Genomic DNA, 60,948 nt, shown 5'->3' with positions numbered 1-60,948 from the left:
CGGATGGAAGAGGTGACAGGTCACGGATGGAAGAGGTGACAGGTCACGGATGGAAGAGGTGACAGGTCACGGATGGAAGAGGTGACAGGTCACGGATGGAGGAGGTGACAGATCACGGATGGAAGAGGTGACAGGTCACGGATGGAGGAGGTGACAGATCACTGCGCTGCAGTCACGTGTGCAGCTGAGGGAAGCGTTGCCGGGTGACCGTGTCCCGCAGCCTGTGTGCGTCTGGAGGCGGGGACGGGAGCGGGGTGACGGGGCCTCAGCTTCCCTGTACGCGGCCGCTCTTTGCACACGCTCCCGCCCATGGTTCGGCTGAGCCGCGGAAGTCCAGTGTGACAGACAGACGTGGCGGCGCTCCGTTCGCGCTGGTGGCGGCCCCGGGGTGTGATGAGGAGAAGCCCCGTCCTGCCCCCCGCGGGCTCGGGCCGCCCATCGGCTCTATAAGCGGAATGCAGAGGCCGGCCTGGCTGCACGTTAAGCGGCTGCTGTGTCTGATGGGCCGGAGGCCGGAGCTGCTGTGTGGGGCCATCGCGCTGACCTGCGCCCTGGTCGTGGCGCTCAGGTTCACCTGCAGGTAACTACGTGTGTGTGTGTGTGTGTGTGTGTGTGTATATATGTGTGTTCTAGATGTATGGTGTGTGCACATACTGCCATATCCCGCACATATACACAGCCCCTATAGTATTACAGTCACTGATATAGCGCCATTAATTCCACAGCACTTTACAGCCAATATCATCACTGTCCCCATCGGGGCTCACAGTCTACATTCGTATCAGTATGTGTTTATAGTGTGGGAGGAAACCGGAGACCCCGGAGGGAACCCACCCAAACTCCTTGCACCTGTGCACCCTACATATGTCCTCATACCCCGCACATATACTGCGCAGGTTCAGTATGTTGTACACTGCACACAGGAGGAAAACTAAGTACACCCTGTTCTATAGTCTATGGATTTACATATCAACATTTAATAATTTTAAAAAACTCATTCTCTCCTTAGAAGATCTTAACGAGAACCTGTCAGGTCTCCAAGCACTGGTAACCTGCACATATGGGGATGATCTGCTGGTAAATAGCGCTACAATGCTGCCCGGCCGCCATACTGCCAGTGCCGCCACCAGGAGAGCGTGCCGCTCGTACCTCCCAGGAGCCGCTGGCTTTCAGTCATGAGGTGCATGGAGTGATTAGCTCCGCACACTGTGACTGGCGGCTGTGCGCGCACCCCGACACTGTGACTGACCGCTTGCTCTGCGTTGATGCCGCCAGTCACAGTGTACAGAGTGGTGACTGAAAGCCCGGCTTCTTTGTGACCAATATGTTTAGTAGGTGACTGGACAACGATGTAACGCTATTTAGCTGCGGTTTAACCCCATATCTGCAGGTCAATAGCATTTGGAGACATGAAGGTAAGCAGTGGCCAGGATTAATTGTTCTTCAGGCAGTGTGACCCTCTCTATGAGGCCTCCTTCTGATTTATGCATTTTTGATCAGTTTTTCCATGCCAAAACCCAGGAGTGTCTCAAACAGAACAGATGTCGATCTTTGGCTCCGATTCTTCTAAGCGAATTCAGTATAAACAGCTTTGAGAAGTTGCAAATCTTTTATGCAACTCTAAGTTTCACATAAATGTTGTCACTTTTGCCATTTTCTCCCCAGTTTTTCCCCGCTCAGCCACAATAGGCAGAACAGGGGTGCGGTGGGGGCATGAACACACAGCTCGTCTAATCCATGACAAGCTGTGACTTTTCTATGCCAGAAGTCTCACTCCAGTCAGGGACTGGAGTAAGATTAGTGGCGGTGGAGGTGTGTGCCGCTCGACAGTCGCTTCCGATTCATTAAGAGGTGTGCGTGTTTTATGCATCAGGAGCGTCTGACTCCACTCACCCCTATCTCTTGCTGGTCTTGATAAATTGAGGATTCCTTTTTTAAATCCTTTTTCCGTAGACTTGAGTGTGTGTCTTTAACCCCTTAGTGACAGAGCCAAATTTTTGAAATCTGGCCAGTGTCACTTTATGTGGTAATAACTCTGCAATGCTTCAACAAATCCCAGTGATTTTGAGGTTGTTTTTTCGTGACACATTATACTTTATGATAATGGTAAATTTAGGTCAACATGTTTTGTGTTTATTTATAAAAAATATAAAATATTTGAGAAAAATGTTGAAAAATTAGCAATTTTCAAACTTTGAATGATTATCCCTTTAATCCAGATAGTCATACGATAGCAAACCATTAATAAATAACATTTCCCACATGTCGGCTTTACATCAGCACCATTTGTAAAATGTTATTTTATTTTGTTAGCATTTTAGGAGGATTAAAAATGTAGCAGAAATTTTTCATTTTTTTCAAGGAAATTTACAAAATTTATTTTTTTAGGGACTTATCTATGTTTGAAGTGCCTTTAAGGGTCTCATATTTTGGGAAACCCCCAAACGTGATACCATTTTAAAAACGGCACCTCCTGACATATTGAAAACTGCAGTCCGGTAGTTTATTAAGGCTATGTGCACACTTTGCAGATTCCACTGCGGATTTTTCCGCAGCGGAATTGCAAAATCCGCAGTGAAAACCCATCGCGGTTTTTACTGCGGATTTATCGCGGTTTTTACTGCGTTTTTTTCTGCGGATTTTCAACTGCAGTTTTCTATTGGAGCAGCTGAAAATCCGCAGAAAAGAAGTGACATGCTGCGGAATGTAATCCGCAGCGTTTCCGCGCGGATTTTTCTGCAGCATGTGCACAGCGTTTTTTGTTTCCCATAGGTTTACATTGAAATGTAAACTCATGGGAAACTGCTGCGGATCCGCAGCGGTCAAATCCGCTGCGGATCCGCAGCAAAATCCGCAAAGTGTGAATATAGCCTCACTCTTCAAGTGCTTTACAGGAATTAATGCAAAGTGGCATGATAGGAATGAAAATGTGTATTTTTACCACCTAAACTTCTGAACAGATTACTACAGCTGTCAGACTCTAAGGCCGCTATTTGGTCATGAATTGCCATGGCAAACATCAGGACCACAAAATTAAGATCTGAGGCCACCAATTTGATTAAATAGGAAGCCCCCACACTCTGTTAATCATTTATAATGAAGTAGTCACTATTGACAGCAGCATATAAGGGGTTAAACAGAGTTGGACGGTGCAAACACTGGCTGATGCAGCAAGTTGTCAGCTATAGTGTACAGCCGACAGCTGCTGGATTGTCACCTGTATGGGGAGGCTATTCTCTTATATCTCAGGTCAGTTAAAAGACGTATTGGTGGTCATTAAGGGGTTAAAAAACAAGCAAAAACAAACCACATCCTGTGTTTTAACCCCTTAATGACCGCCAATAAGTCTTTTAACTGACCTGAGATATAAGAGAATAGCCTCCCCATATAGGTGACAATCCAGCAGCTGTCGGCTGTCCACTACTTGCTGTATCAGCCACGATCAGTGTTTGCACCGTCCAACTCTGTTTAACCCCTTATATGCTGCTGTCAATAGTGACTACATCATTATAAATGGTTAACAGAGTGCGGGGGCTTCCTCTTTATCCAATCTGGTGCCCTCAGAATCATGATTGTGAGGTCCTGATGTTTGCCATGGCAATTCATGACCAAATAGCGGCCTTAGTCTGACTGCTATAGTAACCTGTTCAGAAGTTATCGGCATTTAGGTGGTAAAAATACACATTTTCATTCCTATCATGCCACTTTGCATTATTTCCTGAAAAGCACCTGAAGGGTGTGCACGCCGTGTTACCCCATGTCACTACTGATCTTCTTTACCTACAGCAGTAATGTGATTTCTATCGGCTAAAGGTACCTTCACACATAACGATATCGTTGACGATATCGTTGCTTTTTGTGACGTAGCAACGATATCGTTAAGGAAATCGTTATGTGTGACAGCGACCAACGATCAGGCCCCTGCTGGGAGATCGTTTGTCACTGGGGAAAGTCCAGAACTTTTTTTTCGTCGCTGGCTCTCCCGCTGTCATCACTGGATTGGTGTGTGTGACGCCGATCCAGCGATGTCTTCACTGGTAACCAGGGTAAACTTTGGGTTACTAAGCGCAGGGCCGCGCTTAGTAACCCGATGTTTACCCTGGTTACCAGCGTAAACGTTAAAAAAACAAACACCGCGCCGGAGGACAGACAGCAGAAGGTAAGTATGTAGTGTTTGTTTTTTTAACGTTTACGCTGGTAACCAGGGTAAACATCGGGTTACTAAGCGCGGCCCTGCGCTTAGTAACCCGATGTTTACCCTGGTTACCGGGGACCTCGGGATCGTTGGTCGCTGGAGAGCTGTCTGTGTGACAGCTCTCCAGCGACCAAACAGCGACACTGCAGCGATCGACATCGTTGTCGGTATCGCTGCAGCGTCGCTGAGTGTGAAGGGGCCTTAACACCAGGAACGTATGTGCTGGATCTCGCTCCTTGTGGTTTCTGTATCCGTGTACACAGACAAGGACACATTCTGTTACCGCACCTTGGTATCTCTTGCCTTGACCTTTCCTCCTTCCTGCCTTTTATCACTAGAAGTGGTGCTAAATATTTAACCTAATCCAATATACTTAAGAAGCTGGTTGACTTTCACTCAAAGTCTGAATGTCATTAAAAAGATTAAATTGATTAACCTGACCATTCTTATTTAGAAAGAGGTTCTGCAGCAGCTGATATGTGGAGGAGACTGAGGTCACACAGATCTCCGCAGTGCCTAGCTTGCATACAAGGTGCGTTTGAGGTTCCCCTTCCTAAATATGGCTATGGCTTTCCACTGCATCTTTAGAAATGAATTGCTAATGACTTTCCTGTTAAAGGGTTTGTCCAGGTTTAAAGCGTGCAGTCACATTATGACCACAGACCTCTGGATCATGACTGTGTGTGGTGTGCACGCTCTCATGGTTTCTAGTTTTGCTGGTACGAACAAGTGGTCAAGTGCCGACTAGTCTTATCTGGAGCGAAGCTGAATACACCTAGTCAGCAGCGTGTGACCGCACGTCTGCAGACCGCAGAGATGTGACCGCTCGCACCTATCGGCAATACCGGCATACGCATGCTCCAGGAGACTGAAGTCACATAGTTACTGCAGACTTTGCTATGACAAATGGACAACCCCTTTTAATGGTGGTATAGCATCAACACTAAGCAAGTCGTTAGCAATGGATTTCTATTAATGTAGCGGTAAGTCGGTGCCACATTTTTAGGAAGCAGGATCTCATCGGACGCCCGCCGAGCGCCATGTGTGACCCCTGCCTCGTGGTGTTTCAGCTATTCTCTAGTTTCTCTCTCGCTTCTTTGGGGGACACAGGAAACCATGGTGTATGCTGCTGCCCCTAGGAGGCTGACACATACCTGGGGATCGTGGGATTTCATTTTTCGCTTATTTATGTCACTTTTCCCTTGTTTCCAGCCGTGCTAAAGATGTCATCATGCCAGCCAGGCTGCCCAAGCACTTTTTCCCCACCCAGGCCCCAGTGGTGGACCTGTACCTGGGCCAGATTGACTATGCAGAACACCTCCGTCAGGACTCTGAGATAACCTTGTTTTTCCTGTATGCGCCCTGGTGTGCACAGTCCATTGCTGCAAGAAAAGAAATCGAGCACGTGGCTAATAACCTCGCGGATCAGGTAAGTGCATTGATTATTTCTATGCTACAAGTGAAGAAAATGCCTCTAATGAGCAATGTTTTCAATTAAAAACATTACAACAATCGTATTGTAAAGCTACGAAATCGGTGCAATAGGGGCAATAACCCCCAAAATGTGAAACTACATTTTGCATAAAATAGAAGTAAAATTGTTCTGAAGCTCCATATGCAAATTGCCTCTTCAGAGAGGAAGAGGACTCGACCTCTATAGCGCCACCTGTTGGAAGCCGCAATCCTAAAAGTCACTATCAACCCTTTAACGAACCTTGGGATAAAAGCCAAATCAGAATCTCAATGTGCAGACACGGTGTTTCGGGCTATTGCCCCTCATCAGTGCAAAGTATGAGATCTGATTTGACTAGGTGAGAGGCTCAGGACTGAGGTCTGAAACATAACGTTTCTCCTTGTGGACAGTGACATACCGGCTCTGGCATGCCAAGGTAAGGAAGCTTATTCACCGTGCAATGCTCCTGTGGGAGCTGTAATGTGCAAATTGTCTCTTCAGAGAAGAGATTTAGACCATTCAAATAAAACGGAAACCTTCAAAGCCTATTCCAGATCTCCTGTGCAGCTCAGGGGTCGTCCTGAGAGCGAGGGGTGGATCATTTATTTTTGAGACTCACGTTTTCTTATATTTTCTTTTTTAGGTACTTTTTGTGGCTGTCAACTGCTGGTGGCATCATGGCAGATGCAGGAAACAGAAGAGTTTTTTCTATTTCCCAATCATTAACTTGTATCATAGGAGGTAAGTGGACAGTGCAGGGGGTTAATACTTTATCACTGTGTCGTAATAGGTTATTGTCTTCTCCAATTACCCAGAGGCCGGTCTTTTTTGGTGGCAGATAACTGACTGTCTCCCAACTTTTGGCAGCTACGTCCCCCTCTGTTCCTGGTTAGTAGTTGTAGCTTTCCCCTGTTTGGACACCCTCCATATCACTGAAGCCGAGAGACGGGGCAGTGAAGAGCGCACTGCAGAGACCCCAGAGCACTTCAGGGTTAGGGACTGCTTACAAATAAAGCTTAAAGGGATTGTTCCCTTTCAATTAAATTTTTTTTCTTGGCTGCAGTTTGCTATATAAAAAAAAAAAAAACCAAAACCCAGTTCACCCTACACCCTTTTTCCAGCTCCTTAAGACAGTCTCTGCCTCTGTTCCCGGTGTCTGGCATAGGCTTTGATGTCACCTTGACTGCCAATTATTGAGGTGAGCGGCTTTTGGGGTGCTTTCCCATGTAGATGGAACACCCCATTCACAGCTGTTGAGTTCACTCATTGGCTGCTGTACGGTCATGACATAAACTTTGCATCCAATGCAGGACATCGGGGCGTGCAACATGCAAGGGTAGAGTAGGGTACTGAAGGGTAAGCTACTGTAGGGAGGTTGGGTACTGAAGGGTGAGGTACTGTAGGGAGGGTGGGTACTGAAGGGTAAGATACTGTAGGGAGGGTAGGTACTGTAGGGTAGAGTAGGGTACTGAAGGGTAGGGTACTGAAGGGTAAGCTACTGTAGGGAGGTTGGGTACTGAAGGGTGAGGTACTGTAGGGTGGGTGGGTACTGAAGGGTAAGATACTGTAGGGAGGGTAGGTACTGTAGGGAAGAGTAGGGTACTGAAGGGTAAGCTACTGTAGGGAGGTTGGGTACTGAAGGGTGAGGTCGTGTAGGGAGGGTGGGTACTGAAGGGTAAGGTACTGTAGGGTACTGAAGGGTAGGGTACTGAAGGGTAAGCTACTGTAGGGAGGGTGGGTACTGTAGGGTAAGGTACTGTAGGGTAGGGTACTGTAGGCAGGGTGGGTACTGAAGGGTAAGGTACTGTAGGGAGGGTGGGTACTGAAGGGTAAGGTACTGTAGGGTACTGAAGGGTAAGGTACTGTAGGGAGGTTGGGTACTGAAGGGTGAGGTCGTGTAGGGAGGGTGGGTACTGAAGGGTAAGGTACTGTAGGGTACTGAAGGGTAGGGTACTGAAGGGTAAGCTACTGTAGGGAGGGTGGGTACTGTAGGGTAAGGTACTGTAGGCAGGGTGGGTACTGAAGGGTAAGGTACTGTAGGGAGGGTGGGTACTGAAGGGTAAGGTACTGTAGGGATGGTGGGTACTGAAGGGTAAGGTACTGTAGGGTACTGAAGGGTAAGGTACTGTAGGGATGATGGGTACTGAAGGGTAAGCTACTGAAGGGTAGGGTAGTGTACTGTAGGGTAGTGTACTGTAGGGTAGTGTACTGTAGGGTAGTGTACTGTAGGGTAGTGTACTGTAGGGTAGTGTACTGTAAGGGGGTAGCGTAGGGTACTGAAAGGAAATCAACCCCTTTAACTTCCAAGGTTTGCTTAATGTGTTCTCATTTCTCTTCTTGCTGCATTTTTTTCCAAATTGCAGCAAAAATTGTGTTTTCTATCGATTTTGGAAAACTAGGCAGCATGTGCATAAGATTTTAGAAATCTCCGCCACATTGCTGGTACTGTACCCCACCCTTTTGTCACCTTCAAAATTAGGAAATGAAAAACCTCCATATATTTGATATTGCTTTGTCTGTTAAAGTCCGGACTATCAAAGTATAAAGTTAATTATCCTGATTTGAAAACTGCCATGAAGAGAAGAAAAACAAGCTGCCAAAATTGCATTTTTTTTTTTTGGTCACCGCAGCAGCACCAAACAATACACAAAGAAGTGATCAAGTCGACAGATCTACGGTACCTAAAAATGCTGCAATAATGACATTGGCTTAACACTGTAATAACAAAGTCTCAAACAGCTCCATAAACAGAAAAATGAAAGTGTTTTGGGTTTTGAAAAATGAGACCCAAATGACGAAAAAAAAAAAAAAAATTTTTTTAATGAATTTCATTCACCCCTTAAATAAAACAAACAAACAAACAGCTCTCATATGACTACCTAAAAAAAAAAAAAAAAAAAAAAAAAAGTTATGGCTCTTGGAAGAAAAAACTAAAGTGAAGAAGAAACGTAAAATTGCCACTGTTGGAGAGGGGTTAAAGCTGGGGCTACGAGGGGACTTTGTGTAGCCGGAGCCTGATGTGTGAGGATTCGGATGTGCGCCCCAATGGAGCCACTGAACTTGGGGTCAAATGTAATGTGAACATCGCCTTACATAAGATTTATTAAAAGGAAACGGTCTATATCCCTCCCCCCACAATATAAACTGCGCACATACTCATATAGGGGATTCAAGTTGTCTTCTTACTATATGATAATTGGGCTGCTGGTTGCATCCTTAGTGGGACTGTTCTGCCCCTGAATTTGGATACTTTGCCTCCCTTACTGTCTGAAGTCTATGTGCACACCCAGCCTTCGCCTTCCTAGGGGCCGCGGCCATCCTCTGGGCCGTGGTCTCCCCCCTGCAAGCATGCAGCTGAGAGAAAACTGCCCACACGCCTTGATCGAAGAACCAGCCATTTCCTTAGGCTACTTTCACACATCAGGTTTTCGCTGTCAGGCTCAATCTGGCTAAATTTTTAAAAAAAACGGATCCGGCGAATGTTGCCGCTGCATCCGTCTTTTTTCCCGTAGACTTGTATCAGTGCCGGATTGCGTTTCGTCCGGTTTTCGCTGGATCTGGAAAATCTGCCGTTTCAGGAAAAAAAAAACATCCATAGCAACGTTTTTGTGTCTCCGGCGAACAAGCCAGAAGCGTCGGCTGTTTGCTAGAATGGGAGCCGGAAGTTACCGGATCCGGAGCATGCTCTAAATTTTTTTTTTTTTTTTTTTTTTTTATACAATTATCTGGATATGCTAGTCGGATCCGTCGAAAAAAACGGATCGGTCGCATCAATTTTTAACAATCTGCGCCGGATCCGTTTTTTCCAACATTCGCTGGATTGTGCCTGACGGCAAAAACCTGATGTGTGAAAGTAGCCTAAGGCGTCGCTGGTTTTGGTGCAAGCCAGCCCTATCCGTCTCCCAGAAATGAAGTCGAGGTGTCCAAATTACGGAGATGGATGGGTGCAGTGAGCACCCTAATTACTACATGGGTATAAAGAGGAATGTTTTGTAGAATAGTGGGCCAGTTTTCTGCAGTAGACATATATGATTGGCTTCCATTGTTTCTGATCTCCTGCAGTATATTATTTCTCTGATCGCCCATGACGGCACCACGGAGAGAGGGGATCCGCCCACCAAGGACAGGAAACCTACGGATAAAAAGGCGGTACCACTCTCCTGCATCAGTTGGTTTCCTGTCCTTGATGGGAGACCTACGGACTTACCAGTCATCGTTGGAATTCCGGGGCCAACCAGTCCGATTCAGGCAGCTGGGGTCCCTCTGCCTCGGCTAGGGTGGTGACCCGAAGCGCCACCGCTGGGAGCTGTGAGCCGACAGGGTGTGCGGGGGAGGTGACAAGGAATTCGCGGTCACCTCCCCAGGTAAGATGCAGCAGCGACAACATCCAGGGGGGTCCCTCTGTGGTTGTGGGAGGTGCAGCGCAACCCTCCCTAAAAACTAGCATAAGTCTGCACGCTGCACTGCCATCGGGCGTGCAGAAAAAGCGCTACAGGGCTGCATAGGACTGGGGGTGCCGGTCAGCAGCGCCTTTCTGCCTCCAGCACGCCGGGATCTAGGTGGTCTCGCGGTGCGCTTGTGCGCCGGTATATGCAGGCTTCCGACCGGGTGCTTGTGCGTTCCATGCAGGCGCCGGTGTATTTCCGGGTGCGTTCTGCGCAGGCGCCGGCAGGACTTCCGGCCGGGCGCCTGTTGCGCTCTGCGCAGGCGCCGGCGGGGTTCCGGCCGGGCGCTGGGGCGCATGCAGCGGCCGGTATGTTTCCGGCCGGACGCTTAGCACAGGTTCCGGCGGATCTGCCGGCCGGGCGCCTGGTGCGCTGTGCGCAGGCGCCGGCGTGGCCCGGCCGTCAGTTTGGACGATTTGCGCAGGCGCTAGCAGGCGGCTGTTAGGGACCATGTAGGAGTTATTGCGCAGGCGCCGGCGTTCAGCGCTCGCTTCTGCGCAGGTGCGGACAGCGGGAGGATTCAAATAGGAGAATCTACTTCCTCCCAGTGGCTCTGCAGTAAAAAGCAGGAGCCTCAAGAGATAAAAGCGCTAGCTCAGCCAAGCTCGAGGCAGCATCTGCAAACAGCAGCAGTATGAGTAATCCGGCATCACCTTTGCCCGAATCACCTCCACCTGCAACATCGCCACAGCAGCAGCAGCAGCAAAAAAGGCGACAGCAGAAGGGACACCAGGACACCAGCAAGGAACGCCAAAGGTCTCAACACAGTAAGGAGTCCAGTACGGCGTCGGGGAGAAAGCCAGAGGCAGAAAACCCCCAACCGGTATTTATGGGTCCTGGAGGTGGTAAGTGGATCTTCGTGAATGTCAGAGACAGTAAGAGTGTTATTTGTCTCTTTTAGGGGAGGAAAAGCGTAGCTAAAACTAAGCACAAAAGTTGCGCCATCTGTAGAGAGGATCTTCCACCTACATGGGATAAGAGACTATGCAATACCTGCATTCAGCAGACTGTATCTGAAAACCTTCCAGGGTTTGCAACAGATCTTAAAACCCTAATTAAGGAGCAAGTGGAGGACACCTTTAGGTCACTAAAAAGTGGGAAAAAAAGGAGGAAGTCCAAACACAGGTCCCCATCTCCGGTCTCGAAATCCGAAAGTGATAGTGAGAGTTCAATGTCTTCACCCTCCTCTGATTCATCTGCATCATCTACTTCTTCCTCTGGGGGACATAATTGTTTCCCTCTAGAGGATACTGATGGCCTCATAAAGGCGGTGAGAAGTACCATGGGGTTGGTAGACTCCCATCCTAAAAAAACAGTACAAGACATCATGTTTGGGGGCCTAGAACAGAAAAAGAGAAGAGCTTTCCCGCTTAACGAAGCAATCGCGGCCTTAATTAAGAAGGAATGGAAGAAGCCCGTGAGGAAGACTCTCTTGACGCCAAAAAGGAAGTACCCCTTTGAGGAGGAATCATGCTCCTTTTGGGAAAAGGCCCCCAAATTAGACGTGGCAATTGCTAAAGCCTCAAAGAAATTCGCGTCCCGTTTGAGGACATGGGGGTTCTGAAGGACCCAATGGACAAAAAGGCAGATGCATTTCTCAAGGGCTCTTGGGAGGCAGCGGGAGGAGGCCTGAAGCCAGCAGTTGCAGCAGCATGTACTTCACGCTCGCTGATGATCTGGCTAAACCAACTAGAAGGTCAATTGAAGGGGAAAACTTCCCGGGACTCAATTCTAAACACACTACCCGTAATGAGAGGGGCCGCGGCTTTTCTAGCCGACGCCTCAGCCGACTCCATCAGGCTATCCGCCAGAGCAGCAGTGTTTGCTAATGCGGCTAGACGTGCTCTCTGGCTTAAGAATTGGCCGGGCGACCTACAGACAAAAACGAAATTGTGCACCATCCCTTGTGAGGGAGAGTTTCTGTTCGGGTCAACTCTAGATGACATCCTGGAAAAAGCAGGAGACAAGAAAAAGTCCTTCCCCTCTCTGGGTCTCCCTTCTTATAGAAAGCCCTTTCGGAACAAGAGGTTTTTCCGTAAGAACCCAGGGAGAGGCCAGGGGAAGTGGGAAGATAAGAAGACGAAGAATAAAGGGTTCATCTTTAACAAAAACCTCAATGACAACAAGAAACCTCCACAATGAAGGTTCGCCCCAGGTGGGAGGGAGATTATCCCTCTTTCTCCCAGCCTGGGAAAAGATCACCTCCAGTCAATGGATCTTAAGTATCATAAAATCAGGACTAAGATTAACATTCAAGAGGTACCCTCGTCCCTCTTTCAAGATAACACCTATGAGATCCTCGGCAGAAGAACAGTTAACACTGGAGAAAGAGATTGTGGGGTTAGTAAAAAAAGGAGTACTCCTGGAAGTTCCCCCTCAAGAAAGAGGGCAAGGGTACTATTCCCCTCTATTCCTGAGGAAGAAACCAGACGGTTCCTTCAGGACTATTATCAATTTGAGGAACCTAAACAATTACCTAGAGGTTCAGGCGTTCAAGATGGAAACAATAAAGTCATCAATCAAAATGCTGTTTCCTCAATGCTTCATGGTGGTCCTGGACCTGAAGGACGCGTATTATCACGTCCCAATACACAAGGATCACCAAAGATTCCTGAGAATGGCAATCCACATCAAGGGAGTCCTAAGTCACTTCCAGTTCACAGCCCTACCATTTGGCCTAGCAATAGCCCCGAGGGTCTTTACAAAACTGGTCGCGGAGGTAATGGCTCACCTCAGGGAAGAAAACACCCTGATCGTACCATATCTGGACGATTTTCTGGTGATAGGCTCCTCCCCGCAACATTGTATGAATCAGCTAGATTTAGTGATTCACTCTCTAAAAGACCTGGGCTGGCTAATAAACCTAGAGAAATCCAGACTGGTGCCTTCTCAGGTTCAGGAGTACCTAGGTCTCACTCTAGACTCCAGGAAAATGGAATGCCGGCTCCCAGAGAGCAAGATACAAAAGATAATGAGTTTAGCGTTAAGAGTACAATCTCTCCCCTCTATAACTCTCCGTCAGGGCATGTCCCTGTTGGGCTCTATGACCTTGTGCATTCCTGCGGTCCAGTGGGCCCAACTACACTCAAGAGATCTCCAATGGCAGCTACTTTCAGAGCAAATCCTCCTAGGAGAGTATTTAGAAGGGCGGTTAACATTATCTCCTCGCACCAATCACTCTCTGATTTGGTGGACGTTGCGGGAAAATCTTTCCCAGGGAGTTCCATGGGTGATCCCAATATCAAAGGTCCTAACTACGGACGCAAGCCCCTCAGGGTGGGGAGCTCATCTGGGCGACTTGGTAGCTCAGGGCATTTGGTCCCCTTCCCTGGCAAACAGTTCCTCCAATATGAAGGAACTCCTGGCCGTAAAATTTGCCCTTCAGGAATTCTCGGGGGTCCTTCAATCTCACCACGTAAGAGTGATGTCAGACAATCAGGTAGTAGTATCCTACATAAACCATCAGGGGGGTACCCGTTCCAAAAGCCTAATGGAAGTGACCAACTCAATCCTTCAGTTAGCCGAGAACAACCTTCTATCCCTGACAAGTCTACACATAAAGGGGGTAGACAATTACAAGGCAGACTTCCTCAGTCGATCCAGCCTAAAACAGGGGGAATGGGAACTAAATGCGGAGATATTCACCCAGATCACACAAAAATGGGGTGTTCCCAAAATAGATCTCTTCGCGAGCCATTTAAACAAAAAAGTAGCCTCCTTTTGCTCCCTATCTCCCCTGGGGAACCCAGTAGCTGTGGACGCGTTCCTGATCCCCTGGGGTCATCATCTGGTCTATGCCTTTCCTCCCCTCTTTCTGATTCCAGCAGTGCTGAGGAAGATTCGGGAGGACGGGGCGCTGGTCATCTTAATTGCCCCGTTCTGGCCGAAGAGACCTTGGTTCTCATGGATGAGGAAAATGTCAATATCCGACCCTTGGGTATTACCAGACCTCCGGGATCTGTTGTCACAGGGCCCTATCTGTCATCCACAAGTCAAGAACTTGCACTTGACAGCCTGGCTCTTGAGAGGAAAATATTAGAAAACAGAGGGTTCTCTTCGGGGTTAATTTCAACTCTGTTAAAAAGTAGGAAGCCGGTTACAACGAAACAGTACGGCAAAATATGAAAAAAGTTCCTGTCCTTTTCAGGTGCAAAAATAGGGAAAGAGATTCCCATCAATTCCATATTAGAGTTCCTACAAAATGGCCTGGATATGGGGTTAGCCACCAGTACACTAAAAGTTCACGTGGCAGCATTAGGAGCCCTATTTAATTTTGACCTAGCTTCAAATAGATGGATCTCTAGATTCATTAAGGCAGCAGGAAGATCTAGGCCTCTACCAGTAAAAGTGGTTCCTCAATGGGACTTAAACTTGGTCCTTAAAGCACTGACTAGTCCTCCATTCGAACCATTGCATGAATCTACTATAAAAACGCTATCCCTCAAAACCGCTCTATTAGTTGCACTCACTTCTGCCCGTAGGGTCAGTGACTTACAAGCTCTGTCAGCCTGCCTTCCTCACACACAATTTCTAGAGGATAGGGTTATTCTAAAAACAGACCCAGCATATCTCCCGAAAGTGGCTTCAAAATTTCACAGGTCTCAAGAGATATCTCTCCCCTCCTTCTACCCCAATCCTAAGAACGAGGAGGAACAAACACTACATACACTAGATGTAAGGAGATGTCTCTTACACTACCTAGAAGTCACTAGAGAGAGTAGGGAGGATTCCTCTCTGTTTGTGTGTTTTCAGGGTCCCCGGAAGGGGAAAAAAGCATCTAAGGCCACCATAGCAAGATGGATCACAGACGCCATCAGTCTATCTTATTCAGCAAGTGGGATGTCCGTTCCTGGGGAGGTTAAGGCTCACTCAACGAGGGCAGTAGCAACTTCCTGGGCGGAGAAGGCCGGAGCTTCCATAGACCAGATATGTAGAGCTGCTACCTGGTCCTCACCATCCACATTCTATAGGCACTATAGATTGGACCTAATCTCCTCTTCAGACCTTACTTTCGGTAAAAGGGTTCTGGAGGCGGTGGTCCCTCCCTGAATGTACCATCTATTCAAATCTCTCCGTGGTGCCGTCATGGGCGATCAGAGAAAAATATAGTTCTTACCGATAACGGTATTTCTCTGAGCCCATGACGGCACCCGTACATTCCCTCCCTTCACTTATGGGTGTACACCTTGAAATAGTGCCATAATCCATTTATAGTTGGAAGTCACGCGGTATCTTGTTATGCTAAGCAGTTAAAATTATTTTACAAATGTCTTAGTAGTCTCCCATCGTTATCTATGTAAACAAACTGATGCAGGAGAGTGGTACCGCCTTTTTATCCGTAGGTTTCCTGTCCTTGGTGGGCGGATCCCCTCTCTCCGTGGTGCCGTCATGGGCTCAGAGAAATACCGTTATCGGTAAGAACTATATTTTTTGCCTTCTCCTCCTTCACGTGTTCCTTCCATTAGTCACTGAGGCTATAGCTACCCGGCTGTGGGGTGCAGCAGCCATCTGCTAGTTTCAGGACTGCCCCTTGCTCCCTGGTCGCCCGTTTTTAGCATTTCCACCTTCCCGCCATACTGCAGATGTTACTTGCAGTTTGTCATTTGAATGCACTGAAACTTTCCTGAACACATAAAGTGACTAATAAGATGTATAAACTGCAAACAGAACGACCACCTGTAAGCTGGTAAAATGAATAAGAAATCTTATGATGCCTTGTCTTATAGTATGATATCTAGTAGTGACTTGTGCCGCCCAGATAGATTTTTTTTTTTTTTTTTTTTTTTTTTTAATTCACTAAAAGCTTAGTGTAGTATATAACAAGGATCCACAACCTTCTATGGTCCCAGAACCGTATTGCCATATTGAATCCCTGCCAAGCACCACAATAAAACATTCAGGGGTATTACCATCAGATACATGCCTAATAGACAGGAGTGCAGAGAGTGTACCTATGGGGACAATTGGGATTCCAGAGAGCCGTTAATAAGCGCCTGTGGCTCCGCATTGTAAACTCTGCTGCCATAAACTACAATGGAGAGCCCATATAGATGACCACCTTGTATATACCTCTCTGGAGAGCCTAATGGGGGCCAGGAGAGCCTAGTCTCATGATTATGCAGGACTCTGTGCCACAGTCATGTCTGTGACCAGATGGATGGGGGCCACATAGCGGCATCACATGCGGCCCCCAGTCCGCAGGTTGTGGACCCCTGGTGTATAATAATAAATTAAGGCTTGTCCAGGAAATCGCAGTCCTTACTATGCCCATGAATTTCAGACATGTGAACTCTGCCTGAATAATACCCCTTACTAGGGTTGAGCGAAACGGATCGTTCATTTTCAAAAGTCGCCGACTTTTGGCAAAGCCGGGTTTCATGAAACCCAACCCGATCCCTGTGTGGGGTCGGCCATGCGGTACGCGACTTTCGCGCCAAAGTCGCGTTTCGTATGACGCGCTTGGCGTCATTTTTTCAGCCAATGAAGGAGCGTGGGCAGAGTGGTGATATAGGTCTTAGGGGCATGGACGCCTATCGTCATCTTGTCGATTGTGCGCAGTAGCGATTTGCAATGTGTAACACCAGCTTTTCTGTTCAGGGACGGAGGGGAGAGAGAGGGAGAGAAAAAAATAAATAAAACAAAAATTAAAAAAAAATAAAAAATTCCCATTTGCATTGGGTTTCGTGTTTCGGTCGATCCCCGACTTTTCGCCATAATCGGCCGATTTCACTCGACTCGACTTTAGAGGTAGTCGGGTTTCGCGAAACCCGACTCGACCCTAAAAAAGTAAGTCGCTCAACCCTACCCCTTACCTCTCCTGTTCTACCAGTACCCGGGTCCCAGATGGTCACTGTTTCCCGGCCTCCAGCAATGATGTTTCTGTATGACCATGTGACCACTGTAGCCAATCACTGACTGCAGCGGTGACCTTAAGACTTTCCTGTGTAGTCAGTGATTGGCTATTCTAGTCACATGTCTCACAATGTCACAGCAAATTGGGATTCTTCATTTCTCTTAGGGTACCGTCACACTAAGCGACGCTGCAGCGATACCGACAACGATGTCGATCGCTGCAGCGTCGCTGTTTGGTCGCTGGAGAGCTGTCACACAGACAGCTCTCCAGCGACCAACGATCCCGAGGTCCCCAGTAACCAGGGTAAACATCGGGTTACTAAGCGCAGGGCCACGCTTAGTAACCCAATGCTTACCATGGTTACCAGCGTAAACGTTAAAAAAACAAACACTACATACTTACCTTCAGCTGTCTGTCCTCCGGCGCTCTGCTTTCCTCTGCACTGTCAGCGCCGGTCAGCCGGAAAGCAGAGCGGTGACGTCACCGCTGTGCTTTCCGGCTGGCCGGCGCTGACACAGGATGCAGGAGGAGTGCAGAGAAGCAGAGCGCCGGGGACAGACAGCTGAAGGTAAGTATGTAGTGTTTGGTTTTTTTTTTTTTACATTTACAATGGTAACCAGGGTAAACATCGGGTTACTAAGCGCGGCCCTGCGCTTAGTAACCCGATGTTTACCCTGGTTACCAGTGAAGACATTGCTGGATCGGTGTCACACACGCCGATTCAACGATGTCTGCAGGGAGTCCAGCGACGAAATAAAGTTCTGGACTTTCCTCAGCGACCAACGATCTCCCAGCAGGGGCCTGATCGTTGGTCGCTGTCACACATAACGATTTCCTTAACGATATCATTGCTACGTCACAAAAAGCAACAATATCGTTAACGATATCGTTATGTGTGAAGGTACCTTTATAGCTAACTAAGTATGGGGATCCCCAACATACAGTACAGCACCTCCAAAGACTGGGTCTGCATTGAGAACAGAATAATTTATGAATATATATATTTATGAACCTGATCTTTATATTTTGATCTTTAAAAAAAAAAAAATTAATCTCAATCTTTGAAGTTATATATTTTTTTTTCATTAGAGTTGTGGTTTTTTTTTCCTTCTGTTAATGCTCCATGTTTTTGCTTGCAGGTTTGGACCCATTGAGTATAAAGGGCCTCTGACAGCAGGATACATTGAGAAGTTTATTCGAAGAGTCATGAGTCCCGTTTTATATATTCCTTCAATGGAAAAATTAAAGGCTTTTCTTTCCAGCTTGGAGGTATTGCCGGCTTGTAATGTCTTTCTGGCTTTTTTAGGAATGCCTTGTTCTTACAATATGGTTTGTGCTTTCCTCCTGGCTACACACCGGTAGCTTAAAAAAATAAGACCCATAGGCCCCGAGTCCTAAAGATTGGCGTTATTCATGATGGTCTTGGTGAGGGTGCTGGAGTCAGACGTGCCTGATTGGTGGAGAGGCGCACCCATGTGAGAAGTGGCGTATATCTCCGCACACCTCCCCACGTAACTTACCTGGTCGGGGACTGGAGTCAGATTTCTGGCATTATCATCACGCCCCGTCCTGCCCCATCTCCACCCATGTTGCTGTGCAAAACTGGGGCATGAAAACTCCAAAAGTCACAACTTTTGCGTAACTTTTCTAGTTGTGCCAGCATTCTTCAACTTCTCAAAGTGCGTTACACCAGAAAACACTGTGTGCAATTGGGGCCAAAAACTATAATCCTACCGTGTTTATCCAGAGGAAAACAAACATTTTGTGGTTATTGATCTTGTACTGAGGGGAGAACTCCTTCCAAAATGTCAGAATACCCCTCTGGGGGGAATTAGTTTTGGTGTTGTGTTTTTTGTTTGTTTGTTTTTTTGTTCACCCTTCCTCTTATTAACACTTTCGTATGATCTACATTCGCCGTGTGTCGTTTCCCCTTTTGCTTCTTCTCTAGCCTGCAGTTGGCGTTCCTAGACCGCGATTTTTTTAATTAATTTTTTTACTTTGGTATTGTAGTATATAGTACAAGCTTCACATCTCCTAAGGAGGCTGAAAAAATAGTTTAAATGTAGAAAATCAAATCAAACTCCCCTCCCCATTAAAAATTAAAGAATGAATAAGAATGTAAAAAAATGAAATACATTTTTTATTGCTGCATCCATAAAAGTTCAATCTAATCAAAATATGAAAGTAATTCACCTGATCAGTAAAAGTTAGGAAGAGAGGGAAAAATAGAAATGCTGTAATTGCCTTTTATCTAATTTTTTTTAAGTTTTTTTTTTTTTTTTGCTAAAAATCATCCCTGTAAATAAAAATTGTAAACAGCCTTTATGTATCACTGTAAATGCGGCCGGGTCATTAAGGTGAAATGTGGCATCAGACACACTATGGGGCATATTTATCAAGGTAAATGCACCAGAATTTAGGATTAGTTTGCACCTATTTTTTTTTTTTTTTTTTTTACTTTTTATTCTATACTAGATGGTGGCCCAATTCTAATGCATCGGGTATTCTAGAATATGCATGTCCATGTAGTATATTGCCCAGCCACGTAGTATATTGCCCAGTCACGTAGTATATTGCCCAGTCACGTAGTATATTGCCCAGTCTCGTAGTATATTGTCCAGTCTCGTAGTATATTGTCCAGTCACGTAGTATATTGTCCAGTCACGTAGTATATTGTCCAGTCACGTAGTATATTACCGAGCCACGTAGTATATTGTCCAGTCACGTAGTATATTGTCCAGTCACGTAGTATATTGCCCAGTCACGTAGTATATTGCCCAGTCACGTAGTATATTGTCCAGTCACGTAGTATATTGTCCAGTCACGTAGTATATTGTCCAGTCACGTAGTATATTGTCCAGTCACGTAGTATATTACCGAGCCACGTAGTATATTGTCCAGTCACGTAGTATATTGTCCAGTCACGTAGTATATTGTCCAGTCACGTAGTATATTACCGAGCCACGTAGTATATTGTCCAGTCACGTAGTATATTGTCCAGTCACGTAGTATATTGTCCAGTCACGTAGTATATTACCGAGCCACGTAGTATATTGTCCAGTCACGTAGTATATTGTCCAGTCACGTAGTATATTGTCCAGTCACGTAGTATATTACCGAGCCACGTAGTATATTGTCCAGTCACGTAGTATATTGTCCAGTCACGTAGTATATTGTCCAGTCACGTAGTATATTGTCCAGTCACGTAGTATATTGCCCAGTCACGTAGTATATTGCCCAGTCACGTAGTATATTGTCCAGTCACGTAGTATATTACCGAGCCAAGTATGTGACAGGTTAAAAATAAATAAATAAACATACTCACCTAATGATCCGAGGGCCCCTTGTAGTTGAACATACTCACCATTCTGGTCGCTGCTCCTCAGCGTCCCGTCTCTCCGCTTCCTGGGATCCAACGGCGCTGTGCAGATGGACGCGCGGCTGCCGCCATCTTCCTTTCCCAGCGATGCTTTGCGAAATTACCCATATGACTTAGCGGTCTCGCGAGGTTTTCTAGGTAATTTCGCAAAGCATCGCTGGGAAAGGAAGATGGCGGCAGGCGCGAGCGGCTCAGAGGACAACAGAGGGTGAGTATAGCAGGTTTTGTTTTTTTTGTTTGTTTTTTTTTTTTTTTTTTTACTATTTTCAACATTACTTTCTTTTACTATTGATGCCGCATAGGCAGCATCAATAGTAAAAGTTTGGGGACACACAGGGTTAATAGCAGCGGTAACGGAATGCGTTACCCATGCCGCGGTCCGTTACCACCGGCATTAATCCTGTGTTAGCGGTGACCGGAGGGGAGTATGGAGCGGGCGCCGGGGACACTGACTGCGGGGAGCGGAGCGGCCATTTTCTTCCGGACTGTGCCCGTCGCTGATTGGTCATGGCTGTTTTGCGGCGACCAATCAGCGACTTGGATTTCCATGATAGACAGAGGCCACGACCAATGAATATCCGTGACAGAAGGACAGACAGACGGAAGTGACCCTTAGACAATTATGTACATAGATAGATTAAATGTGAAGTTTTTGCTGAATGAGAACAGGCATGTGATGACGATCACTGGCCAGCAGATGGCGCTGGTTACTTAATGTAATGCATGAGCCGGCCCTTCCTGTGTCTGGCACACCGATCCTTTCTCAGGCCTGGGGAGCGTTGGCCTCTTGTGTTGGAGTTTACATTAGAAGGATTGTGTTACTTCCACAGAAAAAAAGGTAGGTTGCCTTAACAGAATTCAAACCAACCCCATTATTGCCAGTGGGGTCCATCTTGTACTTTTGTGACACACGCACATGCTTCTCACAAAGTTAGGATATCATCAAACAGTTAATTTCAGTTCTTCAATACAAAACATGACTCATATATTATATGGTCATTACAAACGGTGATCTATTTCAATTATTTATTTCTGTTAATGTTGATGATTATGGCTTACAGCCAATGAAAACCTAAAAGTCATTTTCTCAGTAAACCTGCACAGGCTTCCTAAGGGTTAAATAGGTCCCATACTCTGTTTCAGTAGCTCCACAATCATGGGGAAGACTGCTGACAGATGTCCAGAAGGCAGTCACTGACACAGTCCATAAGGAGGGGAAGCCACAAATGGTCATTGCTAAAGAAGCTGGCTGTTCACAGAGTGCTGTATCCAAGCATATTAACGGAAAGTTGAATGGAAGGAAAATGTGTGGTAGAAAAAGGTGCACAAGCAACCAGGATAACCACAGCCTTGAAAGGATTGTTAAGAAAAGGCCATTCAAAAATTTGGGGGAGATTCACAAGGAGTGAACTGCTGCTGGAGTCATTGCTTCAAGAGCCACCACACACAGATGTATCCAGGACATGCGCTATAAGTGTCGGATTCCTTGTGTCAAGCCACTCATGACCAATAGACAACGACAGAAGCGTCTTACCTGGGCCAAGGAGAAAAAGAACTGGACTGTTGCTCAGTGGTCCAAGGTGTTGTTTTCAGATGAAAGTAAATTTTGCATTTCATTTGGAAATTAACCCCTTCCCGACCCATGACGCCACGTAGGCGTCATGAAAGTCGGTGCCAATCCGACCCATGACGCCTATGTGGCGTCATGGAAAGATCGCGTCCCTGCAGATCGGGTGAAAGGGTTAACTCCCATTTCACCCGATCTGCAGGGACAGGGGGAGTGGTAGTTTAGCCCAGGGGGGGTGGCTTCACCCCCTCGTGGCTACGATCGCTCTGATTGGCAGTTTCACTTTCAACAGCCAATCGGAGCGATTTGTAATATTTCACCTATTATAACTGGTGAAATATTACAATCCAGCCATGGCCGATGCTGAAATATCATCGGCCATGGCTGGAAATACTAATGTGCCCCCACCCCACCGATCGCCCCCCCCGATCTGGCCGGTACACTGCTCCGGCTCCCCTCCGTCCAGTGCTCTTGTCCGCTCCCCCCGTGCTCCAATCACCCCCCCTGCACTCCGTTCCACCCCCCCGTGCTCCATTCCAGCCCCCCCGTGCTCCGTTCCACGCCCCCCGTGCTCCGTTCCACCCCTCCCGCGCTCCGATTCCCCCCCCCCCCGTGCTCCGATTTCCCCCCCCCCCGTGTGGTCCCACTCCCACCCCATCATACTTACCGATCCAGCCGGGGTCCCGTCCGTCTTCTCCCTGGGCGCCGCCATCTTCCAAAATGGCGGGCGCATGCGCAGTGCGCTCGCCGAATCTGCCGGCCGGCAGATTCGTTCCAAAGTGCATTTTGATCACTGAGATAGATTATATCTCAGTGATCAAAATAAAAAAAATAATAAATGACCCTCCCCCCTTTGTCACCCCCATAGGTAGGGACAATAAAAAAATAAAGAAATTTTTTTTTCCACTAATGTTAGGGGTAGGGTTAGGGGTAGGGCTAGGCTTAGGGGTAGGGTTAGGGTTTAGGGTTAGGGCTAGGGTTAGGGTTTCGGTATGTGCACACGTATTCTGGTCCTCTGCGGATTTTTCCGCTGCGGATTTGATAAATCCGCAGTGCTAAACCGCTGCGGATTTATGGCGGATTTACCGCGTTTTTTTCTGCGGATTTCACTGCGGTTTTACAACTGCGATTTTTCTATTGGAGCAGTTGTAAAACCGCTGCGGAATCCGCACAAAGAAGTGACATGCTGCGGAATGTAAACCCCTGCGTTTCCGTGCAGTTTTTCCGCAGCATGTGTACAGCGATTTTTGTTTCCCGTAGGTTTACATTGAACTGTAAACTCATGGGAAACTGTTGCGGATCCGCAGCGTTTTCCGCAGCGTGTGCACATACCTTTAGAATTAGGCTATGTGCACACTGTGCGGATTTGGCTGCGGATTGGCCGCTGCGGATTCGCAGCAGTATTCCATCAGGTTTACAGTACCATGTAAACATATGAAAAACCAAATCCGCTGTGCCCATGGTGCGGAAAATACCGCGCGGAAACGCTGCGTTGTATTTTCCGCAGCATGTCAATTCTTTGTGCGGATTCCGCAGCGTTTTACACCTGCTCCTCAATAGGAATCCGCAGGTGAAATCCACACAAAAAACACTGGAAATCCGCGGAAAATCCGCAGGTAAAACGCAGTGCCTTTTACCCGCGGATTTTTTTCAAAAATGGTGCTGAAAAATCTCACACGAATCCGCAACGTGGGCACATAGGGTTAGGGTTGGAATTAGGGTTGTGGTTAGGGTTGTGATTAGGGTTATGGCTACAGTTGGGATTAGAGTTAGGGGTGTGTTGGGGTTAGGGTTGTGGTTAGCGGTGTGTTGCGGTTAGGGTTGTGATTAGGGTTATGGCTACAGTTGGGATTAGGGTTAGGGGTGTGGGGGGGTTAGTGTAGGAGGTAGAATTGAGGGGTTACCACTGTTTAGGCACATCAGGGGTCTCCAAACGCAACATGGCGCCACCATTGATTCCAGCCAATCTCGTATTCAAAAAGTCAAATGGTGCTCCCTCACTTCCGAGCCCTGACGTGTGCCCAAACAGTGGTTTACCCCCACATATGGGGTACCAGCATACTCAGGACAAACTGCGCAACAATTACTGGGGTCCAATTTTTGTTACCCTTGTGAAAATAAAAAAATGCTTGCTAAAACATCATTTTTGAGGAAAGAAAAATGATTTTTTATTTTCACGGCTCTGCGTTGTAAACGTCTGTGAAGCACTTGGGGGTTCAAAGTGCTCACCACATATCTAGATAAGTTCCTTGGGGGGTCTAGTTTCTAAAATGGGGTCACTTGTGGGGGTTTCTACTGTTTAGGCACACCAGGGGCTCTGCAAACGCAACGTGACACCCGCAGTCCATTCCATCAAAGTCTGCATTTCAAAAGTCACTACTTCCCTTCTGAGCCCCGACGTGTGCCCAAACAGTGGTTTACCCCCACTCATGGGGTATCGGCGTACTCAGGAGAAACTGGACAACAACTTTTGGGGTCCAATTTCTCCTGTAACCCTTGGGAAAATAAATAATTCTGGGCTAAATAATTATTTTTGAGGAAAGAAAACGTATTTATTATTTTCACGGCTCTGCATTATAAACTTCTATGAAGCACTTGGGGGTTCAAAGTGCTCACCACACATCTACATAAGTTCCTTTGGGGGTCTAGTTTCCAAAATGGGGTCACTTGTGGGGGGTTTCTACTGTTAAGCCACATCAGGGGCTCTGCAAACGCAACGTGACGCCCACAGAGCATTCCATCAAAGTCTGCATTTCAAAACGTCACTACTTCACTTCCGAGCCCCGGCATGTGCCCAAACAGTGATTTACCCCCACATATGGGGTATCAGCGTACTCAGGAGAAACTGGACAACAACTTTTGGGGTCAAATTTCTCCTGTTACCCTTGGGAAAATAAAAAATTGCAGGCTAAAAGATCATTTTTGAGAAAATATTTTTTTTTTTTTATTTTCATGGCTCTGCGTTATAAACTTCTGTGAAGCACTTGGGGGTTCAAAGTCCTCACCACACATCTAGATTAGTTCCTTTGGGGGTCTAGTTTCCAAAATGGTGTCATTTCTGGGGGATCTCCAATGTTTAGGCACACAGGGGCTCTCCAAACGTGACATGGTGTCCGCTAACGATTGGAGCTAATTTTCCATTTAAAAAGCCAAATGGCGTGCCATCCCTTCCGAGCCCTGCCGTGCGCCCAAACAGTGGTTTACCCCCACATATGGGGTATCAGCGTACTCAGGACAAACTGGACAACAATATTTGGGGTCCAATTTCTCCTATTATCCTTGGCAAAATAGGAAATTCCAGGCTAAAAAATCATTTTTGAGGAAAGAAAAATTATTTTTTATTTTCATGGCTCTGCGTTATAAACTTCTGTGAAGCACTTGGGGGTTCAAAGTCCTCACCACACATCTAGATAAGTTCCTTGGGGGGTCTAGTTTCCAAAATGGGGTCACTTGTGGGGGAGCTCCAATGTTTAGGCACACAGGGGCTCTCCAAACGCGACATGGTGTCCGATAACAATTGGAGCTAATTTTCCATTCAAAAAGTCAAATGGCGCGCCTTCCCTTCCGAGCCCTGCCGAGTGCCCAAACAGTGGTTTACCCCCACATATGAGGTATCGACGTACTCGGGAGAAATTGCCCAACAAATTTTATGATCCATTTTATCCTACTGCCCATGTGAAAATGAAAAAATTGAGGCGAAAAGAATTTTTTTGTTAAAAAAAAAGTACTTTTTCATTTTTACAGATCAATTTGTGAAGCACCTGAGGGTTTAAAGTGCTCACTAGGCATCTAAATAAGTTCCTTGGGGGGTCTAGTTTCCAAAATGGGGTCACTTGTGGGGGAGCGCCAATGTTTAGGCACACAGGAGCTATCCAAACGCGACATGGTGTCCGCTAACGATGGAAATAATTTTCCATTCAAAAAGTCAAATGGCGCTCCTTCCCTTCCGAGCCTTACCATGTGCCCAAACAGTGGTTTACCCCCACATGTGAGGTATTGGTGTACTCAGGAGAAATTGCCCAACACATTTTAGGATCCATTTTATCCTGTTGCCCAAGTGAAAATGAAAAAATTGAGGCTAAAAGAATTTTTTTGTGAAAAAAAAAAAAGTACTTTTTCATTTTTACGGATCAATTTGTGAAGCACCTGGGGGTTCAAAGTGCTCACTATGCATCTAGATAAGTTCCTTGGGGCGTCTAGTTTCCAAAATGGGGTCACTTGTGGGGGAGCTCCAATTTTTAGGCACACGGGGGCTCTCCAAATGTGACATGGTGTCCGCTAAAGAGTGGAGCCAATTTTTGATTCAGAAAGTCAAATGGCGCTCCTTCCCTTCCAAGCCCTGAAGTGCGCCCAAACAGTGGTTTACCCCCACATATGAGGTATCGGCGTACTCAGGACAAATTGGACAACAACTTTCGTGGTTCAGTTTCTCCTTTTACCATTGGGAAAATAAAAAAATTGTTGCTAAAAGATAATTTTTGTGACTAAAAAGTTAAATGTTCATTTTTTCTTTCCATGTTGCTTCTGCTGCTGTGAAGCACCTGAAGGGTTAATAAACTTCTTGAATGTGGTTTTGAGTACCTTGAGGGGTGCAGTTTTTAGAATGGTGTCACTTTTGGGTATTTTCAGCCATATAGACCCCTCAAACTGACTTCAAATGTGAGGTGGTCCCTAAAAAAAATGGTTTTGTAAATTTCGTTGTAAAAATGAGAAATCGCTGGTCAAATTTTAACCCTTATAACTTCCTAACAAAAAAAAATTTTGTTTCCAAAATTGTGCTGATATAAAGTAAACATGTGGGAAATGTTATTTATTAACTATTTTGTGTCACATATCTCTCTGGTTTAACAGAATAAAAATTCAAAATGTGAAAATTGCGAAATTTTGAAAATTTTCGCCAAATTTCCGTTTTTATCACAAATAAACGCAGAATTTATTGACCTAAATTTACCACTAACATGAAGCCCAATATGTCACGAAAAAACAATCTCAGAACCGCTGGGATCCGTTGAAGCGATCCTGAGTTATTACCTCATAAAGGGACACTGGTCAGAATTGCAAAAAATGGCAAGGTCTTTAAGGTCAAAATAGGCTGGGTCATGAAGGGCATTTTTTCTCTATTTATGCCCATTATATATTAATGGAGGGATCTTAGCAATATCATGAGGATATTTGTAGCTATTATGGGTCATGAAGGGGTTAAGGTCCCAGAGTCTGGAGGAAGAGTGGAGAGACCACAACCCAAGCTGCTGGAGGTCTAGTGTGAAGTTTCCACAATCAGTGATGGTTTGGGGAGCCATGTCATCTTCTGGTGTAGGTCCACTGTGTTTTATGAAGACCAAAGTCAATGCAGCCGTCTACCAAGAAACTTTAGAGCACTTCATGCTTCCCTCTGCCAACAAGCTTTTTGGAGATGGAAATTTCATTCTCCAGCAGGACTTGGCACCTGTCCACACTGCCAAAAGTACCAATACCTGGTTTAAAAACAACAGTATCACTGTGCTTGATTGTCCAGCAAACTCATCTGACCTTAACCCCATAGACAATCTATGAGGTATTGTCAAGAGGAAGATAAGACACCAGACCCAGCAATGCAGATGAGCTGAATGCTGCTATCAAAGCAACCTGGGCTTCCTTAACCACTCAGCAGTGACACAGGCTGATCGCCTCCATGCCACGCCGTATTGATGCAGTAATTGATGCAAAAGGAGCCCCGACCAAGTATTGAGTGCATATACTGAACATACATTTCAGAAGGCCAACATTTTGAATTTTAAAATAATTTTTCTAGCTGGTGTAATGAAGTATTCCAATTTGCTGAGATAATGACTTTTGGGTTTTCATTGGCTGTAAGCCATAATCATCAACATTAACAGAAATAAACACTTGAACTAGATCACTCTAATGACTCTATATAATATGAGATTCACTTTTTCTATTGAAGAACTGAAATAAAAACTTTTTGATGATCTAATTTTGTGAGAAGCACCTGTATGTTAGTATGAGCCCGCACATAGTCTTTTATATACATTAACCTCCGATGTAGATTAGCTTCCACGTAGTCCTCTATATGCAGTGTGAGCCCACACATAGCCTCCTGTGTTCAGTGTGGGCCCGCACATCCCATACAAATATTATTAATAATAATAAAATACATGCTCACCTCACTTCCATTTCCTTGGCGCTCTGCTGGTCATCGAGGCTCCACTTTTACTGGCCAGCGCGTCCCTGCTAGCACGATAACGTCACTGCGCTGGCAGGTCACAACAGAGGTGACGGGAGCTCCCCTGCCATTCTGCATTGTCAGCAACGGAGAGCCAGGAAAGCTCCCTGCCGGGATATTTGCACCCCACAAAACATTGACGGCCATCTGGCGATGGGCCTCGGGCTGTAGCCCAGATTGCCTTCATTATAATCTGCCTATGGTGTTTGTAACCATTTTCTTACAACAAAACATAAAAAACAAAATTTGGGATGCTAGTGTGACCCTACCCTAACTACATGTTCTCTGCCGCAGGGCTGTGGAGTCTGTATAAAATAGACCGACCCCGACAATATGTAATACATTGGGTACAGTAGTACAATACAGGATAAGCCTTTTATTTGGGGTGGTGCAGAGGGATGGATAATGTTTAATACATTTTGTGCAATTTTCAGTGACTAGGACCCCACTCTGTAGATATAGATTATTTACATGGGACTGCTTATGAGATACCGGCTTCAGAGAAGTCTAGAGCTGCTGCTGAGTGACCGCTCAGTGTATTTCTATGGGCTGCAGATGTGACTTACCAGCGTTCCTCATTGTACGGACTTTACACCGCTGACTGGATGATATTTCTGTTTTACATTAAATCCATGTTCTTCTGTGGATGTAATACAATTCTATAAACAAATGTTACCTTTGCGATAAGACCGCACGGATATCATTAATGGCAGTCCCTTTTATTGTCTTCTCTTGTAGCCTGGAGTCCTGGGTTTTTTCGACTTTAATACGTCACCTCAACCTCCTGGATATCTGACATTTTTCCGATCTGCTCTTCACTCCTTACAGAAAGGTATGTGCATGCCGGTACTGGTGAGACCACGGTCAGTCTCGGTGATGTTCTTTAATGAAATGGTCGCACCCCAAGTCAATCACACTTGTGAAATCAACCTGCCCAGTTATGAAGCATCACTGATTGCACAACAGCAGGAGAAATTGATTCACAAATAGAACAGACAACAGGTAGAAATAATAGGCAATTGGCAAAACAACCCCTATAAGGGAGTGGTTCTGCAGGGGGTGACCATAGACCATTTCTTTGTTGTCAAACTTTTTGACTGTTGTTTTGTTCACTTTTGCATTTTGTCATTGCTTTCACCCCTAGAGGTACAGTAGCATGAGGCGGTGTGTACATGCCATAGAAGTTAATCAGGTAGTGCAGCTCATCCAGGATGGCACATCAATGCTAGCTATGTCTGTCAGCACAGTGTCCCGAGCATGGAGCAGATACCAGGAGACAGGCCAGTACTCCAGGAGACGTGGAGGGGGGCCATAGGAGGGCAACAACCAAGAAGCAGGACTGCTACCTTCTCCTTTTGTGTCTGCTTAAAGGGAACCTGTCACCTGAATTTGGCGGGACCAGTTTTGGGTCATATGGGCGGAGTTTTCAGGTGTTTGATTCACCCTTTCCTTACCCGCTGGCTGCATGCTGGCCGCAATATTGGATTGAAGTTCATTCTCTGTCCTCCGTAGTACACACCTGCGAAAGGTAATCTTGCATTGCGCAGGCGTGTACTACGGAGGACAGAGAATGAACTTCAATCCAATATTTCAGCCAGCATGCAGCCAGCGGGAAAGGAAAGGGTGAATCAAACACCTGAAAACTCCGCCCATATGACCCAAAACTGGTGCCGCCAAATTCAGGTGACAGGTTCCCTTTAAACTGTCAGAAACAGACTCCATGAGGGTGGTGTGAGGTCCCGACGTCAACAAGTGGGTGTTGTGCTTACAGCCCAACACCTTGCAGGATGATTGGCATTTGCCAGATTCGACATTGGCTCCCTGTGCTCTTTACGGGTTGAGCACATGTGACAGACATGACAGAAATGTAGACGCCATGGAGACCGTTCATGTACCTGCAACGTCCTCCAGCGTGAACCGGTTTGGCAATTGGTCAGTAATGGTGTGGGGTGGCATTTCTTTGGAGGGCTGTATATCCCTCCATGTGCTCGCCAGAGGTACCCTGACTGCCATTAATTAAAAGGACGAGAGATCCTCAGACCCATTGTGAGACCATATACAGGTGCACTGGGCCCTGGGTTCCTTCTGATGCATGACAATGTATCAGCAGTTCTGCATGATGAAGTTATTGATGCTATGGACTGGCCAGCCCATTGCCCATTCCCCAGTCTTGAATCAGTCAGCACGTCTGGGACATCATGTCTTGTTTCATCCACCAATGCCATGCTGCACCACAGACTGTCCAGGAGTTGACTGATGGTTCAATCCAGGTCTTTGAGGAAATCCCTCAGGAGAACATCCGCCGCATGCCCAGGCGTTGTACGGAGGTTATACAGGCACGTGGAGGCCACACACACTACTGAGCATCATTTCCTTGTCTTGAGGCATTTCCACTGAAGTTGGGTGAACCTGTAATCTGATTTTCCACTTTGATTTTGAGTATCATTCCAAATGCAACCATTTCATGCATGTAATGAAGATGACCTAGAATATGGGCAACTTTGTTTAAAAAAAAAAAAGCGCCATATAATCACTTGGGTTGTAATGATAGGAGATGTGTTCCCAACCCCTGTGGTCCAGGTGTTCTTGTTCCCACGGCCGTGTAGTATATATTCTACTTTGTGACGCTCATTACTGCAGTGAGTCATGAGCTGATTATCGTGCTCCGCACACAGTGCCATCTCTGCTGCTTTTATTAGGTCGCACTGAGGAGATGATTATGGTAAATGCCATCTACCCTTTTGGGATAATAAATGAGTACAACATATTGCTAGCAGCAGACAGGGGTGGCTGTAAAACACAAGGGTGGTTTGTATTTTATTTTTATTTATTTTTTTAATTTTGCTGCAGGACTTTATTCTTACTGAACTGTTTCAGTCATTAGCTGACAGGAATGCTAAAAAAAACCTATCAGCATGTTCTTTTCTTTGGGCGCCGTGATCATCCCATGACTGAGGGTCCTGATGTTCTAATCCCTCTTGAAGTCCTATGTAAATCAGGCTGAAAATGCGCCATAGGCGTGCCTGTGCACTTGGAAATTGTAGTCTGCATGGGTCTATGCTAGCCTTCTCATGACTGGCACAACTGACCTACAAAACAGATGTCTTGGCTGTGTAGACCCTAGTCTTCTCCCCCATTATAGGTGCTGACTGTTTCCCATTACAATTTCAAAAACCTGACCGGCACATCCAAACATAGACTAAGTGTGAACAGGTGCTGAACCTAGAGTCGCCAACTCGTATATAGTTAAGTAAATAAGGCAGCACACTGCAGCGCTAGAACATACAAACTTGAAATACGAAATTTGAACTGCATTACTGCACTAGAAATATGAAAAATGAGAGCGTTTAGCGCATAAAAATGGCCAATTTTATGTGTACCTTGTAGCCACTTTACGGAATCTCTCTTATACCAGGTCCTACGCTTGCCTTATTTATTTAACTATATACGAGTTGGCGACTCTAGGTTCAGCACCTGTTCACACTTAGTCTATGTTTGGATGTGCAGGTCAGGTTTTTGAAATGTATTCTCTAGCCTTCTGATCGTGCACTCCGCCTTCTAGCCACAGGTGTTTTAATTACAGCAGGTCCAATACCCCTCCACAGAGAGTGAGAATTTTAGTCTAGTAAGAGGTTTTCACATGTACCCATTCAGATGGAGACGTTTATTCTCAGCAAGGTAAGGCAAGCGTAGGACCTGGTATAAGAGAGATGCCGTAAAGTGGCTACCAGGTACACATAAAATTGGCCATTTTTATGCGCTAAACGCTCTCATTTTTCATATTTCTAGTGCAGTAATGCAGTTCAAATTTTGTATTTCAAGTTTGTATGTTCTAGCGCTGCAGTGTGCTGCCTTATTTATTTACTTAATGTTTCCCATTACAAGTCACAATACTAGTTAGTTTCCCACTGCAGAAGCATCTGATCAGTCTGAAGATAAAACGATTATACATTTATCAACATTGAAATCATAAAACCAAGAAGGAAAAGCCGTGTAGTTATCGAAATCACAGGATCGATGGATATGTTAAAGAAATGCAAATGATGAAAAAACGGAAACCAAATGATCGAAACATCTTGATTGATTGAGTATGAGCACCATGTTTCGAAATACCTGCACTTGCACACCTTGGCTGATGTCAGTGATGTCATTAATGGTTGTCTAAGGAATATTGTGACATCCTGAAGGCATTAGGGCAATTCATCAAGATCCGCTGCTGATGGCTCATTTTGCAATGATGATCCAGATATTCTCAAAGCGGGACAAATCTGGAGACCCTGCTGGCCATATAGCACATGTTTAGGCCATGCTGGCTGGTCGCTGTAGCACAAGGAACATGAGGCTTGGTGTCATTGTGGTGAAAACAGCTCTTGGGACACATGGACAAATGTTCGCACCACTGGTTCCATGACCGGCTCTATACAACGCCAAGCTATTAGTACAGCTCGTAGGTAGAGGTGCTGCTGCCCCGCACCATAATCCTGGGGGTAGATGTGACATTCACGATGGCCTCTTTATTGACCTCACACCATTGCACTCAAAGGCTATCATGGTGCAGTGGAAGATGGGAATGGAGGTCTTAGATGCAATGATATCTGGAGATTGGTCTGGAGACCTCGTGGGAAATGCCGGGGCCACCGCAAGGGAACATCACGCCTACCCCTCTCCCAGAATTACGGTGTGGGGTGGCTTAGTGTACGGTAGCCGGACCCCACTTGCTTTCATTCCAGGTGCACTAACAGCGCAGTATTGCAGTGGTTTGTTTGCGGAACCAGTGTGCGGTGACACTTTGTGGTCTTTCTTCTTTATTAAGATGATTTAATTTCTCCCGTCCTTTTCTCTGCAGATTATATAGACACTATACGCTTTGGAGTAATCACTCGTCAAGCACTTGCAAAGGAAATCTCTCTCGTCAGTCCTGGAAGTGTTTATCTGCATAGAAACCTCAATTCATCTTTAGTAAGTACTTCAGGAGTTAAAAACAAAAATAAGGCAGCTTTCACACTGCATTCAGACACCCATTCATTGGACCCATCGGGGCTTGTCTGAACCCCCGCAAAATGGGAGTCGGACGTATGTGCTGATGGGGCCATAGACTATAATGGTGGCAGCGGCGGAGCGAACGTGCACTCTTGACCTGGGCCAATATACCAGCCAGAGTTACAGAGGAAATGGGCAATACATATACGTTCAGATGGCCCTGCAAGGTCTTTTAATACCTTATGGGGGAGGCACAATTTGTGAAATCAGTGAAAAATAAAGTAAATGTTGAAAGAAAAAAAATAAATATAAAAAAATTATATATATATATATATATATATATATATATTTATTTATATTGATTCTCAATATAGTACAAAAAAAGCCAGCTCTCCCTCTTCGAAAAAAAATATAGTGGTTTATTATCCCATCTGGGCTCCTGTGACATTTCGGCGCAAGGTGTGAGCCTTTCTCAAAATTTGGAATAATATATCAGTACTTCTTGTGTTTTGTTGAAGAAAAAAAAAGTATCTTTCCATTTTCTCCCAGTATCTGCAAATAAGTGACACAGAAATGAAGTCCCATGTATCGTGGAAAACTGTTTTCAATATCCAAACAGGAAACGCTATTTTAGAGCTTTTGAAACAATAAATCCCCAAAGTTTGCCTGATTAGGAAAGTGGCCCGGTCCTGAACTGGTTTTTAATCTGTAGTTTGGGTGTTTCAGTCCTTTATTTATTTTTTTTCCTTTACTGGCAGGTGTACCCTCCTAATGATGTAACGAATTTCACAGCTACAAATCTTTTCAAGTGGGCATTAGATAATCGTGAGCGCTTGCTACATTGGCTGCGTCCTCATGGTGGTAAAAGTCTTCTTCTGAATAATGAGCTGAAGAAAGGCCCGGCCCTCTTCATCTTCATACCTTTCGACCCTCTTGCCGATGAACAGCCCCTGCTGGATGAGGTTAGTGGCTACTGTCTGCCAGCATTCGGCTACTCCTAGTTATGCTGTTTCCAGTAAAGCTACATGCAGATTTCGGGCTGGGAATGCATTGGGGACGTGTCTGTGCTCTGCAACCACTTCTTCCAGTGCGCTTCCTCCCCTCTCCATAGATGTTTTATGTACAGCAACGTTCATCTCCCATCTCGGTAATGGGGAACATCTAGTTCCTGACGTCAGATTTTCCCTGTAAATTGCGAGCAGTTCTGACCTTCACCTGTACTATTAATGCATTGGAGAAACACTTGACGCGGTGACGGCTGCTCGTGGACCTGGTGAGCCTTTTCCATGTTTCCAGAGGCGTGCGGGGGCTTCTGTTAGCGTTGCAGAATCCTTTGTTCTCTTTTGACACAGGAGGTTACACAACTTGTTTATCTGCTCATGTGAGCGTCTGAGCACACAAACTGCGTCCATCACCCCTCACCCAATACACTTTTACCCCCTACATGCAAATAACCACATGCTACATTATGCCGGCACTCGTTTACCTTCTGAAACTCCGGCAGTTTACCCAAATAGTGACGCACTAAAGGTACCTTCACACATAACGATTTCGTTAACGATATCGTTGCAACGTCACGCTTTTTGTGACGTAGCAACGATCCCGCTAACTATCTCGTTATGTGTGACAGCGACCAACGATCAGGCCCCTGCTGGGAGATCGTTGGTCGCTGGGGAATGATCAGGACCTTTTTTTTGGTCGCTGATCACCCGCTGTCATCGCTGGATGGGCGTGTGTGACGCCGATCCAGCGATGTGTTCACATGTAACCAGGGTAAATATCTGGTTACTAAGCGCAGGGCCGCGCTTAGTAACCCGATGTTTACCCTGGTTACCCGGGGACTTCGGCATCGTTGAAGACAGTTTCAACGATGTCGAAGTCGTTCCCCTGATCGTTGGTCGCTGGAGAGAGCTGTCTGTGTGACAGCTCCCCAGCGACCACACAACGACTTGCCAACAATCACGGCCAGGTCGTATCGCTGGTTGTGATCGTTGGTAAGTCGTTTAGTGTAACGGTACCTTTAGGCTTTGTTCACACTAGTGTCGCAGCTCCATTCGCTAACCCATGATAATTAATCCCATCAGCCACAGTTTCTTTTTTCCTGAAAGACCTTTTTTGATTGTAATATCATTAACCAAATGTGACGTGTGTATTGTAGATCATGGAAGTTGTCCTGAGGTACAGCCGCTGCACTCCGAGCCAGGAGCGAGAAGATCTGGACTCCTTTCCATTCCCTTGCTGTAACACCGTTGTCCTGCCAAAGTGGCAGCTCCTGTCCAGGGTCCAGAACGTGTGTGAGCTTTGTGTGAACCAGAGCCGAGGAGTCTCCCTGAGCTCCATCCCTGAGCCAAACTGCAACTTTCTGCACATCACCGCAGCCTTAGAGTCCTTCTACCTCCAAGAACACTTCTTCTTGAACTTCATGTCCTCTGTGAGAGAATGCAGCAACTTTCTCACCTCCTACAGCCCCTACTTCTTCTATACTGCGTGTTGTCAGACAGTGAGCAGAGGGTTGACTGCTTCCACCTCCAGCCAAGACGACGACGCGTTCTCCGTGCTTTCTTCCCAAGGGAAGGCCCCTATAGTGCCTCATATTGAGGAGAAGGAACAAGTCCCTTCCAGCTATCATATGAGCAATGACCGTATCACCGGCCTCCGGTGCAGGACCAACAAGACCTTAAATATGTATCTCCTGGATTCCAACTTATCCTGGTTGTATGCGGAGAGGCTGGGGGCATCCGGTCAGGAGAGAAAGTTTGCTGCTATCATTGACTTGAAAGAAGAGGTCCATTATATCATAGACCAGAGTCAGACCCTCATCGGACCCACGTTGGGTATGTCCATCTAGCAGTGTCTCGCACTGTGTACGGGAGCTGACCTCACTATCTATGTAGCCAAACCTGTACATACACACGAGAGATTTTGAGGGCTAATATGTGGTATCTTATGTCACGAACAGCCCCAAAAAGCTGCACATGATGGCAAATTACATTTTTGCGCAAAAAAATGTAATTTTAACAAATCTAACAAGTACTTGGCAGGGTTGGCATGGTTTACTCCACAAGGGGGTCAGGGCTGCAACATTTGCCCACATCTATTAAAGAAGGACTTCCAATAATGTTATTAGTATATCTGTGTAAATGCGTGTGGACTGTAGTGCATTTATATACTCGCCATTCGCCATCTTCCCCAGTTCCCAGCACAACTCCACTCCTCACTCACGTGGCTTCTATCCTCACCGGCTCACACTGTGTACCCCTTCTATATACCCCTTGGACCGAGTGTCCGATTGAAATCTGCAATGCAAGTGTATAGTTCCGTGAAAATTTTTTAGCCCAATTTGTGTTTTTTTGTTTTAATGACTAAGGAAAATTGATGCTGCTCTCATCAGAGTAATTGAAAGGTGAAGAGAGCGACAACAGCCTCCACAATATCTAAAAATATCGTTATATTTATTATTAAATCACAAAATCCAGGGAGATGGCTACGTTTTGATGTCTCCCTTGTGATGTAACAATAAAGAAGATATTTTTTTGCTTCCGTGGATACTGTTGTTGCTTTTTCCACCTTTTGGATTTTATGGTGGCTTGGGTTATTCTTTTTTGGGCATCTCTGCAACCATTACCTACATGTTATGTTTGTGGTGAGATGCTGTCCTACACTTGCTACATTTCTGATCACCGTAATTGCACCGTTTTTCTTGGATGTGGTGTGACCCGACCATTACAGTTTAAGTCTGTGAAGTTTCGCTCTGACACCCATAGACTTACTCTGTAAAAGCCACTTCCGGTCACCCACAAACCCCAGTATAGAAGATGTGGGCAGAGGACTGGCGCTGCGCTGTAAACTGGGGAGGGCGGTGATCTGTGAGTATGTTACCGCACTGACTCTACATGTGCACTTGCATGGGTATCGCTAATAATTATATTGGGGGTGCTATTTTAGGAGGTGTGCACCTTTTAATGATCACTCCAAAGGCGGTAATTCACATGTGATCTTTGAGCCAAAGCCAAAAAGAATGTAGAATATAAAGATGAATCCTGTTGCTCTGTTTCTTCTTTCTGGATTCACTTCTGGTTTAGACACAAGGATCAAAAACTGAATGTGTAATAGTGACTTTGTACAGTTAGGTCCTTATATATTTGGACAGAGAAAACATTTTTCTAATTTTGGTTATAGACATTACCACAATGAATTTTAAACAAAACCATTCAGATGCAGTTGAAGTTCAGACTTTCAGCTTTCATTTGAGGGTATCCACATTAAAATTGGATGAAGGGTTTATGAGTTTCAGCTCCTTAACATGTGCCACCCTGTTTTTAAAGGGACCAAAAGTAATTGGACAATTGACTCCAAGGCTATTTCATGGACAGGTGTGGGCAATCCCTTCGTTATGCCATTCTCAATTAAGCAGATAAAAGACCTGGAGTTGATTTGAGGTGTGGTGCTTGCATTTGGAAGGTTTTGCTGTGAAGTAAACATGCGGTCAGAGGCGCTCTCCATGCAGGTGAAACAAGCCATCCTTACGCTGCGAAAACAGAAAAAACCCATCCGAGAAATTGCTACAATATTAGCAGTGGCAAAATCTACAGTTTGGTACATCCTGAGAAAGCAAGCACTGGTGAACTCATCATTGCAAAAAGACCTGGGCGCCCACGGAAGACAACAGTGGTGGATGATCGCAGAATAATCTCCATGGTGAAGATAAACCCCTTCACAACAGCCAACCAAGTGACCAACACTCTCCAGGAGGTCGGCGTATCAATATCCAAATCTACCATAAAGAGAAGACTGCATGAAAGTAACTACAGAGGGTTCACTGCATGGTGCGAGCCACTCATAAGCATCAAGAATAAAAAGGCTAGACTGGACTTTGCTAAAAAACATCTAAAAAAAATGGACAGATGAAACCAAGATCAACCTCTACCAGAATGATGGAAAGAGAAGTATGGTGAAGGCGTGGTACAGCTCATGATCCAAAGCATACCACATCATCTGTAAAACACAACGGAGGCAGTGTGATGGCTTGGGCATGCATGGCTGCCAGTGGCACTGGGTCACTTGTGTTTATTAATGATGTGACACAGGACAGAAGCAGCCGAATGAATTCTGAGGTATTCAGAGCCGCCATACTGTGTGCTCAGATCCAGCCAAATGCAGCCAAACTGATTGGTCGTCGTTTCATACTACAGATGGACAATGACCCAAAACATAAAGTCAGAGCAACCCAGGAGTTTATTAAAGCAAAGAAGTGGAATATTCTTGAATGGCCAAGTCAGTCACCTGATCTCAACCCAATTGAGCAGCATTTCACTTGTTAAAGACTAAACCAGACAAAAAGGCCCACAAACAAACAGCAACTGAAAACCACCGCAGTGAAGGCCTGGCAGAGCATCAAAAAGGAGGAAACACAGCGTCTGGTGATGTCCATGAGCTCAAGACTTCAGGCAGTCATTGCCAACAAAGGGTTTTCAACCAAGTACTAAAAACGAACATTTTATTTACAATTATTGAATCTGTCCAATTACTTTTGGTCCCTTTATAAACAGGGTGGCACATGTTAAGGAGCTGAAACTCCTAAACCCTTCATACAATTTTAATGTGGATACCCTCAAATGAAAGCTGAAAGTCTGAACTTCAACTGCATCTGAATTGTTTTGTTTAAAATTCATTGTGGTAATGTCTATAACCAAAATTAGAAAAATGTTGTCTCTGTCCAAATATAGAAGGACCTAACTGTATATGGGTGACCTTTCTAGTGATGGGATGATGCATTTTCCCTAAGATTGCGGCTTTGATTGGCATCCACTAATGAGTAAACGTAATAGGTTCAGGTTTGGATTTCCCTTTTTTTTCTTTTTTTTTTTATTCTAAAAGCCCAGCAGCAGTCATGTGTACTGTAAAGGTCTTGGGTCTTATTTTCATAAGTCATATTTGCGTATGTTTTTGTAGTCAATCACGATGCATTTAAATAACCTCTATGACATTATAATATCCCTAATGATCTTTTTTTTTTTTTTTTCTTTTTCCCCCCAGAGGTTTTTATCCAGAACTTCAGCAAAGTTTACAGTCCGCTGCGGAGGCATCTAGTCAGTGACCCTGAGCTAGGAGCGTTGCGATCACAACTAATCACTGAAGTTACGACTACTACTTTTCGTCATGTTGTTCTGGACAGCAGAAAGGTTTGTGTGGTGTCTGTACAATGACTTATATACGCGGAGGGGCTTCATGTAGGATGAGCAGAATGGCGGGCTTTTCTTCTTCAATCCTTACACAGTAATCTGATGTTACTACGGCTCCCAGCCGGTGATCCTGGGCAGCCCGGCTCAATGGGCCATTCACACCCTCCGGGTCCAGCAATGAGCTGATGAGTGAAGTATTGTCCGTTGGCGGGTGGTGGGATCACAGCCATGCCTCTCTTCTGTGTTGGGCAGTGTATGTGATGTAAGCAGCAGGGCTGTGGAATCGGCAAGCCAAACCTTTGATTCCGACTCCTCAATTTCCATGACTCCGACTCCACCAAAATGGGCTCCGACTCTACGACTCCACAGCCCTGGTAAGCAGGCCAACCAGAGAGCAGCTACTTTCAAAAACTGATTTCCGAGACTTAGACGTGATGTCTTTGTAGACTCGTCAGGTCATATCTGTTTGTGTCTAGACTCATGACACCCTATATAACCACAATTGTCTCTTTGGCAGGATGTGTTGTTGCTGTTCTATACAACCTGGTGTGGTTTTTGTGCCACTCTGAATCATGTTTTTATCCGACTCTCGCAGCTATTGGCTACAGACAGTCTCATTGTAGCTAGGTAAGATAGTATTATCACGTAATCATGGTCTGGCAATGACAATGGGGGTATTGGCAAGAAGATGGACCAATTAAAGAAGTTGGCTCACCATATCTAGAAGATGGTGATAAATTTATTGATCACTGGGGGTCCGACCACTGAGGCCCACACCGATCCTGAGAACGGGGCTCTGGAGTCTCCTATTCATGTGATGTGTCCTACTCAAAGACCATGAATGGGGTACCAGTGCCCTGTTCTGGACATTGGTGGGGTATCCCAGCGATAGGACGCCCGGCAATCTGCAACTTATCACCTGTCCTGTTACGCCTTAATTCTTAGCCTAGCTGTTGCACCAAATTTGTGGAGGATTGCAAACACAGGCAGCAAGGCTAGTAACCTTGTAACAGCTAATCAGCTTTCATGTATGAACCTGATCACAAACATGAAGGATGATGGGTTCTTTAACATTTTAAATGGGCTAACCCCTTTAAGTGCTGTTCCATAGGGTTGCACATCTAAAATAGTAGTCGCACCAGTACTCTCCATCCCTGGGGCCAGCACCTTGTTGACAGGCTGCAGGGGGTTAGGTCACCTCAATAGCATAAGTGATCGCTGCAGCCAGTTACGGTGCTCAGCGTCTCTGGCGGTGTAGATGGTACAAGCTGCTGAGCCCAGTGATGGGCTGCAGCAGTCACTTCACATTGCTGCAGCCAATCACCAAAGATCAGCAGATATCAAATGCTGGACCTGGGGAGGGTGAGTATTGCTGTGAATGGTATTTTAAAAGTATGCTACCCCATGGGACAAAAAAACTAGAGCATAAACTGATTTAAAAAACAAACCTTATTCCTTTATGAAGTATAGTAGATGAAATTAAAAACTATGGGGTGTCAGCAACAAGGTATATACATGACAGTCCAGTAAATATTAATGTTTTTTGGATGAGATGCCGTACACATTTCAATGGGTGTTAAAACACTAAAAAAAAATCCACACACAAAATGGATGCAATGTTGCCTCAGTCTGTATGGCATCTGTCTCAGACAGATTGCAATTATTTGTAGGAAGCGCCTTCACCTAGAAAATGTTCTTAATTATTTACATGTAAAAATGGATGATATACTGGTGATAATATGACATTTTTAAATAAGCATATGGTATTATTTTTAAAGGGAATCTGACAGCTGACACTTCCTGCCGTTCTTTACATAGAGTGGTGACTGACGGCCCACCGCTACCAGGAGGAATAAAGGTAATTTCCTCTCGGCAGCGGGGGTCTAAGTGCCGGCTGTGGGCAGGTTCAGAACGCTATTAACCTGAAAATTCCATATCTGCAGGTTAATAGCTTTTTTTTTTTTTTTCCACGTGGCAGGTTCCCTTGGAATTGCTTTCCAATCAGATAAATATACCTTCTATTAGTGTCCACGGTTCTAAACTTGTAGTATCAGCAGTTTGTGCTCCAGAGCTGCTCTTCAGAGTAGAAAGTTTCCGCTATTTTGAAAGCTGTGGAGCTCGGTCCTTTATCGCACATCTACCTTCCAGATGCCCTTCTACAGGACGCCCATTTACCCCCTTGGATGTTTGCAGCAGACTAGCCTCAGGGTTGTCCTATATTGCAGTTTGGCTGCAACTACTATACAATTGTGATAACATGTGCAGCTTTTATTGGTTACAGGATGCTACTTTTCACGTGACTTTTACACCCAAATTGTAGAAACCCCAACATAGTGGTTTGAGCAATAAGAAAAACCTGTTTGCCAAATGTAGGTGCTGCCGTAACTACAGATTTACTACTATGTTCCCAATGTTTTGTCACAAAGCCCTCCCTGTCCGGTCAAGTGGGTTGTCCAACAGATAGTCATCTCAATGTGATTGAAACTGATCAAAGTTGCTAAATAAACTTTCAATGTGATGGCTGTCCCAAAACACCCACCTTTGCTTTACCTCTGCACTTGGTATGACATGAAGGGGGCGCCCTTTTTTGAAGGGGTAATTGGTATCTACTCACTTCTGCATTGGGAGACGAGTGGGGCCGGTGACATCATGTAAGGAACAGGATAGGTGCCCAGTCGCTCCCGATCCAGCAGATACCAGATGTGGTGTCACTGGCCTGCTCACCTACCGTTTACTGATATCTGATGGGTGACCCGTGTTATCAGCAGGTATCATGCACCTCTCCTGTTCATTGCGTGACCCGGCACCTATCTGTTAGTATCATGTCACTCGCCTACCTTACTGATGCCTACCAATGTGACCCATCTGATGTTGTGCTCCTGACCTGCTTATTACCCCACCCACCAGTTCTCAATAGACATGATGTCCCTGGTCCTACTCTCCTCCTAATCATCTCCCTCCAAGTTCTACTCGCCTCCTATTCATCTCCCTCCAAGTTCTACTCTCCTCCTAATCATCTCCCTCCAAGTTCTACTCTCCTCCTAATCATCTCCCTCCAAGTTCTACTCGCCTCCTAATCATCTCCCTCCAAGTTCTACTCGCCTCCTAATCATCTCCCTCCAAGTTCTACTCGCCTCCTAATCATCTCCCTCCAAGTTCTACTCGCCTCCTAATCATCTCCCTCCAAGTTCTACTCTCCTCCTAATCATCTCCCTCCAAGTTCTACTCTCCTCCTAATCATCTCCCTCCAAGTTCTACTCGCCTCCTAATCATCTCCCTCCAAGTTCTACTCGCCTCCTAATCATCTCCCTCCAAGTTCTACTCGCCTCCTAATCATCTCCCTCCAACCCCAGAACATGACTAGTGATAAGTTCTTTCTGTGCTATAAAAAATCCAGACTTGAAGCTCTGTGAACCATGAACTGGTGCTGATAATGGGACAGCTATCATAATGGAAATTAATTAGCCTGAACTTACTATCTCCATTGCATCAAAACCACTCCTCATCTGGTGGACCCTTATGTGAGCGGTGGGCAATAAATTCTCCTGCTGACAAAATATTTTTTTTCCTTCCAGAATAAATATTGCACAGAATGATCTCCCTTGGGAGTTTATGGTGGACCGTATACCCACCATTATGCTCTTCCCTCAGCATAGGTAAGTAGTATGACGTTTTTGGACCCTTTACCTCAGAATTTATTTCTTGTGACGAGAATGTTGAGCTGTGATATGTTTTATTTCTAGTGATCTGTAAAACACTAAGGGTTCACGTTATGGATCTGCTATATAGAGGAGCCTCAGTAAGGTCTGACATTACATTAGCATGTAACATTCATAGTGTTCAGTGGACCACTGTAACAGACTGTGATTAACAAACCTCCACATAGAGAGATCTATTTCACTATATCCAACGTAAAGGTTTGCATACACCTTGTTGTATTTTCAAATAGTCTGGAAGATTCTGTTAAAATAAGATTGTCTTCTGGAAGTTACTGATTAGTCATTTGATATAATTGGGAGTTAATTTGGCTGTAATCATGAACCTAACCTAAAGGGGTAACCTCATTTCCGTAAAGGTTTGCAAATTTCTAAGATATGACCTCGCTTATTAATCTTTGGGGGTCCAACCTCTGGTCCCTCATAGGTCCTCAAAAATGAGGGGGCCCACAGCACTGCTTCAACGCTTTTTTTTTTTTTTTTTTTTTTTACGGCTTTTTCTCCATATACTTGAACCACAAGCCGAGCAGAAGCCTATCAGTGTTTGCTCTGCACACCTTTAGGAATTGTCAAGCAGCAAGGCTTGCCAACAATATCCTCAGAGGTGGACGACCCCTTTAATTTACAGCTCCAGGAGAGCGCGTTCCCTAGAAATACACACACACACACACACACACACACACACACACACACACACACACACACACACACACACACACACACATACACATACACACACATACACATACACATACACACACACACACACACACACACACACACACACACTCTTGTGGTTATACAGGTCCAGAAATATTTGGATAGTGATAAAAGTTTTAGTTGTTTACCAAAACACATTCAAAAAGTAGTTATATAGTTATAATCAATACAGGCTTATAGTTCAGACTGAGCTTTCAAGGGAACCTGTCACCCCCAAAATCGAAGGTGAGCTAAGTCCACTGGCGTCAGGGGCTTATCTACAGTATTCTGTAATGCTGTAGATAAGCCCCCGATGTATCCTGAAAGATGAGAAAAAGAGGTTAGATTATACTCACCCAGGGGCGGTCCAGGTCCGATGGGTGTCTCTGGTCCGGTCCGGGGCCTCCCATCTTTTTACGATGACGTCCTCTTCTTGTCTTCGTGCTGCGGCGCAGGTGTACTTTGTCTGTCCTGTTGAGGGCAGAGCAAAGTTCTGCAGTGCACAGGCGCCTGCACACTGCAGTACTTTGCTCTGCCCTCAACAGGGCAGACAAAGTACGCCTGCGCTGGAGCCGCAGCTTGAAGACAAGAAAAGGACGTCCTCCTATGAAGATAGGAGGGTCCCGGACCGCAGCAGGACCGCCCCTGGGTGAGTATAATATAACCTCTTTTTCTCATCTTTCAGGATACATAGGGGGTTTATCTACAGCATTCCAGAATGCTGTAGATAAGCCCCTGATGCTGGTGGGCTTGGCCCGCCTTCGATTTTGGGGGCGACAGGTTCCTTTTAATTTGAGGCTACTCACATCCTAATTAGAATAAGGGTTTAGGAATTACAGCTCTTTAATATGTAGCTGCCTTTTTTTGGGTGGGTGGGGACGAAAAGTAATTGGACAATTATTTCTAAAACCCTGTAATGCGCTGCATGGGCTATTCCCTTGTTAGTCCATTATAAAGAAAATAAATAAAGCAGGTAAAGGTCTGGAGCTGATTCCAGGTGTGGTATTTAGATTTAGAAGCGGTTGCTGTGAACCCACAACATGTAGACAAAGGGGTTCTCAGGGCAAGATAAACAGACAATCATTAGGCTGAAAAAAGTACACTGGTGAGTTTGGGAACTCAAAAAGGCCTGGATGTCAACAGAAGACAACAGTGGTGGATGATCACAGAATTCTTCCTATGGCGAAGAAAAACCTCTTCACAACATCCAGCCACATGAAGAAAAGAAAAAAAAAAATCAACTCTCCAGGAAGTAGGTGTCTCAGATTCTAAGTCATCATGAGAGCAAATACAGAATGTTTACCACCAGGTGTAAACCATTAATCAGCCTGAAAAATAGGCCAAAAATCATCTAAAGAAGCCAGCCCAGGGCATGAAAAATATTTATTGGAGAGATCATTCTAAGATTAGCCTGAACCAGAATGATGGAAAGCGGAAAGTATGGAGAAGGCTCGGAACAGCTCATGATCCAAAGCACACCACATCCTCAGTAAAACATGGTGGAGGCAGTGTGGTGGTGCGGGCATGCACGGCTTCCAATATCACTAGTGTTTATTGATGATGTGACTGAAGACAGAAGCAGGAGATGAATACTGAAGTGTTCAGGGCTAAAATTTCTGCTCAGATTCAACCAAATGCAGCAAGGTTGATTGGATGGCACTTCACAGTACAGATGGACAATGACCAAAAACACCCTGAAAGCAACCTAGGAGGTTTATATTTTTATTTTTTAAGGCAAAAAGTTGAATCTTCTGTAATGACCAAGTCAGTCACCGGATCTCAACCCCATCGAGCAGCATTTCACAGGCTTAAGACAAAACTTAAGGCAGAAATATCAACAAGCAAGCAACAACTGAAGTCAGCTGCAGTAAAGGCCGGCAAAGCATCACAAAGGAGAAAACCCCAATGTTTGGTGACGTCCATGGCTTCCAGACTTCAGGCAGTCATTGGTTGTAAAGGATTCTCTACAAAGTATTAAAAATGAACATTATATTTATGGTGAAGTTATTTGTCCAATTACTTTTGAGTCCCTGAAATGGAGGAGGCTTTGTGGAAAATGGCTACAATTCCTAAACGTTTCATAGTGTAAACCTGAAAGTCTCCACTTCAATTGGATCTGATTTTAATTTTAAAATAAATGGCGGCCTGCAGAGCCGAAATCACGACTCGGCCCCTGTCCAAATATTTCTGGACCTAACAGTGTATCATTTGCAGATTTGCACGAAGAAAGGTATTTTTGACACAGAAGCATAGGAAAAAAAAAATCAAAAATGTCCAAATTGAATCATGAGGCTTTGGCTGATGTCCTGTGCCTGGTGTGACCGGATCCGCAATATTGCGCCAATAACCAGTGTGGACAGGAGCCGGACTGTCATCTGTAGCATCTTCTTGTTTCTGCACAGTGAGGCTTTTTCAGCCCTTAGATGAAAATAACTTGTAGTTTTTTTTTTTTAATCCCATTTAGTGTGGTATTTATGCCACTAGTCTCCCAGTGCCCACTTGGCTGCTTCTCATGTGCCCACAGTACTGGTGGCATCCCCTCCAGCACCACATACAATTACAGAGCACTGATCCTGTGGTTGGGACCTGGATGATATTGCAACCCGCAACATAATTTTGTGCCACAACATTTTGTTTTTTTCCAAGATACTTAAGATTAAAAAAAAAGTAATGAATAACAAGCAAACTATTTTTTCATAGCTACATTGTGTCGCTGATGTCCTGTGACTTTAGGGACACTGCCGCTTTCATACTCGTTGGGGTGTCTGAAGAGGAAGCACAGTGGGGGTAGCGGGCATTTCTGCTAATAACCAGAATGGTTTTACTGTAAAACATCGCAGCCGTGTTTCCTCTATACTATAAATACACAAGCAGAACATGTGCTGCCTTCACGGCTATAATCTGCACATCCTGTGCAAATAAAGCTGATTTCTGTAGATATCGCAGCGTTCTGCACCAATAATCACTTCATTGTAGCGCGGGATTATACAGTAAATGACATCTCATCCCTATGTATCAGTCGCCTCATTGTGCAGAACAACATGGGCGCAGTGTCTCCATTTTAAAGATAGTGCCATTTAAAAAAATAAAATAAATTTTATATCAGTAGTGACAGTACTATATAACTTTAGCTACATATTAAAAATTATACGGTACTGTATTGATCCTGCAAAAAAAAAAAAAAAATATATACGGTATATATATATATATATATATATATATATATATATATATATATATATATATATATATATATATATATATATATATATATATATATATATATATATATATATATATATATATATATATATATTATACACACACACATACACTGTACTTGTTCAATTGAATTCCCAGGACTGGCACAATGTAGGCTTTAGTCCTTCCGTTATCCATGTACTCGTTGATTAGACTTCACAAGGTCTCTATTACCTTTCAGGTCCTTTTTAAGGGTTAAGCTTCCAGGTGGAAATACAAGCATAGAATATATTAAAATAGATTTTAAGAAACCATTATCTTGATTCTTGGGAGGCTTCCTTTAAAAAAAAAAAAAAAAAAAAGTATATATACACATTTATAGAGATTGATATATTAGATAAAATCTACAGTTGCATTAACAACAATATTAATTACCTCTTGGTATAAAATCAGAATGATTTTTTCTTAGCATAGCAGTGCATTGTGCGAGCTCCAGTTTTGGTTGGATATGTAGCCCAAGATCTTTTTTAGGATCGGGTCATGAAGGGGAAATTCTGCCGTAAATCCGGCTGTGCAATTTGTCATAAACCCACAGCAGAATGTGCACGTGTAACCTGTGGATCTGACTGTGAATTTCACCTCTCAACATTCCGACCTGGAATTGTCACACTGCAAATGTTACATTCTGCATCTCCGGCTACATTCTGTGCCGATGAGGGTTGTTCAGATGAGGCCACAGAACTTTACTTGTTCCCAAGGGTGGCAGCAGAATTGTGAGCCAGAGCAATCGAGACTGTAGGAAAATTCCCTAATTTATAATTTACCGCACCCAGCGGTGATCTAAAGCCAACCACACAAATTAGATGGTTGTAAGCCGAATGATCGGATGACTGCCATCTCAGCCGACTTTCCCCTACACAAGAGCATTCGTTTGACAGAGCGCTCCTGTGTTCTCCATGAGAAAGTCGCCAGAGGACATGTCGGCCGGCGGTTTATCTCTGGGAAAGCAATCAGACATGCACGATCAACATGCCAACGTTGGTTTGTTTATGGGGGGCTTAAGGGTTTTCACATATGGTCAAACTTGTAGATTGTGAGCCCTCGCGGGCAGGGTCCTCTCTCCTCCTGTACCAGTCGTGACTTGTATTGTTCATGATTATTGTACTTGTTTTTATTATGTATACCCCTCCTCACATGTAAAGCGCCATGTAATAAATGGCGCTATAATAATACATAATAATAATTTGGAACAGAAATGTCTGCTATTGTGGCATTCGATTGACTGGGGCTTGCACATGCTGCACAAAAAATGGTGGCAAATCTGCTGCATGTTGATATAGTCAAAAGTCTGATGGTCTTTGGTGTTTGTCCCCTTACAATGAGATTATGCAGGGTTGGACTTTGACATTATTTATTACATTTTTTTTTTTTTTTTTTAATGACCATAATATTCTACAGCGCTGTACATGCATTGTCATCACTGCCCATATTGGGGCTCACAAGTATCAATATTATACAGGGAATTTAGCTTATTGATGAAAGCTAGTGGTCGGCTAATATGTTGTGTAGTATAATGGTACTCATGTGATTACCAGCTTATTATAACCATGCTCCGCTATATCTACAGGAAAGATAACAGCGTGAAGTATCCCGAAGACGAGCAGATCACTATTCCGAACCTTCTGAGATTTCTACTGAAATATGCCACCTTGCCTTCCACTGGAGCAGATCCACCAGCCTCGTGCCCGGAGCACTACCTACAGTACAAAGAGGATCATGTTTCTTACTTGGAACGAGAGATCCACAGACTCCGAGCAGAGATTAAGGTTTTACATGAGGCTCAGGATCAGCTGGCAGAACAGATTTCAGAAGCTAGAAAAGACGCACAAGACCTTAAAGTCCAAAAACAAAAATTAGAAAAACACAACAAAGCTTTGGAGGATCACAAGGAGCAACTGCAAGCACTGTATGAGCAGAAAGCCCGGGAGGCAGGAACCATGGCAGATAAGATCAAAGAGCTGGTAGCCGCTTCTGAAAGTCTTCTGGCAGAAAACGCGCTGCTCAAGTATCTGTTGGTTTCATTAGAAGCCAAAAACAAAGCAAAATTAGACACTGAAAATCACGGGAACCTTGAGGATGGAAGCCAGCCAACCTCCGATAGTACTCAAGTTTCTGAGGAATCCTCTGATATCGGCACAGATGGCTCTGTGACGTTAGAGTTCAGTAATGACAACAAAACGGACTGAATATTTTTTATTAGAAATATTTGGAAAATAATTTATACAAATTTTCTTACTGTAAATAAAATATTTTGCAGATATAGAATAAAACTTTATTTTTTAATCTTTCTCCAGTTTTAAAGGGTGAATTACATTCTATTCCAGGGGTGCACAAATGTTTCTGATCATGCATCCACATTATCATTTTGTATTGCTACCAAAGCTTGTCTTTAATACTTAAATAAAACGAGCAATCACGGACTGGTGACAGGTGCTCGCTAAGAAAATAGGCAGCGACAGACTGGTGACGGGCACTCGCTAAGAAAATGGGCAACCACGAACTGGTGACGGGTGCTCGCTAAGAAAATGGGCAGCCACGGACTGGGGACAAGCACTCGCTAAGAAAATAGGCAGCCACGGACTGATGACAGGTGCTCGCTAAGAAAATGGGCATCCACAAACTGGTGACGGGTGCTCGCTAACAAAATAGGCAGCCTCGGACTGGTGACGGGTGCTCGCTAAGAAAATAGGCAGCCATGGACTGGTGACGGGTGCTCGCTAAGAAAATAGGCAGCCTCGGACTGGTGACGGGTGCTCGCTAAGAAAATAGGCAGCTAAGAAAATAGGCAGCCACGGACTGGTGACAGGCGCTCGCTAAGAAAATGCAAAAGCTATGATGGCTAGCACTCAACTGGGGTAAAGGTGACGGTGCTAGTGAAGGGAACCGAAAGTTCCAAAGTCACTGAATATAAAGATCACTGCACACGTTGAAGAGGAAGATATGCTTGCAAGTGGAAGTTTATTTATAGTGGTTTCAAGGTAAAGCGACTGGTAAATTTTTTACGTTTCGGCCAATACATAGCCTTGGTCACAACGTCGCTGCAAAAAACATAAAGATACAACTATTTACAATACAGTATTTACAAAAGACGATGAAGACATGTTCTGTACACTATATACAAGATATAAAATAAAGGATATAGATGGTAATCATGTACAGAGTAATGACTCTGTGAGACCGAGTAGCGAAGTATACTAAAATTGGGATAAATAATTACCAAGGGTTATATATAAAAAAGAAAATGGGCATCCACGAACTGGTGACGGGTGCTCGCTAAGAAAATAGGCAGCCTCGGACTGGTGACGGGTGCTCGCTAAGAAAATAGGCAGCTAAGGACTGGTGACAAGCACTCGCTAAGAAAATAGACAGCCATGGATTGATGACAGGTGCTCGCTAAGAAAATAGGCAGCCACGGACTGGTGACTGGTGCTCGCTAAGAAAATAGGCAGCTAAAGACTGGTGACAAGCACTCGCTAAGAAAATAGACAGCCATGGACTGATGACAGGTGCTCGCTAAGAAAATAGGCAGCCACAGACTGGTGACAGGCGCTCGCTAAGAAAATGGGCATCCACGAACTGGTGACGGGTGCTCGCTAAGAAAATGGGCAGCCACGGACTGATGGGTGCTCGCTAAGAAAATAGGCAGCTAAGGACTGGTGACAGGCACTCGCTAAGAAAATGGGCAGCTACCGGACTGGTGACAGGCGCTCGCTAGGAAAATGGGCAGCTAAGGACTGGTGACAGGCACTCGCTAAGAAAATGGGCAGCTACCGGACTGGTGACAGGCGCTCGCTAAGAAAAATGGCAGCTAAGGACTGGTGACAGGTGCTCGCTAAGAAAATAAGCAGCTACCGGACTGATGATTTTTTTCTAAATGATTCCTATTACCAGAAATGCTGATAAGTGTCCCTTATGTCACCTAACAGACCGTCTTACAAGCAAAAGTCGCCTTCTCTCTGCATGCTTGGATCCCACAACTCCGAAGTTTGGAGTCTCACACCTCTGTGACCACCACCCTACCTACTTTGAAGTAAAGGCACGAGATCTAGCGCTCCTACTTTTACTAAGAAGTTACCAATTGGTAATGAATGAAGTTAACGCTTAGTAAAGATATATCTGCTCTGGTTTAGTTCAAATCACAGTATCCCATGATAACACGCGAGGGCTCACGCTTTCGTTCGGGAAGAGAAGTGCTAAGTGCCGGAATTGACGCATCTTACAGATGCGCCATTCATGGGGCGGCTGGGGGCTGGTATTTGTAGCCTGGGGGGGACAAATATCCATGGCCCCTCTCTAGGCTATGAATATCAGCCAGCAGCTGTCTGCATAGCCTTTCTGGCTATAAAATATAGGGGGACCCTATTTTAATAGCCAGTAAAGGCTACGCAGACAGCTGCGGGCTGATATTCATAGCCTGGGAGGGGGCCATGGGTATTAACCCCTTCCCAGGCTACAAATATTGGCCCCCGGCCGTCGGCTTTCCCCCTCCGGCGCAGAAAATTGTGCGGGAGCCCATGCCATTTTTTTTTACGTTTTTTTTCTTTTTTAATTAACGTTCATTAATAAACCAAATAGGGAATAAAGTAGCAGCACCACTGATTTAAAAAAAAAAAAAACAACCTTTGTCCTTTATTTCAACAATGTGCTGTGGACATGGTGACAGAGGGCAGGATAGTTGCGGAACAAGCTGGTTAGGTTAATGGACTACGGCCGTTTCGCGTGTTACACGCTTCAACGCATCCAGATCATCTGGACCCGTTGAAGCTTGTTCCGCAACTATCCTGCCCTCTGTAACCATGTCCACAGCACGTTGTTGAAATAAAGGACAAAGGTTTTTTATCGGAAGATTTGTGTGGTGCTGCTACTTTCTTCTCTATTTGGATTTCCACATATGTTTCTTCAAGCAAGCGCGCCATATTCCGTGGATTACCGATTGGTGGGGTTGTTGACTCAGCTAAACCTACTGGACTCTGCTAACTCTGCTCCAACAGTGAGTACTCACCTGTTTCTTAGTGCCCTTTAGCTTTTTTCTTGATTTTTATGCAGTTCATTAATAAATATCGGCCTTGCTATTATATATCTATGGATAAATCTATATATCTATAGATGGATAACTATGGCTATATCTATAGATATATTTATAGATAGATAGTTATATTTATAGATACATAGATATATCTATCCGGCCACTTTCACACATAAGGGTTTTGCAGTCAGGCACAATCCGGCGAGTTTTGAAAACAACGGATCTGGGTTTTTTTCCACCAGATCCGTTTTTTTTTCTCTCATAGTTGTATTAGCGCCAGATTGCGCCTGATGACCACACGTTTCATCCGTTTTTTGCCGGATACGTCAGAAAAGCGGTTTCCGGCGAACGGAGAAAACATACAGAAGAAAGGTTTTTCTGTCCGGCGAAAAACGTATGAAACTGAGATGTGAAATGATGAATCCGGCCTCTGAATCCGGTTTTTCATTCATGTTTCCATTCAAATCATGCACATTTTCCGTTCTCCCTGTCTCTCAAAAAAATGGATCAGTTGCAACGGATCCGTTTTTTCAAAAATTCGCCAGATCCTGCCTGACGGAAAAAAACTAATGTGTGAAAGTAGCCTAACTATCCATATATCTATCTACATCTATCCATAGATATATATGTCCACATCTATCTATCTCATTCCTTCTATCTTTCTATATATCTATCTCATTCCTTCTATCTATCCATGTGTGTAATGGAGTGTGGGTTGGACAAATGTAAAAGAGGAGGTTGGACAAGACATGAAATCACAAATCTGTTATTTTTTCCTTAGGTACCAGTTTGAATCCACACTGGAGTCTTATCAGGATCCAGCTTAGGCCAGTCTCGCACGTCCAGATAATTCCGGTACCGGAATTATCCGTGTCCGTGTGCTTACCGTGAACATCAGTGCGGCAGCAGTGTGCCGCCCGTTTGCCAACTGGGTACCACACGGACCGTGCAGGAGACAGCGCTACAAGTAAGCGCTGTCCCCTGCATCTGGTGCTGAAGCCGCCATTCATATCTTCTCTCCAGCAGCGTTCGCTAGAGAGAAGATATGAAAAATCCTTTTTTTCTCCATCACCTCATTGGGGGACACAGACCATGGGTGTATGCTGCTGCCACCAGGAGGCTGACACTAAGTAATACAAAAAAAGTTATCTCCTCCCCTGCAGTATACACCCTCCTGCTGGCTCCCAGCTAACCAGTTCTTGATTAGGAGGCACACGGACCGGTCTGCTATTCAGACCCAAAGAACTCTTTTTTTTCCGTTTTTTACTTTTTACTACGGTCGAATGGGGCGACGGATTCTTTCATGTTCCGATCTCCTCGAACCAACAACAGGCGAGCACGGGAGTTTTACCTCTCCGTATCCTCTCCTGCGACGTGGGAAGCCACTGCCTGAGCTGATTCTTGGGGCGACGGGCCCCTTCAAGGGCACCGATCTCCCCCCTCCCTTATCAGACGAGCACTGGAGTTTCTCCTTCAGTATCCTCTTCTGCAGCCAGGCCTATTGCCGGACATTCAGCCCTGTCCACCAGGTTTTACCCTCTGCTGTACAGAGGCACCTTCCAGTGTGGCGTCCGAGCAGCCCCCACTGCATCACCACTGAAAAAGCGGATGATGGAAGGAGGCAGACGGTTCCTCTCCACCCCCCTTCTGCAGGGATGGTGGATGGAGGCTCCCCAACCCTACACCGTCCTATCTTCCCGGGCACAGCTCTGACCTGCATCCCCTTCATATTGGGGTAAGTGCTCCGTGAGATTTGGGTTTTTCCGGCGGTCAGAGGAGGGCTCCATAGCGGCAGGGTCCCCACAGAGCTTTGCGGCACTTTTCCCTTCAGTCTGCGGGTGCGCGCCGGCCGAAGCCATAAATTTAGTCCCCGGCTTCGGCCCTGTTTAGGCCGCATCCCGGGAAGCCCCGCCCACCGTTTGCTTCATTCTAGCGGCTCCGCCCCCCTATTCAGGCGCTTCTCGTTCCAGACGAGATCTCGGCGGCCATCTTCCTCCTCCTCCAGAACTCTGGGATTGCCGGTCATTAGTTTTTCTGGAAGGGGCTGCCGCCGGCGGTTTTTCAGCGCTGAAGTCAGCGGTATTCCAGTCGGGGGACTCAGAACCTCGGTAAGGTGATTCTCACCCCCCCCCCGCACGCACCCCGGCAGCACTAAGGGACTAGCTTTCCCTGTTTTTCTTATATACTTAAGGCCTGCAATCTCTGGCTCTCCTGCAAGCTCCGGTCTTATAGGCACAGGTCTTAAGGGTACATGACCTCATTCCCTGGTATTTAAGACTCATGCCCAGTAGTCGCCCATAGGTGCATCCCCAGCTTTCCATGCCTTTTTATTAATCTCATGACCAGCATTCCCTGGTCTTAAGGGTTCCCTAGTTTAAAAGGGGCATCTCCAGCATTCTCTGCTCTGCCAGAAGCCGGTCATTTTTCCAATAGTTCTTAATCAAATGAGCTCAGGAGCCGCCGAGCCCGGCTCTTCCAGCTTCCCTCAGGGGGCTCCACCTTTCCCTGGCCTTACTCATGTCCAGTATGCCCTGGTCTTAAAGGCACAATGCCAGTATGCTCCCGTCTTAAAGGCACATGACCAGCATTCCTGGTCTTATAGACGCATGACCAGCATTCCTGTTCTTAAAGGCACATACCAGCTTTGCTGGTCTTAAAGGCACATGTCCAGCATTCCTCACTCGACCAGTATTCCTGGTCTTAAAGGCACGTGACCAGTATGCCCTGGTCTTATAGACACATGACCAGTATGCCCTGGTCTTAAAGACTCGTGACCAGTATACCCTGGTCCTAAAGGCACATGACCAGTTTACCCTGTTCTTAAAGGCACATGACCAGTATGCCCTGGTCTTAAACGCAAATGACCAGCATGCCCTGGTTTCAAGGGCACATGACCTGTATGTCCTGGACTTAAAGGTTCATGTCAAGTATTTCCTGGTTCTTAAGGGCTCATGACCAGTAGGCCCTGGTTCCGGAAGGCACATGTCCAGCATGCCCTGCTTTTAAAGGCACATGAACAGTACGTCATCTTACTAAGGCACAAGACCAGTATTCCCTGGTCTTAAAGGCTCATGACCAGTACTCCCTAGTCTTAAAGGCGCATGACCAGTATTTACAGGGCACATCACCTATCCTAAGCTGGTCACCCTAACTGAGCTCCGGAGCACTCTACATGCTCCCTCTCCTACAATGGGAGCCGTCGGCTAGCAGGGGCCGCAAGTATTCTAGATAAACGTACAGGTTCTAGAAAATCTCCATCAACAAATTGACGGGGGATGCACCGGACAGAAACCTCTAAGTAGGATGCCATACCTGGTCGGATTTTTATGGGCGACGGGTCCTTTAAAGGGCTCCGATTTCCTCCCCCACCTTCAACAGACGAGCACACGGAGTGTCGCCTCCATGTATCCTCTTCTGCATCCAGGCCTATCGCCAGACAACCTGTCCTGTCCACTCGGAACTCTGGGCATGTACGGAGGCACACATTTGTGGCGTCCTAACAAGGAGGTTTTCCCCCCCTTTGTATCAGATGCAAGAAAGCGGACGATTCCTCTCCACGTCCCTGTTAAGAAGAGGGTGGATCGAATGTTCCTTATTTTCTACTCTGCACGACAATGGCAGAGACCTGCTGGTTGCAGTCCCGCATTCTGCCACTGGGCAGACTATCCGGGTAGAATTTCTTGTGGTATACCTACCAGTATCCTGGCCGGTGTATCATCAATTAGATACCACAGACGGTCGGATAGCAAATCTAGTTCGTTCCGTCTTGTGTTTTCGGGTTCAGCGCTCTACCCTTCCTTAGCCGCCACATGGGTTGCTTGACCAATAGTCTCCTGGTCAGAGACCTTAACTACTTCATTTTCAACAGTATAGCTGGCCAATCAAATCTTCTGAGCGGGAGACTAGCAGGGGATCGTATCTCCTCTACAGACCCAACCAGCAGTGGAAGCATTGTCCAGGACAGTCTAGATCTAAGGGACCTTGGTTCCAAAAAGGAGGGAATGAAAAGTGTCACCATTCCTGGACCTCAAACTTCTTACAACCTTTGACAAGGTCCTCCTTTTTTCGGATGGAGTTCCTCCGCTCAGCCATTACATCAACAGATAGAGGTGGACTTTTCTGGCATCAATCGACATTCGGGATTCTTACCCTCACTTGTCTATTTCTCCTCTCTACAATAATCTCTTCGCCTTTCCATTCGCGAACAGCTTTTTCAAGTCACGACCTTGCCCTCCGGCCTGGCTACCACACCAGAGTGGTCGCAAGGGTCATGACGGTTGTCATGTGCTTCTTGCACCCTAGAAGCATGATCGTCCTGCCCTATTTGGTCGACTTTGTAGCCGCTCTTCTAGGACTACGCTGAGTCGTCTATATGACTTGCAAGACCAGTTGAGAGGGTATAACAGCTAAACTTAGACAAGTTTTTTCCTCATGCCCAGTCCAGCAGATCCTCTTTGAGGATGATCCGGCCCAAGAAGGATGGTTATTCTCTCTCGAGTCAAGGTCGTGGCCCTTCAACAGAGAGCTTGTGCACTTGATCACTCATTCCATCGGTTCAGTCAAGTTCGCTAGGAGGGTTCTTAAAAAAAAAAAAAAAAGTCGACAATGGAAGCGTTTTTCCTTCGCTGCGCTCGTTTTCTGCAAGTCAATCAGGCTTTCAAAGGGTAGTCTCTGAACTCCTTCCTTGTCCAGAGCCTTCTCCTGGTCCAACGGTTATTAGGAAATACCAATGCCAGTCTTCTCCCGATCTTTTCTCTGGAGATCCCAACGGTACGACTGATCCTACAGCAGGCCCACTGCCTTTTGGCGGGTCTTCAGTTGGATAATGCCACGGCTGTGCCACACGTTAACCATCTAGCAAGTACCCACAGTCAAGCGCCATGGCCAAGGTACCTCGCACTATCTGATGAACCGAGATCTATCATTCGGTGATCTCAACAGTACATATCCCTGGAGTAGAACACTGGGCAGCAGACATTTTCAGCTGTCAGGTTTTCTCAAGTGAGTGGGAACTTCACTCGGAAGTCTTCCATCGGATCTGCCTTCACTGGAGTACTCCAGATGTAGGTCAGATGGCGTCCAAGCTGAACGCTAATGTACTCCGTTCATGGTCTGGCCTCCCTCCAGGACCATCGCAGTGCATGCTCTGTTCTTCCATGGTACCAATTTCTATATTCCCTCTTCCACCACGTCAGATCTTTTCGGAAGCAGGAAGGGCCCCAGTGATCCCGGGAGACCCGCACTGACCATGTCAGGTTTTCTCGCTTACGGTTCTAGTATTTTTCCGTCTTATTGCGACAAAACTGGAATTATGGACTTTCTCGCAGGGAGCCTTAACCTGTAGTTCTTCCCTACCGCGTACTGTTAGATCCGTGGGACCTTAATGGTCCTGGGCATCTTACAGTGGACTCCTTTTTTGAACCGGACAGATTTTACTATCAGGGAAGGTCACTTCCCTTCTTTCTCTGCGTTCTTGTCCTCCTGACGAGTCTTCTGAACTCGTCGTTCTGTTCTTTGTCTTTTTTCCTTATTACCATCAAGGCAGGGTTGCCCTCAAGCCATCCCCTTCCCTCGTTGCCAAGGCGGTATTGTATTCCCACTGTTGCAGGGGCATCGTCCTCTCATCTCTTTCGGCTCCAGTCCACAAAACGGAATGGGTTCTCCATAATCTGGAAGAAGTGAGTGCTCCGAGTGGGTACGTATCGAGGACGGCGTCCTTCCAAAGGTTGGACACTTTACTTGGGTTCCTCGATGGCAAGTAGGCTTCCTGACGGTCGCAGGAAGGGTTTAGCCGTTTCTTCGGCCATGTTAGCCTGGTGGATTCTTTTCTCCATCCAGGAGTCCTTCCGGGCTAGATGTCAGCCTATTTCCCTGTCTGAGAGCTCTAGGCACCAGACGTCGGCAAGCATGACCGCAAGCTTGCGGATTCCTCCAGTCCGCATGCATTCTTGAAGCACTATTATTCACATACTTCCACAGATTTGAGTCTGGGCAGGCGGACTCTGCAGGCCGCGGTGGCGCACTTGTAAGTAGCGGTTACACGGCCTGATCTGATGTTGTCCCCGCCCAGGGACTGCTTTGGGACGTCCCATGGTCTGTGTCCCCCAATGAGGCGAAGGAGAAATAGGGATTTTTGTGTACTCACCGTAAAATCCTTTTCTCCGAGCCATTCATTGGGGGACACAGCTCCCACCCTGTTATTAGCTTATGCTTTGTTTTTTATCTTTTGTTATGTTACACTCTCATACATAATGTGACATGTTTTACGCTTATATGTCGTTATTGATCTCCTACTGCTTTTGCACCGAACTGGTTAGCTGGGAGCCAGCAGGAGGGTGTATACTGCAGGGGAGGAGCTCACTTTTTTTGTATTACTTAGTGTCAGCCTCCTGGTGGCAGCAGCATACACCCATGGTCTGTGTCCCCCAATGAATGGCTCGGAGAAAAGGATTTTACGGTGAGTACACAAAAATCCCTATATTTTTAGTGTTTAAAGGGACACTGTCACCTGAATTTGGAGGGAACAATCTTCAGCCATGGAGGCGGGGTTTTTGGGTGTTTGATTCACCCTTTCCTTACCTGCTGGCTGCAATATTGAAGTTCATTCTCTGTCCTCCATAGTACACGCCTGCACAAGGGAAGATTGCCTTGCGCAGGCATGTACTACGGAGGACAGAGAATGAACTTCAATCCAATATTGCAGCCAGCGGGTAAGGAAAGGGTGAATCAAACACCCAAAAACCCCGCCTCCATGGCTGAAGATTGTTCCCTCCAAATTCAGGTGGCAGTGTCCCTTTAAAATAAGGATCCCTGTCCCCTCAACCCCTCCCACCCCCTGTGCGCCCGGCCTCTGTTACTAAAATACTCACCCGGCTCCCTCGAAGCGTCCTCTCTGCGCCGCACCTTCTCCTGTATGAGCGGTCACGTGGTGCCGCCCATTACAGTCATGAATATACGGCTCCACCCCTATGGGATGTGGAGCCGCATATTCATGACTCTAATTGGCGGCACCACGTGACCGCTCATACAGGAGAAGCTGGCGCTGAGAGGACGCTGCGAGGGAGCCGGGTGAGTATTTTAGTAACAGCGGGCGGGCGCACAGGGGGGGGAGGGGACAGGGATCTTTATTTTAAACACTAAAAATAAAAAGGATTTTTCATATCTTCTCTCTAGCGAACGCTGCTGGAAAGATATGAATGGTGGTTTCAGCACCATGCTGGGGGAACAGCGCTTACTGTAGCGCTGTCTCTGCACGGCACACTGACTGCACACGGACAGCGTCCGTGTGCGGTACGTGTTTTACACGGACCCATTGACTTTAATGGGTCCGTGTAATCCGTGCGCTCCCACGAACACTGACATGTCTCCGTGTTTTGCACACGGACACACGGTCCGTGAAAACACGCTGACATGTGCAGAGACACATTGATTTCAATGTGTCTACGTGAGTCAGTGTCTCCGGTACGTGAGGAAACTGTCACCTCACGTACCGGAGCCACTGACATGTGAAACCGGCCTTAAATATAGCAAAGGAAGAAAAGATCAACTATAGCAGCACAATGGATGATCACTGGTGGAATTCATGTTCTTATTAATAAAGTGAGGAAGTCGTGGCTCCTGGTCTCCTTTTACTGAAACACTTCTCATATAAGATTCAATCGTTCTAGTCCAGAAAGCAAAAAATTATCCATAATCCAAAAAAAGGCTAACTTAATGAAAAAAAAGTTAAATCATAATGTATTAAAACTGCATAAAAATATACATCAATATACTTTGAAAAATAGGATAAAAAAGTAAAAATGATCAAGTTACCATCTTTTGGAATATAATATACCGTACGTGAAGGATAGGGAAATAAAATTGGAAAAAGTCAGCTCACCAGTCTCAGAAGAAATCCAATATTCATCCATGTACGGAGCCGCCCTGATCAGAGACGTTGTCCATAGCAAATTGTGAAAAGAGAAAGATCTCCAGCGTGAATTTTCATAAAGTTAAAATGTCAATTTTATTGGAGACGTACTTTAAAACCAATATTGGACCACGTGCATCATAAGAATTGGGTCCCTGGTGGTCCAAACCAACGCGTTTCCCCAATTAGGGTCTAACCAGTTTTTACTTTCAGATTAGATTTTCTACACAATTGTGGGGAGCAGGAATCTTTCCTGAATTGTTGCCGTTAACAGGAGCGACACTGTCTGCTTTACAGCAACCACACTGACTTCTGTGGCTGAGTTTTCTTGGCTTGTTCTATCCCTAGTGATGAGACGACTCCTGAGAAATGATCTGTACAGAACAGGCAGTCGGCCTGTTAGGAGGGTAGGAGTTAATTTATACGTCAGGACATTTAAAGGTAATGAATTCATAAAAGTAAACGGTCAGTAAGATCAAGCAGTCGATATCAGCACACAGCTCATAGAAATATACATTTAGAGATACCATGATATCTGCAATCAGAGAAATCCATTTTTTTCTTAATCTGTAACTCCACCTTTCATTTAAAATAAGCTCTGGAGGCAGATTTTTGAGAATATCTGTCTCCTTTTATTTCTCAAAGGGAACCTGTCACCATGAGATGAAGTCCAATCTGCAGGTACCATGTTGTACAGAAGAGGAGTAGACATATATAGTTTTGTGAGAAAAGATTCTGCTCTTTCTGGGATTCTAGTCCAGTCGGAGGTCCTATCAGTGACTGACAGCTTTCTGTGTACAAGTATGAAAGGAGAGATAGCTGTCAGTCACACTGATAAGACCAAACGCCCAGGAGGCACTGAGGATTAAAAAAAACAGATTACTCTGAATCTTAGTGGTTGGCACTGCAGCGTGGGGTCCTGGATTTAAATCCCACCAGGGACATTGCAAGGAGTTTGTATGTTCTCCCCGTGTTTGCGAGGGTTTCCTCCAGCTTCCTCTCACACTCCAAACACATAATGATAGGGGATATTGATTGTCAGCCCCAATGGGGACAGTGA

At 45.6% G+C, this 60,948-nt stretch overlaps 2 protein-coding genes across 3 annotated transcripts; both read left to right on the top strand.

Moving 5' to 3' along the window:
* Positions 1-227: 227 nt before the first annotated feature.
* TXNDC11 (thioredoxin domain containing 11) lies at positions 228-49,241 on the top strand. 2 transcript variants are annotated; one of them, XM_069734047.1, is made up of 12 exons: positions 228-580; positions 5,408-5,624; positions 6,292-6,389; positions 18,086-18,215; positions 28,854-28,947; positions 32,962-33,074; positions 33,854-34,057; positions 35,254-35,929; positions 39,132-39,277; positions 39,795-39,904; positions 42,853-42,933; positions 48,521-49,241. In XM_069734047.1, the coding sequence occupies exons 1-12, from the start codon at positions 456-458 to the stop codon at positions 49,137-49,139; spliced, it is 2,613 nt and encodes an 870-aa protein (XP_069590148.1). In that variant the 5' UTR covers positions 228-455; the 3' UTR covers positions 49,140-49,241. The 2 variants fall into 2 exon arrangements, with proteins under 2 accessions (XP_069590148.1, XP_069590150.1); XM_069734049.1 differs by lacking the exons at positions 228-580; positions 5,408-5,624; positions 6,292-6,389; ... (2 more) ...; positions 32,962-33,074; positions 33,854-34,057 and adding an exon at positions 34,207-34,368.
* LOC138645754 (uncharacterized) lies at positions 9,776-12,235 on the top strand. Its single transcript, XM_069735274.1, has 3 exons — positions 9,776-10,916; positions 10,995-11,634; positions 12,033-12,235. Exons 1-3 carry the CDS (start codon positions 10,728-10,730, stop codon positions 12,233-12,235), a joined length of 1,032 nt encoding a protein of 343 aa, XP_069591375.1. The 5' UTR covers positions 9,776-10,727.
* Positions 49,242-60,948: the final 11,707 nt, after the last annotated feature.

Source organism: Ranitomeya imitator, chromosome 7, assembly GCF_032444005.1.
Source record: "Ranitomeya imitator isolate aRanImi1 chromosome 7, aRanImi1.pri, whole genome shotgun sequence".
Taxonomy (NCBI): Eukaryota; Metazoa; Chordata; class Amphibia; order Anura; family Dendrobatidae; genus Ranitomeya; species Ranitomeya imitator.
The sequence above is the reverse complement of the archived record's forward strand: the minus strand, read 5'-3'. Positions and strand labels throughout refer to the sequence as shown.

Bases quoted from the DNA above. Each gene is read 5' to 3' on its own strand.
- LOC138645754 (XM_069735274.1), top strand. From the start codon at position 10,728: ATGAGTAATCCGGCATCACCTTTGCCCGAATCACCTCCACCTGCAACA. The intron at 10,917-10,994 runs GTATTTATGGGT...TGTCTCTTTTAG, and splicing joins AGGCAGAAAACCCCCAACCG to GGGAGGAAAAGCGTAGCTAA. The intron at 11,635-12,032 runs GTTTGAGGACAT...GGTCAACTCTAG, and splicing joins CTCAAAGAAATTCGCGTCCC to ATGACATCCTGGAAAAAGCA.
- TXNDC11 (XM_069734047.1), top strand. From the start codon at position 456: ATGCAGAGGCCGGCCTGGCTGCACGTTAAGCGGCTGCTGTGTCTGATG. The intron at 28,948-32,961 runs GTATGTGCATGC...TTTTCTCTGCAG, and splicing joins TCTTCACTCCTTACAGAAAG to ATTATATAGACACTATACGC. The intron at 33,075-33,853 runs GTAAGTACTTCA...CTTTACTGGCAG, and splicing joins GAAACCTCAATTCATCTTTA to GTGTACCCTCCTAATGATGT.